Below are 72089 nucleotides of genomic sequence, written 5' to 3'. Positions count from 1 at the left end.
AGAAAGGAGAGCAAGAGAGAGAGAGAGAGAGAAAGAGAGAGAGAGGAGAGCAAGAGAGAGAGGAGAGCAAGAGAGAGAGAGAGAAAGGAGAGCAAGAGAGAGAGGAGAGCAAGAGAGAGAGAGAGAGAAAGGAGAGAGAGAGAGAGAGAGAGAAAGGAGAGCAAGAGAGAGAGAGAGAGAAAGGAGAGAGAGAGAGAGAGAGAGAGAAAGGAGAGCAAGAGAGAGAGAGAAAGGAAAGCAAGAGAGAGAGAGAGAAAGGAGAGAGAGAGAGAGAGAGAGAGAGAGAGAGAAAGGAGAGCAAGAGAGAGAGAGAAAGGAGAGCAAGAGAGAGAGGAGAGCAAGAGAGAGAGAGAGAGAAAGGAGAGAGAGAGAGAGAGCAAGAGAGAGAGAGAAAGGAGAGCAAGAGAGAGAGAGAGAAAGGAGAGAGAGAGAGAGAGAGAGAGAGAAAGGACAGCAAGAGAGAGAGAGAAAGGAGAGCAAGAGAGAGAGAAAGGAGAGCAAGAGAGAGAGAAAGGAGAGCAAGAGAGAGAGGAGAGCAAGAGAGAGAGAGAGAGAAAGGAGAGCAAGAGAGAGAGAGAGAAAGGACAGCAAGAGAGAGAGAGAGAGGAGAGCAAGAGAGAGAGAGAAAGGACAGCAAGAGAGAGAGAGAGAGAGGAGTGCAAGAGAGAGAGAGAAAGGAGAGCAAGAGAGAGAGGAGAGCAAGAGAGAGAGAGGAGAGCAAGAGAGAGAGAGAGAAAGGACAGCAAGAGAGAGAGAAAGGACAGCAAGAGAGAGAGAAAGGACAGCAAGAGAGAGAGAGAGAGGAGTGCAAGAGAGAGAGAAAGGAGAGCAAGAGAGAGAGAGAGGAGTGCAAGAGAGAGAGAGAAAGGAGAGCAAGAGAGAGAGAGAGAGGAGAGCAAGAGAGAGAGAGAAAGGAGAGCAAGAGAGAGAGAGAGAGGAGAGCAAGAGAGAGAGAGAAAGGAGAGCAAGAGAGAGAGGAGAGCAAGAGAGAGAGAGGAGAGCAAGAGAGAGAGGAGAGCAAGAGAGAGAGAAAGGAGAGCAAGAGAGAGAGAAAGGAGAGCAAGAGAGAGAGGAGAGCAAGAGAGAGAGAGAGAGAGAAAGGAGAGCAAGAGAGAGAGGAGAGCAAGAGAGAGAGAGAGAGAGAGAGGAGAGCAAGAGAGAGAGGAGAGCAAGAGAGAGAGACAGGAGAGGAGAGCAAGAGAGAGAGACAGGAGAGCAAGAGAGAGAGGAGAGCAAGAGAGAGAGGAGAGCAAGAGAGAGAGACAGGAGAGCAAGAGAGAGAGACAGGAGAGCAAGAGAGAGAGAGAGGAGAGCAAGTAAGAGAGAGAAAGAGAGAGAAAGGAGAGCAAGAGAGTTACTTCCTTATTTCCTTTCAATACAAAAAAAACAAAAAAATACATTCCCTTTATCTCTTTCCTTTGTGTCCACCTCTCGCGCTTGTTTTCTTCAAGTGGGCTCTCTCTCTCTCTCTCTCTCTCTCTCTCTCTCTCTCTCTCTTCTTTCGTTCGTTCGTTCGTTCGCTGTACTCTTCGATTTCCATTCATGATTCAGAGAAAGAAAGACGCACAGAATGAATCTAGCTGTCTCTGTTTCTCTACACCTTCCCAGTTTGATTTGTTACCATGTCTTCGAACACATTAGCATCTGTGTGTTCATTTCTTTGTTTACAGTCCTGCCCCCTCCCCCCTCCCCCCTCCCCCACCCTTCCATTAACGCTTGTCTCTTCTCTCAGCCCCCTATCCCTTCCCCCACCCCCACCGCAATCTTACTCTGGTGATATTTGATTTTTAAATGAACTATGATCTTTGTAGTTGCATTTTTTGTGAAGAGAGAGACAGAGAGAGAGGGGGGATGAGAGAGAGTGTATGGGTGCGTGTGTGTGCGCGCGTGGTGTGTGTGTGTGTGTGTGTGTGTGTGTGTGTGTGTGTGTGTGTGTGTGTGTGTGTGTGTGTGTGTGTGTGAAGATGTGCAATGCGGTTTGGCTGACAAAAGGAGAGGCACTTAATTTCAGTAACCTGAATCTACGTATATAGCTATTTCCATTTCCATTTGGTGCCATTTATACTTTTTATTTTCTATCCATTTTATTTGTTTGTTGTTTTCTTCTTATGTTGGACATGTGCTGCTGCCAAAAAGGAAATCTGTGCCAAAGTATAGACAATAAAGCTTGTGTATTGTGTATTGTATTGTGAATCCCCGGCCCCTTTTCTATCTCCCCCATCTTCTTCCCTTTCCGTCCTCCCCCTTCTCCCTCTTTCTTCCGTCCTCTGTGTCCGAGATCAGCAATGTGCAAGTATTTTCAATGGTGGACTCGACAGTAAACTAAATCTTTCAAAGTTTCTTTTTCTGGCTTTTAAGCGCAGAGACATCATGAATCATGAATCACTACCAACAACTAGTTAAGGTACGAAAATGATTAATTATGTTTTGTTTTGCCATTGCCTTATTCAAGTGTCTTCTCACAAGGATGATCTCTAACTGATACAGTGAGAACGAAAGATTTATTTATTCATTTATTTGTTTATTTGTTTATCTGTCTGCTATTTATCTACTTATTTGCGTGCCTTGTGTAGGTTTCTTTATGTATATTATGTTTGCAACGGGTCACAGGCCTATACGCAATTAACCCTTTCACCGCCAAGCTCACATTTATGCACAGGCATGGTAGAGGACCCATGTCACTGAAAGGTGGCCATTCATCGGTCTGTTATCCATGAACCTACTGATTTTAATGTTCAATAGTAGGATAGGCCGTATTTTCTATACATCGCAGGGGGAATTCCCAACAATCCTTAGCCACTATCTTTTCTATGTTTATACCACAAGGGAATTTTGTACTCTAAATTGACTGGCGGTGAAAGGGTTAAAACACTTGTTCCGTCCTCTGTGTCCATCCTTCCCATCGTCTTTCCATTTTCCTTCCTTTCTTCACTGCCTCTAACTCTTGTTAGCAGAGAGGGGACCTACAAATCCAGAAGAGAACAAACAGGAAAGGTATCTCTGTTTTACCAATCCCGAGTCATTTTACAGCACTTGCATTTAAAAAAAAAAAAAAAAAAAAAAATCCGGTATTTCAATGACACGGACTGTGATTTTTCTGTATATATAATACTGCCCTTGGGCCCAGAAAATGTTTTCTTGTCAGTGCCACTGACTGTAATAATATCAAGAAAAAAAAAGGTAATTGAACATTGCCAGCGACCTCCGCTACATCCCCCCACGTTTCATACTGACCCTGGGCATTTTTTTTTTGGGGGGCGGGGGGGGGTAGAGGGGGTTCAGGGGGGGGGTGCGGGGAGGGGGGGGGGGGAGGCAGGGGGTGTTGCGGGGAGGGGGGGTCCCTTGTGAGCCAAGGTATAGATCTATTCTCTGCTTTAATACGTGGTGTGTGTGAGTGTGTGTGTTTGTGTGTGTGGAATAAAATAGAATAGAACATTTTATTGTCATAAAACCTTAAGGTTTATAAGACACAATTAAACATAGACATAAGCATATTAAGAAAAGAAACATTCATAAACAAATTTCGCCAGCCTTGGCTGTAATTCTTTTAGTTTCTATAAATATTGTATTTTACACAATTGTCTAAAAGGTGTATCTCGTCTTCTAAACTGTTACAGGTATCACACAGTCTTTGGTCTTTCCCTGTTCGATTTGTAAATCACGGTCGCTGATTTGTAACATAGTCAGTGCTTTACGTGTTGTATATTTGCTGTATTTTTAAAAATATGATTCAATTTCATAATTTGTCACAGCGTTCTTGTAAAATTCTAATTTAAATGAACTGTTTTGTTTCTGTTTCCAAAATCTTACATATCCATTTTCAGAGCGAGAAAGACAAAGCAAGACAGAGAGAAAGAGGGAGAGGGAGAAAGAGAGAGAGATACCTTAAACTTTTCTCTCTCTCTTTATATATATATATCTCTCTCCCTCCCTCACCCCCCCCCCCCCCACACACACACACACAAGCACACATTGTACATTGCACTGTCATTGCGTGTGTTTATGCAAGTGAGTTGGATGAGGGATGTAAGGTTGTCTCTGTCTGTAGTGAAATGAACATGTGAATTGATTTTGTTATATCCTCATTTCCATATTCATTTGCTTAGTGAGATTCGTCATACATGAAACACGCTTACGTTGAGTGTTATACGATTTTTTTTAAAAAAAGCCCTGAATAAATGTATATTATTATTTTTAGTTCTTATCATTCTTACTAAGAGTTCCTCCCATCCAGCCCCCCCCCCACCCCCCACACACCCCGTACCCCTCCTCCTGCTCATCTCCACCACCGTCCATCCTGCTTTCAGCGATCTCTGACTGTGGAACCTAGTGCTTCCTGTGTCCATTGGATTTACACAATTCGGTCTGGAAGGTGGCAGTTCATGTTTCTTCTCGTGACGTCAGCATCAGACCATCTCTCTCACACACACACACACACACACACACACACACACACACACACACACACACATATATATATATATATATATATATATATATATATATGGGGTGAGAGAGAGAGAGAGAGAGAGGGGGGGGGTGTTGGAGTCTGTCTTTGAGTTGTCTGTTGGTCTGTGTTGCAATACTTTTTGTTACTAAAGCTAGCACACAGACAAAATAATGAAGTCGGTGACAAAGGATGAGTGGGGGAGAGAGGGGTGGGGTGGGGGTGGGGGGGGGGTGTAAAGAGGGAACAAGAACAAGTAAAGAGGGAGAAACACAGAGAAGGTGGAGACACAGAGAGAGAGAGAGAGAGAGACTGAGAGAAAGAGAGAGACAGGAGAGAGGGGGTGTGAGAAAGAGAGAGGTAGGAGAGAGGGGGTGTGAGAAAGAGAGAGAGGTAGGAGAGAGGGAGTGTGAGAAAGAGAGAGAGGTAGGAGAGAGGGAGTGTGAGAAAGAGAGAGAGGTAGGAGAGACAGGGTGTGAGAAAGAGAGAGGTAGGAGAGAGGGGGTGTGAGAAAGAGAGAGAGGCAGGAGAGAGGGGGTGTGAGAAAGAGAGAGAAGAAGGAGAGAGGGGGTGTGAGAAAGAGAGAGAGGTAGGAGAGAGGGGGTGTGAGAAAGAGAGAGAAGAAGGAGAGAGGGGGTGTGAGAAAGAGAGAGACAGGAGAGAGGGGGTGTGAGAAAGAGAGAGAGACAGGAGAGAGGGGGTGTGAGAAAGAGAGAGGAGAAGGAGAGAGAGACTGAGAGAAAGAGAGAGACAGAAGAGAGGGGGTGTGAGAAAGAGAGAGAGGAAGGAGGGGTGTGTGAGAAAGAGAGAGGTAGGAGAGAGGGGGTGTGAGAAAGAGAGAGAAGGAGAGAGGGGGTGTGAGAAAGAGAGAGACAGGAGAGAGGGGGTGTGAGAAAGAGAGAGAAGAAGGAGAGAGGGGGTGTGAGAAAGAGAGAGGAGAAGGAGAGAGGGGGTGTGAGAAAGAGAGAGAAGGAGAGAGGGTGTGTGAGAAAGAGAGAGACAGAAGAGAGGGGGTGTGAGAAAGAGAGAGAAGGAGAGAGGGGGTGTGAGAAAGAGAGAGAGACAGGAAAGAGGGGGTGTGAGAAAGAGAGAGAGGAAGGACAGAGGGGGGTGTGAGAAAGAGAGAGAGGTAGGAGAGACAGGCAGACCTTTCCCTCATGTCCTCCCTCCTCTCTCTCTTTCTCTTTCCGCCACGGCTGTGCGTGTTTGCTCCATGCTTTATTTCCATCTGTTTAAATGTTTGTTCATCTGACCTTGTCAGATCTGTCTGTCGGTTTGTCTCACTGTTTGAATGCGCCTATATATATATATATATATATATATATATATATAGAGAGAGAGAGAGAGAGAGAGAGAGAGAGAGAGAGATAGATAGATAGATAGATAGATAGATAGATAGATAGATAGATTTTTTTTTTTTTAATATACACTTACGGTTGACTTCATCAAGTTTTTCCGCCTTATACATATTATTATTATTAGTAGTAGTTCTTTTTTTTTATGTATTTATCTATTAGTCATTTACTCTCTCTCTCTCTCTCTCTCTCTCTCTCTCTCTCTCTCTCTCAAGGCCTGACTAAGCGGGTTGGGTTACGCTGCTGGTCAGGCATCTCCTTGGCAGATGCGGTGTAGCGCATATGGATTTGTCCGAACGCAGTGACGCCTCCTTGAGCTACTGAAACTGAAACTAAATGAGGACGTATGCTAATGCTCTGTGGCGCGGTTATATTGAAACTGCGTTTTGCTTTCTTACAAAGATCAGACCGTCGGGATACTCCAACATATTTGTGAAGGTTAAAGCAAACCATGTTCCCTTCCCAATCTCTCGCTGTCTGTAGCTCACACACACACACACACACACACACACACACACACACACACACACACACACATATCACACACACACACACACATATATATATATATATATGTATAGGCGCATTCAAACAGTGACAGACAAACCGACAGACAGATCTGACAAGGACATATGAACAAACAGATAAGAGAGGGAGACATGAATATTAACAGATTACAATTTAATGCTCATTAAACAAGTACCCCGCAAAATATTTCAATCTTTGCGAACGAAAGGTGGAATTATGGGTACACACGAAAAACAGTTCCTTGACAATAAAAGACTGTGAATTGGCTTGTTTTTTTTTCTTCTTCCCTCAAATCTCAACCCAGGCCGTGAAGCTATCACTTGGTTGAAAAGAAGGCAATAGTGCAGTGTGAAACAGTTTTTGTTTTTAAATATTCATAACCCTGCAGTTTCTTCGGTCTTGATTGCTATCGATTCTCTGAAGTGTTGTGTTTCCTTTAGAACACAGAGGCCACTCTATGAAGAACGAGCACCAGAAAGCTCCAAACAATCATTCAGAAACCAACTGCATGCGACGTGTGGCTATGGGCCAGTGTGTGCGCGCGTGTGTAGTGTGCGCGCACAAGCAAATAATTATTGTGTCAGATGTATAAGAGCAACGAACGATAAACATTTCCGAGACATGGAGAAAACATGGAACTCGATTTTTTCTAATGAAAAAGAATAAAATAAAGTAAGCAACAATGTAACCGAATAAATGCTACTCAGCGAGACAAATGCGCAGATAGCGTGCAGGAGGGTGGTGACAGTGACAGACACAGACAGACAGACAGACAGAGAAAATAGACACACAGAAGCCACCTCCCCACAGACACACACCAGTCAAAGCCAAAGCACCCAACCAAAACATAATTAACACACACAAAAAAAAATATATAGTAAAATAATGATAATCATAATCATAAAATCGCCACCACAAACCTGTTGAGTGCTAACAACAGCTACTGCTGCTGCTGCTGCTTCTTCCTCCATCACCACCCACAGCTAGCCACCACTAGTTCACAGCTGCAGAAAGCCGCCGACGCAAGCGTTCCGCCAAGTGAACTGTCTGAAGAAGTCAACAACACAAAACCACCACCCCCCCAGACACAAAACGGCGGGCGGACAAATATCTCCGATTGTCCGCCCCTCACTCAGTCCTCCTCCCCCCACCCCCACCTCCAACTTCAGCCACCAAATGGCCCCAGCCACCATCACACGACGCCATTCCGTCCTTTGCCTGGTTGGCGAAGTCAAGTGCCACAGGCCCGGGGGAGCGGGTCTTGCTGTAATAATGATGATCTGCTTTGTGGGGGCCAGTCGGTACGGACAGGTTCCGGCATCTCCACACCCCCGTGTGCCGTTGTCTTTACACACCCACGGCCCCGCCTCTTTTTGTTTTGTGCTGGTGCTGGTGTGTGTGTGTGCGTGTGTGTGTGTGTGTGTGTGTGCGCGCGCGCGCGCTCGCACGCGCAAGAGTAGGTGTGTATGTGCGTGCGCGCGAGCGCATTTTTTTCGGCCCTATTATTATTCTGGTCCTACAACCACCTGGCATCCTGTTGCCCTGGCAACGCTTAACTTGGCAGAAAACTCTTCATTGTGTCTCTGAACGCGGGCTCGATTGACGTACTGCATTCGCGACTCGCCCCCAGAAGCCAGCAGCTTGAAATAGGTATGGCGTGCTGCAGTGATCACAGCCCCTTGAGAGAAAAGGGCGCTGTCTGAATTCAACACAAAGCTGACGAAAGTCATCACAACAAAGGCGTGAAGGAAGCCACAAGGAAGATTTGATGCCAAGATAGTAAACACGAACTTTCCAATATGACAGATGATTCAACATTACAATAATGCTTGCCACAGAAAAGCTAGTACTGACAAACCTTGTTTTTTTCTATGACGTCCCATCCCCCCCTTTTTTTTTTTCGTGATGCTTATGTGTGTGATCAACAAAGTGAAAAGAAAGAAAAATGTTTATCATTATTGATACACATGGCTTTAAAACAATGATATAAAACGCAATCTGAAATAAAAATCGCTGTCCAAAATGTAAACATTAAAAATCTTGCAAAGTATATTATGATGAAAAAGAAAGAAAAAAAAGCGTGTTGCCAGGATTAATTATATATATTGTGTGATTTCCCCACCATTCACCAAATGAACTACAAATGCGTGCGTGCGTGTGTGTGCACTCACGGTAGCAAGAGTAATTTGTTGATTACTTGTGTTTCTTCTTCCTCAACACTCAGCTGCTATAATCCGTCATTCCCCCCTTGGGATTGCCATTATTGTTATTGCTGCTGGCAACAGTATCCCGGAAAGAGTGGATAGTATCAACGATATATGTAACCCGACTGTTGATGCATTATGCAACAGAACTGTTCGGCGCCTTTGCTCCTCCGTCTGGTGAAAAGTGTTTGAAACGGAAAACATGCGGCGAATTTTTAACAGCTTGTTTGTCCCTGAACAACGAAGTTGGCCTCAAATGTTTCCAGTATGAAAATTTTCAGTTCGCGTTTGTAGAATCGTTTCTTTTACTCTGTGGAGAAAGAAACTAGAGCTTTTAGCAGTACTGGTTAAATCATTCAGCACGTGATTTTCTTCCTTTGAACTGCATTAAGAACTAAAGGACTCACAGCAAGGCGTGTGGTTGTTTTGGCGGGGGCAAAAAGCGGGAACAGATGGTGGGCACGCAGGGAACATTCTTGGTCTGAGCTCTGTGTCAGTAACAAGGACACATTGCGCACAACAAAAAGGACACTCGGCATCTATAACAAACAACAACAACAAACAAACAAAAAAACAAAGCAAAAACCACTATTTGTGTTCAGAACTCACCCCTCCAACACCACTGTCTTCTCCGAACCAAGTCCCAAGACCTGAACAACATGCCCTTAAAACCTCTTGAGTGCCACACTACGTATCATGTACGTACATAGTGATGTCACTAATGACATCAAAAGAAGGGAAATGATTCTGTGGTATATCTCCAGACCATTTTCTTTGGTTTATTGGTGATTGCTCTGGATATTGATTTAAGCATAAAACACCACTTTCTTCTGGGGGTTTTTCCTTGGCACTATTCCTTGGGTACTGAATGGCTTCGATAAGGGTTTTCTTACTTATCGGTAACTGTAGGATCAGAGCTAAACCTGTGAAAATTGTTGTTTACTGGGTGTTTTGTGAAGGCAACTCCAAAGCAATAGACATCAATGATTTTTATAGAAATATTCATTTCCGCTTTCCTGGAGAAATTGAAACCTCCACATTTTGCAGTGATTTTTCTTCGGCTAAAACAACAGGTCAACAGCTTGAACCGGGAATTGTAAAAGGCCAGTACCACATCGTCACTGGATATCGTGATCCCCGAAAACGATGTATGGCTGCATGATAAACAGCGAGGTGAAAACCGTCATACACGTTAAAACCCAGTTGTACATACAAGGTGAGGACGTGTGTGTTGCCGGCCACGAGCGCACTGAGAAAAGAAGAATTATTACGGCCTCCTCAAGATGATTTGTGTGCACACGACCAATCACTTCTTGTCAAACCGTACGCAACAAACGGATTTCTTTCCTGTGTCTGTGTCCTTGTTTCTATCTCTATGCCCGCGTGGTCTCTCTCTCTCTCTCTCTCTCTCTCTCTCTCTCTCTCTCATGGATCATGTGAAAATGTTGATGACATGACAAATAGTAAAGTTCTTTCTCCAATCACTGACACTCACCCTCTCCATTTTAGATTTTGTACTTTATCTTTTCCACATTCTGTTCTCTCTCTCTCTCTCTCTCTCTTCCTTTCTTAGTCCCCTCCCCCTCCCCCCCCTCCCCTCCAACCTCAACCGCCCCCATTTTCATTCGAATATACAGAAATGTCGATTTCTAATTAATAATAAGAATCATCATTATGATAGAAATTATAATAATCCAAATAATAATAATAATATCATTTATTTTCGGTCTAATATCATCATCTTAGATTAACAGACTATAAATAAATAAACGAACGAACGTAAAGAAAACGATAGTTGTAGTCCGAACGAGGAGAGAATGAGTAATTCTGTACATAGTGTGTCCTTTCTTCACTGGAATGTGTGTGAATTGTTTCATAAAATGGATGACGCAGATTTCATTCGGTTTTTTTTGTCTTCTCATGACTTTGTTTGGTGGAAACTTTTATAGAGAGATTTGACTCATGCTTTAAAAAATATTATAAATTATTTGTTAAACCAGTTACAAAACTGACAAGGTAGGGGAGGTGTTCAGGGGGCGTAATTTGCGTGGTGCGTAAATGTTATCTTCTGTACATTCAACAAATGAATTGTGAGAATCCTTATTCAATGTTATTTTTGCTCAATAAAGAATTTTTTGGTTTTAGTAAAAATGTCCTACTTGTATGTGCATATGTTCCTCCTGAAAATGCTCCTATTATTCCATAACTGGTTTTGATAATGGAGTGGATTTACTCGAAGATTGTATTGTAAACCAGTTGTTGTGTTTGGATGATATTGAAATATTGTTGTGTGGTGATATGCATGCCAGAACATCTAATGCATGTCCAGACATAGTGTTAGACCGCGAATTATATTTAAGTCATAATAAAAGTATAACAAGTGGAAGAATGTCAGAAGACAAAATATTAAACTCATATGGAAAAAAGTTACTGAGCATGTGTACTGAATTGGGATCGCGTATTCTCAACGGTAAACGTAATGGTGGCCTTGAAAATTGGTTCGCATATACTTCTGATAGTGGGAACAGTGTAAATGATTATATTTTTGGCTTAGGTACATTTTTTTCGAATTTTTGTGTAAAAGATTGGCCCTAACTGTCATAGAAAGATTTGAATTTGATCATCAGCCCCTTGTATTATGTTTTTATAAAGAAAAAGAAGAGAGATTTACCAGCGTTGGTCTAAATATAGAAAATGATAAGTTTGTTGTGAAATATTGCTGGAACAGTGATCATGCTAGGCAGTTCATGCTTTCCATGAATTCACAGTATATCCATGAAAAAATTGCAACTGCAGAAAACTTAATATATGTGGATGAAAATGATGCAATGTTTAGGTTTAACAAGATTGTTAAGGAACAAGCTGAAATAACGAAGAGTACCAGTAAACAAGCTGACGAATGCCCAGAATAATTGGTTTGATCAAGAATGTAAAAATGCAAAACGTAATGTTCGTATATTACTGAGAAAATCATTGGACAAAGGTGACAGAGTCCTATTTTGTATTGCAAGACGTGAATATAAGAATTTGAATAAACGAAAGAAAAAAGAATATAATGGATCATTGTTATGAATTCTGTCAAAAGCCATTTTGGGAAACAATGCAAAAAAATTCAAAAAAGAAAGCAGTCTTCAAATTGTATTCCTATGCATGAATGGTACCAGCATTTTAAAGATTTGTTAGAAAAGGATGATGTAGTGACCATAGAAGATAATGTATTTGATGATAACGAAGATGCAGAGCCTATGTTGGATCGACCTATATCCAGAGAAGAAGTTTTTGCCTTACGAAAATTAAAAAAATGGCAAATCCACTGGTCCAGATGGTTTGATTGGCGAGTTTTTAAAAAATTCTGGAGAATCTGTCTTAATTTTTTTTTTTTAGTGAAATTTGTTTAATTTTTTGTTTGACTATGTAGTTTGTCCTGACAGCTGGAAAGAGTCAATGATTTTGCCTTTGTTTAAGAAGGGTGATTTACATGATGCAAATAACTATAGGGGTATTTCTTTGTGCAATGTTTGTAGTAAATTGTATAGTACTATTATTGATAACAGATTGCATGAGTGGATAAGCCAGAATGATATAACGGGAGAACATCAAGCCGGTTTCAAGAAAGGCTATTCTACAATTGATCATATCTTTACTTTATTGACTGCCGTTCAGAAACAGTTTGTGTATAATCAGAAGTTGTATGTTGCTTTTGTGGACTTCGAAAAAGCGTTTGATTCAATTTCTCGGAAACTGTTATGGCCTATTTTGCTGAAAAATAGAATTAAAGGCAAGTTGTATCGGTGTATACAAAGTATGTATTGTGAAGTGAAAGCCAGAATAAGATCAGGGGCCACATTGTCGGATTTTGTTATGTGTACTAGGGGAGTTAAGCAAGGTGACGTGTGCAGCCCGGTTTTGTTTTCTTTATTTATCAACGAGTTATCTTTAGAGATAATTGAAAATGGTCGTCATGGAGTGACTTTTGATCTTGTGGAACTGTTTTTGTTGCTTTTTGCAGATGATATTATTTTATTATCTACAACGGTAGTTGGTCTTCAGAGACAATTGAACAGTTTGTATTCAGCAGAAACTAGATTAGAGCTTTGAGTAAATATGAATAAGACAAAAATTATTGTGTTTCGTAAAGGAGGTTATCTGGCACGTAGTGAGAGATGGATGTATGGGAGTGAAAAAATGGTTGTGGTTAATGCGTACAAATATCTTAGTATTTACTTTACAACAAAACTTAGTTCTGGTTTCGCATGTTGTGATATTGCAAACAGAGCAAAAAAGGCTGTTGTGGTTATCCTTCATATTTTGTATAAATTGGATTGTAATTCATTTGTTGTTTTTTCTAAGTTGTTTGATGCTCAGGTGCAGCCAATCCTGCAATATGGAACAGAAATATGGGCGTTGGAGAATAATGTACTAATAGAAAAGGTGCATTTGTATGCCATGAAGCGTTTTTTAAATGTAGACCACCGAACACCTAATGATCTTGTTTACGGAGAACTGGGTAGGTATCCAATTTATTTGAACTGGTATGTGAAATGTATAAAATACTGGCTTAAACTTACAAGCATGGATGAATTTAGATTGCCTTTTAAGGCTTACAAGTTATTGCGAATCTTAGATAGTAACAGTAAGAAGACATGGGCTTCTAACATACGAAAATGTCTAAATTCATACGGATTTCTTTTTGTTTGGGATAATCAGGGTGTTCAACGTATCTGAGGATTCTTGAAATGTTTTAAACAAAGATTAATTGATTGTAGATGGCAGGACTGGCAGGATCATATGTATAACAGGGATAGATTTGCACAGTATAGATTTTTCAAGACAACGCACATGATAGAACCTTACATTGGAATAAAGATGAATAGACATGTAAAGAGTGATATAAGCAAATTTAGATTCTGTTTCTGATATTGCTTGCCATTGTTTTCGATACAGAAACGTAAGAGAACAGGAACTTTTGTGCCGCTTATGCAGTCAGGCTAAAGAAGATGAAATCCATTTTTTGTTTTGTTGCCCTGCTTTTCATGGTCTCAGAGTGAAATTAATTAATTCGAAGTATTATGCAGAACCATGTCATTTTAGGCTAGATATGTTGTTGTCAACAAGAAATGAGACAGTTCTTTTTAATTTAGCTATGCATATTTATGAAGCAAGCAAGAGGCTACGCACTGCAGTCTCTTAATATTCGTTTGCAGACCTTGTGTTTGTTAACTGTTACCTTTGTTAATGAAAATTATGTATTATGTTCCTTTGTATTAGCCCCTTCAGTATGGGGCCAAGGCCTTTATCTGAATAAACATCTGAATCTGAATCTCTCTCTCTCTCTGTATACGCACACACACACACACACACACACACACACACACACACACACACACACACACACACATACACGCACACAAACACACACACACACACACACATATATATACATATATATATATATATATATATATATATATATATATAATCATGTGTGTGTGTGTGTGTGTGTGTGTGTGTGTGTGTGTGTGTACGCCGGATGAGTATTAATTGGCGTGATCGTCTTGTACAGATCAGATCAGTCAACTGCGTGTATGATGCAGCCATCATCATCGGTCGTAAACCTTTCACCCCAGTGTGTGTGTGTGTGTGTGTGTGTGTGTGTGTGTGTGTGTGTGTGTGTGTGTACTCGTATTATGCGTGCACCAAACACCTAACATTCTCTTCACATAAACTGGAAATACCTTGTTGGTGAAAATGGCTAGATGGACTAGATGGTTTACACAACGTTTCCTGTCATGGAGGATTCTTCAAGTGTGGTGAGAGGGAAAGTTTAGTTCGACAGAGTGGGGGATTAAATCTTGTCTCTGAATAGACTCGGGAGGGATGGAAAAACTGAACATAAGGAAATGGGTAGTGTATTCTGTGTATTGAGAAAAACAGAAAGGAAAGAGGCAAGATGGGGTAAAGGGGGTGTGGAAAGAGGGAAAGGCGGTGTGGAAAGAGGGTGTGGAAAGGGGGTGTGGAAAGAGGGAAAGGCGGTGTGGAAAGAGGGAAGGGCGGTGTGGAAAGAGGGTGTGGAAAGAGGGAAAGGCGGTGCGGAAAGAGGGAAAGGAGGGTGTGGAAAGAGGGAAAGGGGGTGTGGAAAGAGGGAAAGGCGGTGTGGAAAGAGGGAAAGGCGGTGTGGAAAGAGGGAAAGGGGGTGTGGAAAGAGGGAAAGGCGGTGTGGAAAGAGGGAAAGGAGGGTGTGGAAAGAGGGAAAGGGTGTGTGGAAAGAGGGTGTGGAAAGAGGGAAAGGGGGTGTGGAAAGAGGGAAAGGCGGTGTGGAAAGAGGGAAAGGAGGGTGTGGCAAGAGGGAAAGGGGGTGTGGAAAGAGGGAAAGGGGGTGTGGAAAGAGGGTGTGGAAAGAGGGAAAGGGGGTGTGGAAAGAGGGAAAGGCGGTGTGGAAAGAGGGAAAGGCGGTGTGGAAAGAGGGAAAGGAGGGTGTGGAAAGAGGGAAAGGGGGTGTGGAAAGAGGGAAAGGAGGGTGTGGAAAGAGGGAAAGGGTGTGTGGAAAGAGGGAAAGGAGGGTGTGGAAAGAGGGAAAGGCGGTGTGGAAAGAGGGAAAGGAGGGTGTGGAAAGAGGGAAAGAGGGTGTGGAAAGAGGGAAAGGCGGTGTGGAAAGAGGGAAAGGAGGGTGTGGAAAGAGGGAAAAGGGGTGTGGAAAGAGGGTGTGGAAAGAGGGTTTGGAAGAGGGAAAGGGGGTGTGGAAAGAGGGAAAGGCGGTGTGGAAAGAGAGTGTGGAAAGAGGGAAAGGGGTGTGGAAAGAGGGAAAGGCGGTGTGGAAAGAGGGAAAGGAGGGTGTGGAAAGAGGGAAAGGAGGGTGTGGAAAGAGGGAAAGGAGGGTGTGGAAAGAGGGAAAGGCGGTGTGGAAAGAGGGAAAGGGGGTGTGGAAAGAGGGAAAGGCGGTGTGGAAAGAGGGAAAGGCGGTGTGGAAAGAGGGAAAGGAGGGTGTGGCAAGAGGGAAAGGCGGTGTGGAAAGAGGGAAAGGAGGGTGTGGAAAGAGGGAAAGGGGGTGTGGAAAGAGGGTGTGGAAAGAGGGTGTGGAAAGAGGGAAAGGAGGGTGTGGAAAGAGGGAAAGGGGGTGTGGAAAGAGGGTGTGGAAAGAGGGAAAGGCGGTGTGGAAAGAGGGTGTGGAAAGAGGGAAAGGGGGTGTGGAAAGAGGGAAAGGGGGGAGGCCAATGAAGGAAGGGGAGAAGGGAAGCAAGGCGATGGTTAGTATGGAGTTAACTCACTCAGTACGGCCAGTCCTCTCTTCTCCTCTACACAGACCCCTCGGATGTCCAGTGGGTGTCTCAATGACCCAACCTTTAGCTTCCGTCGTCAGAATTGTGGTATTCTTTGTCAACATTCACCTCTTCAGCGTAAGAGCCTTCCGCTTGCAATATTTTGATGATGGTAATTGGGGTGAAACGCTGTTAACGTCGTCCTCTTTCGCCGCTCGTATGGAGAGAGTTAGAGATAGTTAGAAAGTAAAGGAGAAAGAGGTTCAGGTTTGGGGAGGGGGCGTTCCGGGTGTGGGTGTGGGTGTGGGGAGAGAAGTTTCTGTGCCGCCCTGTCATATACCTGGAGTTGAGGCCCGTTGGTGTCGAGGCCTCCAGGTGTGTGAGGATGGAGCTCTCCATGTGCTTTCTGTGAGCACACGAGGCGGCGTTCTGCCACACTGCAGCAATCTTTGCATGTATGGCCATGGCTGTTGAAGTGTTACCCAACTGGGCTGAGCTAGTGGAGTCTCCTCCCTCTGTGTGTGTGTGTGTGTGTGCACTGCCAGACAAACCTCCGGATCGGCCTGCCCAGTCATCTACACACCCACACAGCCCGGCACCAAGCCCAGGATGACAACACAGTCTTTCCTCGTCGCTTCGACGAAAGAACAAGTGTGTGTGTGTGTGTGTGTGTGTGTGTGTGTGTGTGTGTGTGTGTGTGTGTGTGTGTGTGTGTGTGCGTGCGTGTATGTGTGTGCGCGCGTTTCTGACAAGGACCGTGTCTCCCAATGTACTAGCGAGCCCCTTGTGCTATGTTACCCGGTCAGTGGATCAGTAGGCAAGGAGCGCTAATCACACTGGAGAGGGTCGTCAATGGTCTAACGCCAAGGGCCACAATCCTCAGGCAGGCACTGCTCCCCATCAGCCACGGGGCTGGTCAGAGGGACACACCACTCTCCTCAGTGGTCACTCTCCTCAGTGGTCACTCTCCTCAGTGGTCACTCTACTCTCCTCAGTGGTCACTCTCCTCAGTGGTCACTCTACTCTCCTCAGTGGTCACTCTCCTCAGTGGTCACTCTCCTCAGTGGTCACTCTACTCTCCTCAGTGGTCACTCTCCTCAGTGGTCACTCTACTCTCCTCAGTGGTCACTCTACTCTCCTCAGTGGTCACTCTCCTCAGTGGTCACTCTCCTCTCCTCAGTGGTCACTGGTCACTCTACTCTCCTCCGTGGTCACTTTCCTCAGTGGTCACTCTCCTCAGTGGTCACTCTCCTCAGTGGTCACTCTCCTCTCCTCAGTGGTCACTCTCCTCAGTGGTCACTCTACTCTCCTCAGTGGTCACTCTCCTCAGTGGTCACTCTCCTCAGTGGTCACTCTACTCTCCTCAGTGGTCACTCTCCTCAGTGGTCACTCGGGGATCAGACGGCCGTCTGTTTCGGTCTTGTCTTCCATTCCTGTTTTGTTCTTGGTCCATCTGAACAAAGTGAACAGCACTGCTGTCACCTCCGGTTAGAAAAAAAAAAAGACTCGCAGACAGACAGGTTGGAAAAAGAGGAAGCAAGAAAAGGCCAGTATGACAAAAAGAGTGGGAGATAAACGATTTAAAAGTACACACACACACACACACACACACACACACACACACACACACACACACACACACACATACATACACGCACACAACACACACACACACACCACGATACGACACGACTTGACACGCGACACAACACACGACACGACACACCACACCACACCACACACACACACACACACACACACACACACAGACACACACACACATACATACACGCACACAACACACACACACACCACGATACGACACGACTTGACACGCGACACAACACACGACACGACACACCACACCACACCACACACACACACACACACACACACAGATATTAGTAATTCCGGACACTTCGTATGCTATTACGCTGTCGCCTTGCGGACTATCTTCTAGCGGTTATTCAATAATTATATTCAGGTTTAACGTCGAAACCCACTTCAGGTAATATGCCCGCACGGCATAAATATCTCAGAGAACTGGACGGGAAAAGACCTGTCTAACTGGTCATCACCAGCTTGCCATCAGGACATCAAGTTAAAATTGGCAGCGAAAGTTGCCCGTGATATTACCATAAACAAGAGAGGCAAGGCCTTCAAGACTCACTTGTGATAAATTAAGTCCCCTAGCATTAATTACAGAGTAATTTCCCTTTTTTACTAACTGCACCAAAACGTTTGCAAAATAAATAAAACTTCCATGCTTAGCAAAAGAAGTTCCTGTTTGAACAAAAAATGATAATAATGACTCCTCTTGTTGTTGGGTCAGAATAAGAGGTCAAAGTGCCAAGTTTAGAGAATACAAAAATATAAATATAACAGTAAATGCAGTTTGCATATAATTAGGCTTCTTTGTTTTTATTTTTTTTGTGCCCATCCCATAGGTGCAATATTGTTTTAAGTATGATGACTGGAAAGAACTGAATTTTTCCTATTTTTATGCCAAATTTGGTGTCAACTGACAAAGTATTTGCAGAGAAAATGTCAATGTTAAAGTTTACCACGGACACACAGACACACACACACACACACACACACACACACACACACACACACAGAGAACCGAACACCGGGTTAAAACAGACTCACTTTATTTACACAAGTGAGTCAAAAATAATCCAAACTTTTGTGTCAACAGTGGGACCAGTTCAAAACAGCAGTGAAGGAGACAGTTCAGATGACTCTTGGGCCAGAGAAGAGAGTGCACCGGGGCTGTTTGAGTGAGAACGGTGAAGCCATCACCCAGCTTCTGGAAGCAAAACGAAAGGCCTTCATAGCATGTCAAAATGAATCCTCCACCTCCAAAACTGACCGCTTCAAGCATCTTCAGAAAAATGCAGAAAGAATGGTGTAAAAAAGAAGGCAGATGAGTCAAGCCCTACGCCGACACTAAGAACTCCAAGATGCCACAGTTCCGTCAAGGCAGTGTAGGGACCGCCCAAACCTAGCACCACCTCACTCCTGTCAGCCAACGGCAGACTGCTAAAAGAGAAGAGCGCCATCAATGAGAGGTGGAAGGAACACTTCAGCACCCCCTCAACAGACCATCCACTGGACCAGACCCCTCAGATACCCACAACAGACAGCCGCTGCCACCCTGCGAGAAGTCAGGAAAGCCATCAGCCAGACCAGCTGAGGAAAAGCTCCCGTGATGGATGGCATCCCTGTGGATATTTTAAAGCAGCAAAACCAGTGGCCATTGAAAACTTCCACAGTATCCTCAGCAGCATCTGGGAGGAAAACGATATGTCTCAGGTGTTCGAGGACGCCACGACTGTCTCCCTTTAAAAAAACAAACAAACAAAAAGAAACAAAAACAACAAAAAAACAAGGGCAGCAAATCACACTGTGGCAACTACCGTAGCATTTTTCTTTGTCGTATAGAATATTTTGGCGCGCATCATTCTCAACAGCCTGATCTCTGCCATCTCAGAGGAAATTCTGCCAGATGCTCAGTGTGGCTTCCGTCTTGATCACAGCGCTGTTAACATGATTTCTGTAGTTCGTCAGGTGCAAGTAAAATGCAACAAACAGAGCTTGGACATGTATGAAGTCTTCGTTGACCTGACCAAGGCATTTGATACTGTCAGCAGAGAAACTCTGATGCCTAAGAAAATTTGTTAACCTGATCCGCCTGTTCCATTACAACATGAAAGGGTTGGTACTCTCTGGTAGAGAGGCGTCTGATCAATTCCAAATCATCCATCGCGTGAAACAGGGGTTCCAGTCCTCTTCACCCTCCTCTTTGCCTGTGTCCTCCGCTGTAAGGGACATCAAAGATGGCATGTACTTGAAGTACAGATCAGATGGTCCCTTTACGGCCTCTGCCGCCAGAGCACCAAAACAAAGAATAGTAATCATCCCATAGGTTCTCTTTGCCGACGCCTGTGCCCTGATGGTACACAACCTACAGATCATTGTCGACAAATTCGCTCAAGCAGCCCGACTCGTTGGTTCACCATCAGTCTATACAAAACCGATGTTCTGCTCCAGTCCGCTCCGCTATCTGCAGTCCGTTGCTCCTCCATTTCCACTGAGGGAACAGAACTGACGACTGTAGAGGAGTTCACGTACCTCGGCAGTATCATATCCAGTGACGGGTCCCTTGACAAGATCAACGCCAGGATCTGCAAAGCACGCCAGGCACCAAAGACTGAGATCCCGAGTACTGAACCAGCACAGCATCCAGCTATCAACCAAGCTGAAAGTGTACAAGACAGTTATCTCCAGCCTACTACGGTTGTGAGTTCTGGACCTTGTACATTTGACCCTCCCGGCTTCAAGAGCGCTTCCACATATGCAACCTGTGCACAATTCTCGGTACCCGGTGGTAGGACAAGGTCACAAACCTTGAGATCCTGGACAATTCTCGGTACCCGGTGGTAGGACAAGGTCACAAACCTTGAGATCCTGGACAATTCTCGGTACCCAGTGGTAGGACAAGGTCACAAACCTTGAGATCCTGGACAATTCTCGGTACCCAGTGGTAGGACAAGGTCACAAACCTTGAGATCCTGGACAATTCTCGGTACCCGGTGGTAGGACAAGGTCACAAACCTAGAGATCCTGCACAGAACAGAGGCCACAATCATTGAAGCCATCGTCCTCAAAGACAGGCCACGTCATCCAAATGGATGATTCCAGAATCCCCAAGCAGTGTCTCTATGGTGAACTGTGTCCTGACAAAAGACAAAAGCAGGGAAGGTCCCCAAAACGCTTCAAGTTAAAGCCTACACTGCGCACGCGGGAACACCACATGTCAGATCGTTAAAGCCTACACTGCGCACGTGGGAACACCACGTCAGATCGTTAAAGCCTACACTGCGCACGTGGGAACACCACGTCAGATCGTTAAAGCCTACATTGCGCACGTGGGAACACCACATGTCAGATCGTTAAAGCCTACACTGCGCACGCGGGAACACCACATGTCAGATCGTTAAAGCCTACACTGCGCACGCGGGAACACCACATGTCAGATCGTTAAAGCCTACACTGCGCACGTGGGAACACCACATGTCAGATCGTTAAAGCCTACACTGCGCACGTGGGAACACCACATGTCAGATCGAGGAGCGTGCACAGGACAGGACCGGCTGGTGAAATCTGACAAAGCAAGCACACGAAAGCTTTGAGAAGAAGCGCTACACACACGCGCGCGCGCGCGCACGCACGCATGGGACTTACCGTCTGTGTGTCGTGCAATCGCTTGCTGTTTGTCTCTCACCTCTGTGAAGAAAGAGTCGTGTGACTGCGTGTGAATGACTGGTACGAATGCGATTTGCTTTGTCTCTGCACTTGACACGGCGCTACATTGATAATGATAATAACCATGATGAAGATGATAACAGTAATGATGATAAGAAGAAGAATAAGAATAATGATGATGATGACATTAATAATAATAATAACAGTTGCTATTATTGTTGTTATTATTGTTAATGTTATTGTTGTTATTATTATTAATTGTTTGTCTTTACAAGTGTCTGTCGGCGTAATTTTCTCGACAAACGATCGGATAAGAGAGAGAGAGAGAGAGAGAGAGAGAGAGAGAGAGAGAGAGAGAGAGAGAGAGATTCGGACACCCCGTCCACACACCCCTAACACACACATCAACAATCCACTCCCACCCACTCACCCCTGCCCCGCCCCCACCCCTTCACACACACGATCGAGACTCCAGGAAACCCAATAAAAGACGTTCCGTAAATTAAACCAAGACTCGAACCCTAAGCCAGCAACAGATGGTGGAGTGCTGTGCCAACACCACGTGGCGCAATGACCGCCAATCCAGCCTCTGTCCGGGGGGGCCAATAACACCCCGAGGCTACAGGCTATGGCTATGGACATTTAATGACGGCTTTATTGGCAATCAACTGTATCCACAAAGAAGTCCGCTCAGAGCTCCGTCCCTCCCTCTCTCCCCTCTCTCTCTTTCTCCCTACCAGCCTCCACACTATTGCAGACGGCTCCATGTCAACGACCCCTCACGTGAGCCCTGCACACTGTCATGTGCTCTCTCCCTCTCTCTCTCTTTCTCTCTCTCTAGAGGAGGGGGGGAGTGTGAAAGGCGTCGGTGGAACCTTGCACGCAAAGTGCTATTTTGTCTTCAAGATTCGGTATGGCTTGACTTGGCGAATGAGTTTTTCATATTTTTAGAGTATCATTACATATGATTCAAAACACACACACACACACACACACACACACACACACACACACACACACACACACACACACATTGCACAGATACGATTTTCTGCAAACTCGCTGGCATTGGATATCGAATCAACAAACAGAATAAAAACACCTTGCCAGTAAGACGATCGCAGTCGTTCGAACGGTTTCCACATCACGAGCATTCTATCGATTCCAGCTTTTCCATTCAGGTCTTCAAGATTTGTTTCTGCTTCAAACGACATTGCGTACGTCAAGAACCAGCGCACAGTGTTTGCACTCTGTGCAAAAGACAACCAGTCAAATAGCCTGTGCATGAGTAATCAGGATCAATCAGATTCCGTGCCAAAGTGATTCCCTACTACTGTAAGGACCAATCAGACTGCCTGAAATGGAGTAATTCGTTACTGGTGAAAGGACAGAGACTCTCCTTTGCTGCTGGTGACTGTGTAACCAACTGTCGCGTGTGGGGAGTAAACCAGCAAGAAAATCCCATCTGAAGAGGGATGGGCTTCCCAGATTCAACGTGCCCATGACACGCCACATGAACGCCCTATGCAATGACTCTTCACAGGGTAAACGCAGAGAAAAACAGAGGATGTTTAGGAATCAACCCCATTTGCTGCTATAGTGTAAGGACCAGTCAACTTGCAAATGTGACGGTAAATCGTTACTGTTATCACGAAAGTTGCATCCCTTACATACAGCAGACGACATAGTCGTTTTGCCACGAAATGTAAGCAAATTGATCCACACAAGTGTATCAATAAAACACACACACACACACACACACACACACACATCAGTACGCACAATGTACCATTTATCATTTTCAAGCACATGGCTCCCAAATGCATACTGCAGGGCAAAAAATGACTACTTTAACTTCATTTGCATATGGACGACAGCCGTGTTCATGTTTTCACGCACCCATCAACCCTCACAGAGTCTCTCGTCAACCACTGAGCCTCAAACCTGTGCCCAACAATACTCTTTTTTGTCCGTCAACATTGGTGTGATTTTTTTGTGTGCTGATGGTAATTATGCAGTATTTGTAGCATGTGGTTACAAACTGTGCTTTGTTAATGGGTCGTGTGATATTGATGTGGGTGACCAGAAGTGAGGAATGGAGGTGTCAGACGACTGGGGGGCGCGGGGGAGGGGGGGTGCAGCAGGAGGGTGGAGGGTGTGGGGGGCGTGGGGGGTGAAGTGCGGGGCGTGGTTGTTGGAACAGTATTGGGCAGAGGGTGAAGAATAGTGTGTGTGTGTGTGTGTTGTGTGTACGCGCGTGTGCGCATATGTGTGTGTGGTGGGGAAAGATACAGAGCATTGGAAAAAAATAAAACATTAAAAGGGGAGACATAGGCATATAGAAGGAAACGCTAACATCAAACAACTGTAACAACTATAACAAATGTCCAATTGGACTATGCAGCAAAACCTTCTGCAACAGCAGATAACATCTTAAAATTGTCAAAAATACATTCACAAGAATTTTCCGAGAAGTTTGGTAAAAACGATTTCAGACCCGGACATTCAAAGAGTATGTGTTTGCTAGAAACAGATTTTCCACATATGCATTTAACATCTCTGCTGAACTTTGTTATAAAAGCGTTCAGCTTTATCCTGTTTCATAATGCCTGAATTTTCCTTAATCTGATTAAATTACTGAATGTATTTGATTGATTGATAGATTCCGGTTGTTGAATATCATTTATACTTTTATTTAAAACTTTGCCATTTTGCTGGTATACTTCCCTGACTTTGCTCCATGATGCTTTTTCTAGTAAGCGGTACCCCTCTTGTACAAAGGCACATAAAGTTCCGTGGTTCCCTGTTGGTGTTTCGCACCTTTTCTTGCAGCCCTGTCAGCCCATTCATTATATAGGAGACCAAGGTGAGAAGGAACCCAACAAACAGTTATATGTGTTCCTCTCAAATTCAAAAGATGTACAATGTGACTTATTTCTATTATTATTTTGGACTTGTTCTTACAATTTGATGAGTTTAAAGCATATAATACAGATTTTGAATCAACACAAAATAAGACTTGTAGAAGGCAAACTGGAAGATCAAGAATATAATTTAAAGCCATAAGAATAGCGATAAGTTCAGCTGTGAATATTGATCGATCTTTACCAATATGGTATGATAGTTCAGTTTTCAGTTTTGGTATAACGAAAGCTGAACCTGCTTAGCCATTGTCTAGGAGTGAGCCGTCTGTGTAAATATGTAAGTGGTCACGGTATCTATTCTGAAGGTGTAATCGGACTTCTGTTGCCATGATATTTGGATTTTTTTTTTTTTTCAATGTCAGTATGATTGATATCAAACTGTACTTAGCTCATCTCCCAAATGGGGCCTGGACCTACTGTTTTCTGCGTATCTACATTATCTGGATTAATTTCGTTAGATAAGATATCGTTTTAGCTCTTTTGGGGAAGTTGTTTTCAGATGTAATTCTTACTTCCTCTGATGCAAAATTTTCAGTTTTTGAGCTTCTCAATACGTATTTAGCACATGCCAGGCTTCGGTATTCATCCAAAGGTAATTCTTCTATTTCTTTGTATGTTCCGAGGGTTGATGCGTGGAAAGGTACGCCAAGAGCAAGTCTATATGCTTTACATTCAATGTTTTGAAGTTTCTTTAACAAATACTTTGGAGCATTGAAAAAGACTTTTTGTCCATACAATAGTTTGGATCGAATAAGTGATAATGATAAATGTTTCAATATCGTTGTGTCTTGTCCTCAGTACTGTTTACTTATAACTTTGAGCAAGTTTAAACATTTTCTTGCTTTTCTTATTATATATTCAATATGGGCATTCCAAGCTAGTTTTGAAGTAAGCATTAAGCCTAAAAAAATATAATATCACTGTACTGAATGGGCTCATTTTCAATTTTAAATGTTGGTAACTCTTCTGGATTATTACCATTGTTAAAAAGGATGAGAGTTTTTTCTGCTGATAATGTAAGACCATTGTCGATAATATACTTATTCAGTTTATCTATTTCTCTTTGGTATGTTTTCTTGATATAGTTTAATGCCCTTTTTGATGTATTTCTTTTCATAGTTACATTCATCCACATACATATATCATCTGCGTATTGCACTAGGATCACGTCTTTTGATAAATGTTGGGTTATGTCGTTCAGCAAGATGTTAAATAGAACAGGGGCAATAACAGAACCCTGGAGTAATCCCATGTGAAGAGTCTTAGGATTTGAGTACGTATTTCCGACTCGTACTTGTATATGTCTTTTAGTCAGAAAATCTTTGATATAATTATAGGGACGCCCTGAAAAGCCAACAGATTTCAGTTTAAAGAGTAACTTTGCATGCCAAACTTGATCACAGGCTTTCTTTATATCAAAGAAAGTTGCAAGAACTCTTTTTCTTCTAGCAAATTGCTGTTTTACATGTGTTGTAAGTTTAACCAAATTATCAATTGCAGATCTACCTCTCTGAAAGCCCGCTTGATTAATTGGGATAATTCTATTTTTATGGCAATAGTACATCAGTCTTCTCAAAAGTATTCTTTCCATCAGCTTACCAGTATGTGACGTTAGCGCAACTGGCCTGTGGCTGTTCTTATCTGTTTTACATTTTCCTTGTTTATGAACTGGTATTACAATAGACTGTTTCCATTGTGCTGGCATTACAAAATGGCGGAGACTACCAGCAGCTGAACGTTACTGTGGCAAAGTTGACGCAACTACATGGAAAGAAGATGAGATCAAGAAGCGGCAGTGCTCGCGTGACTTCAGCAACAACCCACGCAACCGGCAGACAAACGAAAGCAGGTGGCAGCGCTGTGAAAATTGGAGAAACGAAACCTAAGCTGTCCGAAACGAGGTTGCCGAGTAAGACGACGGAACTCCAAACCACGACAAAAAAGAAAAAATAAAGGCGAGGCGATTTCTTCGTGGTAGGCCTGAATACAACCGATGCTTTATTAGAGCTAAATCAGACTATAACCACCCTGTGCACCCGTATCTCGTCACTAGAAAAGACTGTGGAGGCCCAAAATGAAACGTAACAACAAATGACAAAAAGAACTCTTTCTATGGAAACCAAAGAAACTCAGACTGAATCCAGCCCCACAACAAAACTCACATACGCTGAAGCAACAAAACTGAATCCATCGAGCCCAGAAAAAGCAAAGAAAACAGAGAAAACAAATCGAAAGAGAAGACCATCATCTCCAATGAAGAAAAGGAAACACCAAAACACTAAAAGCTACAGAACAGTGTCATCAAGTCAGCCCCTGACGAAAAATCCACGAATGACGTCAATGTTAAGCAATCTGACGCAAAACGTTCCAAAAAGGACACTGGTGTTCACAAGGATTTACCGAAAGTGCTTATCCTGCACGATTCCGTCATGAAAGGTGTGGAAGGAAAAAGACTTGGAAGGTCGTACAGCTTCCAAGCTACAAAACAACGGAGCCACACCTTGAACGAGATACGGTCCCTGTACGAGTACTCTTCATCTTCAGAAAAAAAAAAACAACGATGTTGTGGTCATCCACAAGTTAGTATTGATAATTTAGTACACTGGACTGTAGATGGCAAATTAAATTTAATAGCAATAAATGTAAAGTTTTACACGTAGGCAGAAATAATCCACATTATAAGTATTATATGGATGGTACGGACTTGCAGAAGACTTCATCGGAGATAGATCTTGGAGTCATTGTTGACTCTGGTCTCTATTTTGATGTTCATGTTAATGAAACCATTAAAAAAGCCAATAGATTGACTGGAATGTTAGTTGGGAATATACAGTGTAAAAGTAAAGACATAATGGTGCCATTATTTAAGTCATTAGTCAGGCCAGTCTTAGAATATGTGAATGTTGTTTGGAATACGGGCTTAGTGAAACATATATTGAAATAGACAGTATTAAAAATGTTCAACGGAGATTTACTCAAAGAACCATTGGCTTTGCTGATATGGACTATGAAAATAGGTTGCAAGCACTTCAGTTACCTAGTTTAGAATATAGAAGACTGCGTGGTGATTTAATAGAGATGTATAAAATGACTCATGGATTATATGACAGCAGAACTATAAACTCTTTGTTTACATTGAATGAGAACAGTGCTACAAGAGGTCATTCCTACAAACTAGTAAAAGTTTCAGTAAAAACTTCCAGATTTGCACATTTCTTTACTAACAGAGTAACAGATGTTTGGAATAATTTGTCACAAGACGTTGTTTCCGCAGGAACAGTGAATACATTTTAAAATTATCTTGATATTCATTTACAAAATTTTAAATACAAAACTCATTTACATATTTATTGATTTTTTTCAAGCATTGCGCACTCAATGTTGAAAAATGCACCAGACATATGTGGGGGCTCTCTTTTTCTTCCCCACTTCAAGCGGGCAAAAGGCCTTGTCAGGCCTGCACGCCTTGATATTGATATGATATAATATGATACGATACGATATGATATGGTATGATATGATATGAAGTGATATGATATGAATAAAATACCAACCTGACAACATACAATCTCCGGGACGGTGTCCACCTGAACAGGAGGGGGACCAGTCTACTCGCCGGCAACGTTGGTCGTCATGTCCGAGATCTACTGTGGGAGGCGCCAAGACGTCCAGCACGGCCCAACAGATCTCATCCACATCAGCACTACTCCGTCCATCCTCGCCACGAGTGGTACAGCAGATACGACATGCTAACAGACTGGTCTATGTTCTGACACTTGCGTCAACTGTCATCGCCACAACCAGAGTTGACTGTTTCAATCACCACAGAGGCAGCTATGCTGAGTACTTTTTATACACTTCGCCGTTAACGTTTTTCATTATATAGTTTGATGTTAAACATTTTATCTATTAGTTTCTTAGTTCCTAGTTAGTTCCTGGTCTTTCTTTATTCTTGTTTGAAAATCGGTTTATAACTGTGAACATTCGTATGAGTAGTTGACTCTATTACTTTTATTGCAGTTGTTGTTGTTTTGTGTGTGCCATAAGACATTATAAATTTTCTTTCATCTATTTTTTTTTCCAGTACATATCCCTCCTTCACAATGCCCCCCATTTGCAAACATGCAATCCAGATCATGCAGTGGAACGCTAGATCTATTTCCACAAATTTGCCATATCTCATCCAACATTTGGCAAACTATAATTACCAAACGCTTATATTACAATCCCTAAATGTGAAGAAGAATAAATCACCCAAGCTTCTACGTTATTATTATCCACCTCTGCACCAGCAGGTTGATACTGTCACAAAAATTAGTGCAGCCATATATATCCAAGAATGGACAGAGTACAGTCTATGCTCTCCACCAGCACCTAATTCTACTCCTGATTTCCATTCATGCGCGGCACGTGTTAAATTCAGTGATCACCTTACTCTTCGTGTCGTCTCTGTGTACTTACCTAGAGGACCAAACGAACTTAATACGGAATGGTTACATAATGTTCAAGATAATGAAAAATGGTTCATAGGGGGAGATTTTAACGCCCATTCACCTTTTTGGGACAAAGATTGTGTATCAGTTACTTGCAACCGCTTTGTAGAACATGTTGTTGATTCTTCCTTAAGCCTTTTAAATGATGGCAGCGTTATCAGAATCCCTGATATTGTATCTCACAGGGCATCTGCTATTGATCTCTCTTTCATATCTGCTACGTTGTATCCAGAATGTAAATGGACAACGCACAAAGATACACTGGGAAATGATCATCTACCGATCATCATGACTTTTAATGAAACTGAAAGATATACATGAATTTCAAAAAGACAAAGTCCCGAAGTATAACTATAAAGATGCTGACTGGGAGAAATTCGAAAGTATGCTTGCTTGCAAAAACACGGAGTCCGTAAACACTGGGGATATATATCATTTATATTCCTTCTTTACTGACACCATATTACAAGCTGCCGATATATCAATCCCAAAATGTAATCCAAACAAGCATTTAGGAAGTATTTGGTGGACGCCAGCCTGTGAAGCAGCAGTAAATGATAAAAAAAAAATGTTTATAATTTATATGAAAAACAAGTCACAAGAAAATCTTATTGAAAAGAAAAGGGCAAACCATTATAGTAACATGGTCATTGCACAGGCTAAAAGACAATATTGGTCCTCATTCTGAAATAATGAGATATTCAATCATAAAGATACTAAAAAGGTTTGGAAAAAATTCAATGAAATGAAAGAAGGAATAAGTTTACCATCTTGCCCAATTAAGATAGAAGAGAGAGAATTTCCGTCCAGTGCAGAGAAACAGAAACATTTGTAGAAATGTTCTCAGAGTCTGTGCAATTGGAAGGTCTATCGCCTAAAAGGAGTAAATGCAGAACCGAAGGAGAGAGCAAAAGTGATTATACAGATCCAAGTCCCGATAACAGTCAATACATCAATGCTCCACGCACACTCAGTGAGGTTAAAAACGCATTACTATCCCTCCCTAAAAAGAAAACATCTGTAGGACTTGACGCGGTCTCAAATGAGATGCTTATACACTTACCAGAAAATTTTGTTTTGTTATTTAAGCTTTTTCAAAAGTGCTGGATTGATGGTGTGTGTGTGTGTGTGTGTGTGTGTGTGACAATATCCATGATTTGTCATTCGCTCCTTTCAAAATACGATTTAAGATAATACACCTTAACATCTGTCGAGGTATTACTGATGCACAGCCGTATGCTAAGTTCGTATTAACCACCACACTGGAAGCAAAATTAAAGCTGTGTGTGTGTGTGTGTGTGTGTGTGTGTGTGTGTGTGTGTGTGTGTGAATTTCCCATGATTTGTCATTCTCTTATTTCTCCTTGAAGAATCACCACCCTCCTCCCATCTCCCCCCCCCCTCCCCTAACCTCTCTGAATTCACTCCAGGAGAGAGGGGGAAAAGAAAGCCCCGCAGTTATTAATTACAGCTTGCCGACCATATAATAACATACGGCATTGACCCTTGCTGAGGTGGAGGGGTGGAACGGAAGGAGGGAGGGAGCGGGGGGTGGGGGTGGGGGGAGCGTTGCCCAAAGGAAGGAAAGCCAAAATGCCATGCAACAAGAAAAGAAACAACGGGCTTGTTAACTGACGCCAGGGGATCTACCCGGGTGGGGTTCGGCATCAAGGAGGAAGTCCTAACGGGGATGATGGTCTGCTCGTTTGAAGGTCACCTTCCACCCTGCCTTTCCTAACCACCCACTCACCCTTCACTCACTCACTCATCTCCGACGGATGAGTCTTCTTGCGACTCAGAAGAAAAAAAAAAGAGAGCCCCGAAAAGGTCAGCCGTACATCTGCTTGTATTCCCCTGTCTCGCGGTGTTCTCTTTCCTCAGTGTTAAAGGTTGATCGGGGGGAAAAAAAACTGCTTTTCTTTTCCCCCGACGTCCTCTTCCTCGTCAGTGTGATCTTCCCTGTAGCCATCACTGCTTCGGTCTTTCTGGCCCCATCGTCTCAAACAAAACGGGAAGCTCCATTTTGTCTTGAATCGTCTTCGTAAAATTGAGAAGCGCATCTCTGTTTAGTGCTATTGTTGTTTTTCAATCGCCTGCTTTATCTTTATTTCTGTTCAAGATCTACTGTACACGGCCACGTTACCAAATCAGCCAGGCTCACATTCGCGCGTATTTAAAACGGCGTCCATGTCATTCCGTCGACAGCTCATTGCGTGGACAGGATGTGTAGAGGATGTAGTCTGGGTATAGATACAGGATACTGTGTAGAGGATGTGGTCTGGATATACAGGATGTAGTTTAGAGGATATAGTCAGGGTATAGATACAGGATGTAGTTTAGAGGATGCGGTCTGGCTATAGATACAGGATGTAGTTTAGAGGATGTGGTCAATAATGAAGGACGTTTGTCGCCATTCAGCATTCCAAAAGTGAACATAGCACAAATAAGAATTTACAATTGGAGGACAAAATCCACCTTTTCAAAAATGAAAATAGAACAATGAGCTGTCGACGCAATGAGCTGTTAACTTTACGGGTACCTCCCTTTAAAACGTGATGTCTTCTCAGTTTTACGAATCGCCCCCTTGAACAACACAACCTTCGTCGAACCAAGACACAAGCCCTTTTGCCACAAGATGATCAACTACGTCTCAGCTTTGAGTAAATTTACAGTGAATCCGCTGCTTGGTTTAGAATTGTCGATAGCGAGATGAACGTTGGAAGCAATGAATTGTAGCCAGGCCTCGAGAAAGCGGCTGTCGGTTGTTTGGGAAACGAGGTCTGCTGAGTGAAAAGGTCAACAATAAGGAGCTGGTGGGATCGAATCTGAACCAGGACATTTGTTTTTGTTTGTTTCCTTCAGGATCTATTTCCCAGAGAGAGAGACAGACAGACAGACAGAATTGCATGAATGCATACGTTGTGTTGTGTTTGTGTTGTGTTGGTGTGTGTGTGTGCGCGCGCGCGCATGTGTGTGTGTGTGTCTGCGTGTAAGTATACGTGTCTTTGGTGTAATGTGGGTGTGTACGTATGTCTGTGCCGTACGCATATGAAAGACGAGAAGCAACAACCTTCAAACGGACATTCACTAAATTGCAGAAGGGTGCATATCAACAGGAAAAAATAACTTCTACCAGCCACCTTAGATCATACCGACTGCAAAAACCAATGAAAGACTTACCTGAGCACGTTTAATTAATAAAAACAAACGAAACGAAATTGCAAAACATGCGGGGAAAAAAAGCCCGCGAAGTTTGAATTTCATTTTAGTTCAACATCCAATTTGTTCTCGAAATCGGATCTGTTTGGAAGGAGGTCGTCTTGTCTGTTCGCAAGTGCGTGAACACTCGCCGAAGCTATTTCCACAGGCACGTTCAGAACAAACCACGGATGCGTCTTTGGGTGTGTTGCTCTAATTACCTGACCAACACTGCAAATGTCTATATCTCTCGGGGCTGGTTAACACCAGGATATCACTATGATAGGAAGCGTAAAGTACAGCCTTGTTACGCAGTCCCAAACCAACATCGTCATTGTCTAATTACGTTAAATTAGAACAGGCACCACTAGCACTGAATACCACCGAAGTGACTCAGCAGCAATGCAGGGTCTCCTCTGGTGTATGGCCTCCTGGCGACCTAACATCGATGGTTCCCTGCGGACTGCCGACCCTGGAACTGTGACGGACGAACGCGGGTGTGGCCGTGTATGGGGAAATCTAGATGAGCGGCGTGGGAGTAATGCTGCTGAAACGGTGCAGACGATGAGGCAGCAAAAAAAGAAAAAGAAAAAAAGAGAGAGTTCACATTGAACTGTATAGTAATAACACACACGCTTATGGAGTAAAGTGTTTGCGGGCAGCGTATGGCAAGAACACACTGAACTGCAGCAAGAACACACTGAACTGCAGCAAGAACACACTGAACTGCAGCAACAGCACACTGAACTACATACACTGAACTGCAGCAAGAACAATAAACTGCAACAAGAACACTGAACGGCAAGAAGAACACACTGAACTGCAGCAAGAACAAACTGGACTGAACTGCAGCAAGAACACTGAACTGCAAGAAGAACACTGAACTGCAGCAAGAGCACACTGAACTGTAGCAAGAGCACACTAAACTGCAGCAAGAACACTGAACTGCAAGAAGAACACTGAACTGCAGCAAGAACACTGAACTGCAAGAAGAACACTGAACTGCAGCAAGAGCACACTGCAACAAGAACAAACTGAACTGCAATAAGATCACTGAACTGCAGCAAGAGCACACTGAACTGCAGCAAGAACACACTGCAACAAGAACAAACTGAACTGCAATAAGATCACTGAACTGCAGCAAGAACACAATGAACCGCAGCAGGAACACTGAACTGTAGCAAGAGCACACTGAACTGCAACAAGAATACGTTGAAGTGCAGCAAGAACACTGAACTGTAGCAAGAACACATTGAACTGCAACAAGAACACTGAACTGCAGCAAGCACACATTAAACTGCGGCAAGAACATATCAAACTGCAGCAAGAACACTGAACTGCAACAAGAACACACTGAACTACAGCAAGAACACACTGAACTGCAACAAGAACACACTGAACTGCAGACACTGAACTGCAACAAGAACACGCTGAACTGCACACACTGAACTGCAACAAGAGCACACTGAACTACAGTAAGACCACACTGAACTGCACACACTGAACTACAACAAGAACACGCTGAACTGCAGCAAGCGCACACTAAACTGCAACAAAAACACACTGAACTGCAGCAAGAACACTGAACTGCAAGAAGAACACTGAACTGCAGCAAGAGCACACTGCAACAAGAACAAACTGAACTGCAATAAGATCACTGAACTGCAGCAAGAGCACACTGAACTGCAGCAAGAACACACTGCAACAAGAACAAACTGAACTGCAATAAGATCACTGAACTGCAGCAAGAACACAATGAACCGCAGCAGGAACACTGAACTGTTGCAAGAGCACACTGAACTGCAACAAGAATACGATGAAGTGCAGCAAGAACACTGAACTGTAGCAAGAACACACTGAACTGCAACAAGAACACTTAACTGCAGCAAGCACACATTAAACTGCGGCAAGAACATATCAAACTGCAGCAAGAACACTGAACTGCAACAAGAACAGACTGAACTACAGCAAGAACACACTGAACTGCAACAAGAACACACTGAACTGCAGACACTGAACTGCAACAAGAACACGCTGAACTGCACACACTGAACTGCAACAAGAACACACTGAACTACAGTAAGACCACACTGAACTGCACACACTGAACTACAACAAGAACACGCTGAACTGCAGCAAGCGCACACTAAACTGCAACAAAAACACACTGAACTGCAGCAAGAACACTGAACTGCAACAAGAACACACTGAACTGCAACAAGAACACTCTGAACTGCAAGAAGAACACACTGAGCTGCAGCGAGAACACACTGAACTGCAACAAGAACACACTGAGCTGCAGAGAGAACACACTGAACTGCAAGAAGAACACACTGAACTGCAACAAGAACACACTGAGCTGCAACGAGAACACACTGAACTACAAGAAGAACACATTGAACTGCAGCAAGAACACACTGAACTGCACATTCTGAACTGCAACAAGAACACACTGAGCTGCAGCGAGAACACCCTGAACTGCAACAAGAACACACTGAACTGCAGCGAGAACACACTGAACTGCAACAAGAACACACTGAACTGCAGCGAGAACACACTGAACTGCAACAAGAACACACTGAACTGCAGCAAAAACACACACAAGGAAACAACACGATTGTAGTTGTCCGACACCAAATGAATCGAAAGAATGAATGAACTCAGCTGAACAATGAAAAACATGCATTTTCGGGGGGTGGGGGGGGGGGGGGTATGTGTCACCCTTTCCATGGGAGTGGTAGCGTTTTCCTGAAATAATTCTCAGCCGTGTTTCGTGGTGATCTTCACGCAGTTTTCGTTCCATATGTATATGTATTTCCTAACCTTTTTATTGTTTTTATATAATTATTATTGTTGTTGCTCTGAAAGGGAGGGTGAGGGAAGGAAGGGAGAAGGGGAAATACTGTGATCTATCTGTTATTGATTGTCTGTCACGAATATTTCTTTTTCTCTCCTCTTATTGAGAGACTGATTTTTGCGTTACTGATATTGAACCTTTTCACCTATGTAATTTGTGTGTAAAACTACGATAAACGCTTTACGGTGAAATACTGTCTATTGCATTCTAAGTCATTGTAATAACATATACAGTCTGTAATGGTTGTATTTGAATGTTGTGAATCTTCAAATAACTCATTTGCTCTTATATTTATATTTGCTCTTACTCTTGTGTCACATACTTGGGTTGATTATGTATGTCCTCGTTCTCGCTGCACACACACACACACACACACCACCACACCACAGCCTCTGTTCGGTGATTGCGGGCATCGTGTAGGAGGAATGTTGTGTAGCACGTGCTGCAGGTACCTTGGATGTTTCGGGTTTTTGGTGGGCGGGCTGGTGTGAGCTTTTTTTTTAAATTCTATTTTATTTTCTCCAAAAGTCGCATGGCTGGCTGTGGTGATTGGTGCAAGCGGGAGGCGGGGAGAGGGAGGGCCGAGTGAGTTTTAAAAAGAACTCAGGATACATGCTGGCACGAATGTCACGTGAATTTCGGTGTAGTTGTTTTGAGTTTTGCTCACTTGTTCAACTATACTGGAGTAAAAAAAGGAGAAAACTTTTACGCTCTCCGGCTCTCTCTCTCTCTCTCTCTCACACACACACACACACACACACACGAGACTGGAAGGGGGATTAGTTCGACCCGTTGTGCCGACCCGTTTACGGATTGTCTTTTGTCACAAAAAAGACAAAACAAGATGGGCAAGCCATACTTCTCCCTTTTTATTTGACATTTGGATCACAGTAACGTCACAAATGGCGCAACTGGGTCCAAACGTATGCATTCGCGAATCCTCATAGGCTACGACCTTTGTTTCAAATTTCGTAAAGATCGGTTCATAAACAAATGAGAAAAGCTTGTTTGCGTAGAGAACTGCGCATTCTAAAAATAGAACATGATTAACGTCATCGTGAGCTTATTACTTATACCGTTTATAGTCCCTAGTATAATGAACACGTAACTGAAATTTGGAGGAAATCCGTTGATAAACAGCGGAGATATTAGTGATCAAAATTTTGGCAATTTGCGCCACTGTGACGTCACAAATGGCGCAAATGGGTCTCAACTCATACATTCGGTAGACATCATAGCCCCCGAGCTTTGATCCAAATTTTACTAAGATTAACAGCCGAGAAAAGCTTGTTCAAAAATCATCGAATAGCGGGACGGCGGCATAGCGGGACGGCGGCATAACGGGTACCCCCCGTTTTTCTCACCTTTTTTCCCTTGAAATATTAATAACGGGATTAATCTTCTAACAAACTGGTTGCGTCGGCTTCATGAAATCGTGCCAAGAAAGCTGTGTGATGGATGGTCAGAGGGAAAGGTGTTTTTTGTTTGTTGTTTTTTTCAGCTGATGTTAATGTTTTACAGAAAACTGAGACAGGCTGTCAAGGCCTTGACAAGTGCGTCGGGTTTGTGCGTTATTCTGACATCAGCGTTTTTGTTTGTTTTGTTTTAATGGAGATGTAGCGTAGCGTATATGGATCAGTTTGCACTCCTTGACACCTCTTTGTAAATGAGCTGAACTGCTGTCCTAGTTGTGGGGATGCTATCATGCAGCGTGTTCGATGGCAGAGGAATCACACAGATCTGTTCGCTTCTTGGATGTGTCTTTGAAGTAGGTGTCACCGGGAGTGCAGTCGGTGTGTGTGTCTGATCTGAAGTCATCGCGCGGACGTGACGCCCATTGTCGGCTGTTAATTGTCTTTGATAGTCTTTTTTCGTGTTCGTGCCAACACTTTTCTGTTCAAATGGCGTCTCCAATCTAAAAAGAACACGGTTGCTTGTCGCAGTTGTTCCAACTCCTTTGATCCCCCCCCTCCCCCCCCCCTCTCTCTCTCTCTCAAAGACATAGAGCCGATGCTCACATATGCAGGAGACATTTGGGGTACATATGACAATAAGCAGATGGAAGTCATTCACACATTTGTAATATAACGTGTTTTTTTTTTAAACATGCATCTCCACTCATCTAACAAAGTAGCATACGGCGAAACTGGTAGATATCTGCTAAGAATTCGTACAATTATTAAGTGCATCAGATCTTGTTTACAGCGTACAAAATTACCGCCAACAACACTGTGTAAACAAGCTTACGATATGTTGTTACAGCAACATGAAGAAGGAAAAAAACACTGGATAGACAGTGTAAAAAATGTCCTAGTGGAAAACGGTTTTGGAATTGTTTGGATCAGCCAAAAAGTCGGGAGTGGCATTGCATTTATTTCAGAATTTAAGGACCACCTTCTTAATACATATATACAAAACTGGCATTCAGACATAGCAGAAAATACAAAATATAGTTGGTACTTCTCTTTCAAAAACATTTTCCAACCTGAAAGATAGATACATCTCAGTAATTGCAAACAAATGGCCCGATCTGGAGCCAAGAACTCTTGGGCTAATGTAAAAAACATGGTTCGTTGAAAACAGTGATAGTGATGATTTATGTCAAATGTGTCACTAGAATTCTGAAACTGAGGTTCATTTTGTCTTTGCTTGTAAGGAATATTATACTATTCGAAATAACTGTAAACTTTTTTTATACACCTGTTTGCATGTAGACAGGATATATTAGCTATTCTTTCATCAGATAATGAAGACCTTATATTTTCATTCGCAAAATATATCACAGAAGCATATGATATCAAAAGGAAAAGATTAGCCTCAATATAATGTTGATATGATTGTAATGTGATAAAGAAAAATGCAAGATAATATAGTAATAGATAGATACACAACCAAAACGAAGTTAGCTAACCAGTTGGATGGTCGGATGTCCATATTTTTATGTCAGTTAATTGTCATACATGAGTAGTATGGATTACTTATGAATGTTTATTAAGGTTTTGTGTGAGATTGTAAGAATGTTTCTGGGTTTTGAATGTGTACTAAAGTTGTTATTTCCCTTTATTATTTCTTGCTATCTTTTCATTTGTCGCAAACACAAGCTGAATTATCCCCCTTGGCAGTAGAACTGTTAAACGCTATTTGCCAATTAAAAAAAAAAAAGTGTCAGTGTCTCTGAAAGACTGAACACAACTCTCTCTCTCTCTCTCCAAGACTGAACACCTTATAATTTGTAAATGTATAGTAATTTCGAAGAGTATGTACACTTTGTTCTTTTGGAATGTTCTGGTGGCGATTGTGCATAAGAGAAAAACGGTCCCACAAACACGTGCTAGAATTTTCAAACCGGAGCTTCGTTTTTTCAAAGATAAATACTGACTGATTTTGTTCACTTAATCCTGTTGGTGCCCTGTGGCACAACAGACCTCCACTGCCAGTGACTGGCCTCTGGACTGGCTTTCTGTGACAGCAGGAGTGTGGTTGCTGTGTGACCTCTTAACCCCGAGGGGCTGTCTGACAACTCTCTGTCCACTAAGCTTTGACCTGTGTCGTTTGGGTCACCCCCTCCAGGAGCAAAAGGTTCCAGTCAGAAACAGACAGGCAGGCATGAAGTTAAGGACAGTCTTATCACAACCGAACCCCATTCCCTCCACTTCAAACACCCTGCCTTTCACACACACACACACACACACACACACACACACACACACCACTCCTACAGATTTAACTCCCCACTTCCTCCTCACACCACGTGCCGCGTGCCCACTTTCCCATCGGTCCAGCTACAGGCACTGTGCAATAGCCGAGTGGTAAAAGCGTTGGACTTTCAATCTGAGGATCCTGGGATCGAATCTCGGTAACAGCGCCTGGTGGATAAAGGGTGGAGATTTTTTCCGATCTCCCAAGTCAACATATGTGCGGACCTGTTAGTGCCTTAACCCCCTTCGTGTGTATACGTATGCAGAAGATCAAAATACGCACGTTAAAAATCATATAATCCATGTGCGGTGGGTTATGGAAACAACAACATACCAAGTATGCACATCCCCGAAAATGGAGTATGGCTACCTACATGGCGGGGTAAATAGAGATAACGGTCATACACGTAAAGTTTTACCTGCCTGTATGAGTGTACATGTGTGTGTGTGACTGAAACATGATTGAACGGCATCGGAAACGAATGATGAGCGCCCAAATGGGAGCTATCAGTCGGCTCAATAGGCAGCCTATTGTGCAAATGACTCCGTGTTTGTAAAGCGCTTACAGCTTGGTCTCCGGGTAAGGATAGGCGCTTTATAAGTACTCATATCATCACCATCATCATCATTTCACTGTGCGGCGCTGTGTCCACTCACGACCATGCACAGACGTGGAGCTGGGTTGAACGGTCAGCAAAAGCCCGTTTGGTCACGTTGTTCGGGGCTTGGTTCTTGGTTCCATGATGATTCAGTTGTTCGAGGGACATGACAGACTATCATAGAGTTGTAAGAAGTACTCGTGTGACGCATGTTCCTTTGAATGGAAAATTGGCATTCGTTTCAAAAGTCCCGATTTCAAATATTCATTTAGGCGGGCGCCATAGCCGATTGGTTAAAGCGTTGGACTTTCGATCTGAGGGTCCCGGGTTCGAATCACGGTGACGGCGCCTGGTGGGTAAAGGGTGGAGATTTTTACGATCTCCCAGGTCAACATATGTGCAGACCTGCTAGTGCCTGAACCCGCTTCGTGTGTATATGCAAGCAGAAGATCAAATACGCACGTTAAAGATCCTGTAATCCATGTCAGCGTTCGGTGGGTTATGGAAACAAGAACCTACCCAGCATACCCCCCCCCCCCCGAAAACGGAGTATGGCTGCCTACATGGCGGGGTAAAAACGATCATACACGTAAAAGCCCACTCGTGTGCATACGAGTGAACGCAGAAGAAGAAGAAGAAGAAATATCCATTTGCTTGGATGATGACTTTGTGTCAATAAGTCAACACCTGATTTTAAAAGGTCCACATCGTAATTCCTTATGTTGAAAGGGTAGTTTTATCCTTACAAAAAGAAGTGTATGCATCATTAAAGTTAAAATCGAGTTGTGACATTTGTAACGATCTTGTTTCATTGATATTAATAGCCTTGCTTTGAGCATACCAAAGTTCATCATTGTGGCGACACACTGACCGGTGCACTCGCTCAGGAGAGCGCTGACCGCCAACAGGCAGCAATGGCTGGGGCCCAGTGGTAATGTGCACCATTCAGAAGCGAGTGTCCACAGATTCCAGTCCCATGTACGGAACGGGATTTCTATCTAACCCCGCCCCCCCCTCCACTAGACCTTGAGTTGTGGTCTGGGTGCCAGTTTTTCGACGATACGATACCAGAAACCGAGGTCCCGTCACCAGCATGCACTTGGCGCTCATACAAGAACCCACAGCAACAAAAGGGTTTAGTCTCTGGCAAAATGATGCGGAAATATCTGGTTGTCAAACAAATACACTTGCAGACAGGGGAAAAAACAACAACACAACAACAAAAAATCATATGGGTGGCGCTGCGCTGTGGCGACGTGTTCTTCTCGGGGAGAGTGGTACGAAGTTGTAATCTTGTTCGGTGATAGCGTGCGGCGCTCACACACACACACACACACACACACACACACATATATATATATATATATATATATATATATATATATATATATATATATATATACATATGATATATAAACACACACACACACACACACACACACACACACACACACGTATATATATATATATACACATATATGATATACACACACACACACACACACACACACACACACATATATATATATATATATATATATATATATATATAAAATTTCACAAACAAGACTCGCGGCAGTGTAATTCATTAACAACGCACGAAACATCTTCATGAACAGCATATAAAAATGCCTCTCTGTCTGTCGATTTGCCTGACTGTCTGTCTGTCTGTCTGTCTCTCCCTCTCTCTCTCTTCGTACTGGTTCCGATCTCAGTCCAAGAACAACTTGATATTATGGCGAATACCGTTACGTCGTTATTTCATCAATATATCATCTCTCTCTCTCTCTCTCTGTGTCTCTCTCTCTTGCTAACCCCTCAAGTAAATAAATTTTTATGCACCAAACCTGGACAGGGCTGGTTTAGACCCTGGCTCTTCACCAGAACACTGTTGACACACTGTATCAAATGGCAATGGACCATTAGAACGCAGGTGTCCTTTAACGTTGAATTTACAACAGCTCAGACGAGCTTCTTTTTTTTTCTTTTTGTTTCCTTAACACGAATCCGTTAAGGTGTTTGTAAAATCAAGCATTCAGATTATAGCAGACCAGTTTTTATTCATTTATTTCTTCTTCTTTTTTAAACGACACTTCGTCTGCTGTAATATGCTGGGCTGAATAAGTGCAATGCAGTGTGGTGATTCCATTATATGATTTTTCAACGTACTGGTTTAAAGTACAATAGTTAAAGAATATGGATACAATAAACAAACAATATAAAGTACGGTAGATAAAGAATATGGATACAATAGATAAACAATCACCCTCTAATGACACTTTCCAAATGCACTTTTACGTCATACTTCTATGCGTGGTTGAAATAAATCTGTTTGAAAGAGAAACATCTTCAGTGAAGAAGCTCTGCTCTGCCAACAAACAGCTGCCATTTTACATTATCTGAATCCTGTTTCTACTTATTGTTTTTCCTTTTGTATACTACACATCCCATTATTTACTAAAAAGAAAAGAAATTCCTGACAAAAAGTAAACATCTAGAATACAAAGGTAGAAGAAGTATAAAAACAAACTACAATAAACTATACCATCAAGGGAATTAAGCTGTTGCTGACCGGGTAAATAAAAACATTCAGTTGAAAAACATGGAAATATTCAAGTACGACAATCCACCAACAATGTTTTCTCGTATCATACTAAAAGCAGGTATGGTGATATTTTCTGGATAAACATTTACTACAGTGAAAAATCATACGTTATATCATGAGAAAATGTAATATTTCTTTGAAAAAAGAAATTGATGTATAATAAATTCCGTTGACAATCAGCTAGGCGAGAAAAGTTTCTACGGTGAACAACCAAAGCACGATATGAGACACACAATATCTATTGATGGGGGGTGGGGGATTATGTATACACAAGAGAGGCAAGGCCTTCAAGACTCATTTGTGATACACTTAAAAAAAAAAAAATCTAAACTTTTTATGTATTGAGTATAATTTCAAAATGTAATGTTTAAGATGAGAAAGATCAGTTTAAAGCAAATTAACTCCCCTAGCATTAATTACAGAGTAAGTTCCCTTTTTTACTACCTGCACCAAAACGTTTGCAAAATAAATAAACCTTCCATGCTTAGCAAAAGTTCCTGTTTGAACAGAAAATGATAATAATGACTGCTCTTGTTGTTGGGTCAGAATATCAGATCAAAGTGCCAAGTTTCGAGAATACAAAAAATATAAATATAACAGTAAATGCAGTTTGCATATAATTAAGCTTTATTTTTTAATTTTTTGTGTCCATCCCAGAGGCGCAATATAGTTTTAAACAAGATGACTGGAAAGAACTGAATTTTTCCTATTTTTATGCCTAATTTGGTGTCAACTGACAAAGTATTTGCAGAGAAAATGTCAATGTTAAAGTTTACCACGGACACACACACACACACACAGACAACCGAACACCGGGTTAAAACATAGACTCACTTTGTTTACACAAGTGAGTCAAAAGTTTCCCTGTCAAACATGCAAGCCAGCTGTGAAATAGTGCACTACTGCCTTTCAAGTAAAAGTAACCGATTGGAAGTTCAGTATCAAGCGAACAAAGAGACAGAAAGAGAGACTGAGAGAGAGAGACAGAGAAGAAATTTTCTGCAATAACCAAGGACTGTTGCTCTCGGTGAAATAAAGGCACACAACTCCCAAGCTGTTGCTTCTCACCGGCATCCACGACGGGAAGTTGTCTCACCAACAGCAGTCTACATGTTCGTTGTTCAATCGTGACCGGTTTCACGGCACCCCCCTTTCGGAGGCAGTTCAGGCGACAGTTTGACAGTCACTGGGACGGACATAACAGCCAGACGAGCAACTGGGACCTCACCCGTCAGCAGACAACCAGGACTTTCCCCTGGGAATGCCAGAAGAACAGCCAGGACCACCCCACTTTTGACAGTCAGGGCTCCCCGTTGGAACTGACGCCGGACGGACAACCCGGGCCAGCCTCACAGACATCCAGGACTCACCCTCTCCAACAAGGCAACCTTCACCGAACCACGACCCGTACCCTGAACAACTGGACCCTGAGGACTGTTGCCAACAGGGCGTTGAACATCGTCACAAGGACTCTCACTGTTCACCCTTCTGGACGTGCACCCTACACTGTCCATTTTCTGGTGCATCCTTGAAACGAAACTGTTCATTTCTCCACTTAATACTTTTCTATTAAGCCCACACAGAAAAGAGGAAGTTTGTTTCCAAAGCTTCCGTTCTTTCTTCTGCAATAACATTTTTAACAGAACACAGAAATTCTTGTTTCCTGATCTCAGCAGTTTTATGCGCAAGAATACCTCCCATTTGCAGTTTTAATGAAAAAAAAGAAGATAATGTTGAGTAAATTAAACGTTTCACTTCCCCGTTGAAATTCACACCACAAGGTTGAAAGAGATTTGAACTAGGCATTGGTCACCTATAGGGTCTGAGCGTTTGCTGTGTGTCGGCTTCAGGTGTTACAGTTCCGACAAAATGTGGAATAAATCAAGAAACCCTTCAGTGTGGCCAGTACTGTCTCGTAGATGAATTACGACGGGTTTATGAAAAGGTCTAGGCATTCTTTTATCAATAAGTCTGAAAATATGTTACGAAATCATTTATCGTCATATCTTTTAACTGAGTAAAACAGTCACGCCCCTCCCCCAACCCACTCCGATAAAAAAAAAAAAAAAAAAAAAAAAGAGGACAAAGGTGAAATTTGAGCCGCAATATTGTGCATGTCTTGTTTTCATATACCGTATTCACGACCAACCTTCTTTCGTGTGCAAAGACCAAGTTCATTATTTCCTTTTTCGACATCCATCCAACCCATCTCTTCCTTCCCTGCTCTCTTCCCCGGTCAGAGGCTGCACGTGTCACGGTGAGTCTTGTCACAGAAATATCGCCAAAACGACTTTCAACCACAAATCACTGTTGCATGTTTTCACATTATTTCTGTCGACAGTCTCGGTACGATGAATCATCCACCAAACACGTGCACATTAATTTTGTTCAGATTCCTTTCAACAGACACTTGTGCCACGATCAGATCTTCCCCTTTCTGATGCACAGTTCAGTTTCCATGATTAATGTGAAGTGTGAGAAGACCTTACCGGCCCGTTGGATTTACGTGAATGTCATGTGGGACCTGTCATGTGAATGATGTTTTTCTTTGTTGTTGTTTTCCAGCAAACGGGGTGTCTATGGGTAAGTCGGCACGCTTTGGCAGCATTGCCTTGAACTGACAGTTGGGCCCCTGAAGTGACGTGAACTGAATCACGTCAGTGTGCATCACTTCCGATGGGTGGAGGTCTTGGTGTTCCTCCGGTGCAGGGGTTTCTTGGCGTGCTGAACGGAGCTGCTGCTCCCGGTCCTGCCGCTCTTGCCCCTGAGGGACCTGTTCAGCACGTCCTCGTTGTCCGCAACCAGGTCTCCCGGCGGATGCTGCTGACGTTTGTTGTTGTTGTTGATGCCCCGCGGAGAGCTGACGTTGTGGTCAGCCTCCAGGTCCAGCTCCATTTCCCGATTGAGAGTGTCTGTAAAATAAACAGTACATAAAGCAATGTCACACACACACACGCGCGCGCGCGCGCCATTTTCATCGCCCAACATCATCCGTGTACATTTATGCGCATGTTACTGAATGCTTTAATGAAGACCTGAGGGCTTACAATTCTTGCCTGGACAGGAGTAAATCGTGAAATATTGTTTTAAAAAAAAATGGTAGCAGCTAACATGGGAGAAGACACTGGACGTTTGTGATCATCCCAACAATCTCATAAAAATTACTGCGTTTTTTTTTTCTTCCTGTATTTTTGTGCGTTTGAACTCATGGTAACATTCCACTCCTCCCGGACATATCTGGCTCACGTAAGTAATAACAACAACAAAAAATAAATTAAAAAAAGAAAGTAATAACCCGTGTGTGTGTGTGTGTGTGTGTGTGTGTGTGTGTGTGTGTGAAACTAACATAATATAAAATTCATAGCAATTACAAGGTGTAAATATACAGGATTTAACAATATTTTCGATTCGTGTGTGTGTGTGTGTGTGTGTGTGTGTGTGTGTGTGTGTGTGTGTGTTATGCGTGCGCGCATTTCATTTTCCTTGCATCTTTTGTGTGTGTGTGTGTGTGTGTGTGTGTGCGTGTGTGTGTGTGTGTGTGTGTGTGTGTGTGTGTGTGTGTTATGCGTGCGCGCATTTCATTTTCCTTGCATCTTTTTTTCTTTCAGTCAGAACAGCTTTTCTGTGCGGTCGAAGGGAAAGAACTGCTGATAAACTCTTTCCCTCCAAGACAACTCGGCGACAGTATCGGCTCTTATCAGTTTCAGGTTCAAGAAAGTGTCAAAGCGTGCGGACTGATCCATATACGCCACACACCACCTGCTTAGCTATATATATATATATATATATATATATATATATATATATATTTTTTTTTTTTTTTTTTTTTTTTTTTTTTTTTAATCGAACAGATGCCTGACCTAGCATAAATCCAACTTGCTGGTTCAGCCATGGAATATTGAAACAAAATAAACAAGCAGGTACATGTATAATTAAGAATATTAGAAGAAAAAAAGAGATTTTTTTTAATTAAAAAGGGGTGTGTCGGCTGGGAATGGACTGCTTGGAAGGCAACGGTTACACCACGGACACAGTGTCAGGTATGACATCAACATCACTGCCCATACCATTGAAGTCCGGATCGTTGCGTAGGCTGGCCAGTAAAGGGGTGAACACTGGCTTGTCCGCCCCATCTGAAACCAGTCATTGTTCTCTTTTGTTACTTTGTCTTTGGTTTAAACAGTGTCTGTCTTGTTGTTGTTGTTGTTGTTTTTTCGAACACGTCACAATACAACAAAATATGAACAGGACAACAAGAAAATTTAAAAAAAAACAAAAGTCCTGCCCTGATATATGTATATCTTTAATGTGTGACGAATGTGTCCACAGAAACTGCAGAAACACGGGAAGAGATATTTTTGTATTTTTTCTTCTTTTTTTGTCACAGCAGATTTCTCTGTGTGAAATTCGGGCTGCTCTCCCCAGGGAGAGTGCATAGCTACACTGAGACAGCCACCCCCCTTTTTTTCTTCTTTTTTTCCTGCATGCAGTTTTATTTGTTGTTCCTATCGAAGTGGATTTTTCTACAGAATTTTGCCAGGAACAAGCCTTTTGTTGCCGTAGGTTCTTTTACGTGCGCTAATTGCACGCTGCACACGGGACCTCGGTTTATCGTCTCATCCGAATGACTAGCGTCCAGACCACCACTCAAGGTCTAGTGGAGGGGGGAGAAAATATCGGCGGCGGCTGAGCCGTGATTCGTGAACCAGCGCGCTGGGATTCTCTCGCTTCCTCGGCGGACGCGTTACCTGTAGGCCATCACTCCACACAGACATACAGACGGACGGACAGACACACAGGCAGACTGACAGACACGAATAAATAGAAGATACACAGAGAGAGGGGCACAGTTACAAGATGTAATATTATGAGCACACCCGCATGCTACAGCAGGCTAGTGGAAAGCATGGCAGGTTGACTCGTCTGTGACACATTGTCTGTTCTTTTCCCTACTTCTCCAGAAGATATCCACCGGTTTAAGCACTCCACGAGAGTGCACTCCATTTACCCCTAAAAAAAAACAACAACAAAAAAAACAAAAAAAAACTAAAGATTAAATGTATGTAACCCGAAAAACTTTAAAAACGAAGGAGGAATAGAGTCTGCAACTATTATGTTATAAGAAGAAGAAGAAGAAAAAAAAACCCACCACAAACAAAAAAAACAAAACAAAAACGGACACTGTAACTATCATGAAAAAGAGAGACTACAGCTATGATGTTCTCCAATCAAATGTAAACTGGAGCGATTGAATAGCACACCTGTTTCACTTTCTCCCTCTGTTCGCAGTCTTGGTGTAATCCTGGACCAGTCTCTTTCCTTCCAACAGCACATTTCGAATATCTGTAAAGTTGCCTATTTGGAACTGCGTAGAATCAGCTCTATCCGCCACTATCTCTCAACCGATGCAACCAAGACACTTGTATGCTCTCTGGTTCTCTCAAGATTGGATTACTGCAACTCTCTTTTGGCCGGCCTTCCCAAATACCTGTTAGACAGACTCCAACGAATTCAGAATAACGCTGCCAGACTCATTTGCAGAGCTTCTAAATTTGACCATGTTTCTCCTCTCCTTCAGTCTCTCCACTGGTTGCCTGTTTCTGATCGAATAGACTATAAGCTATCCACTCTGACCTTTTCTGCAGTCAACGGATCTGGCCCCAAGTATCTTTCTGAACTCATCCATATCTATACCCCGTCTCGCCAGCTCCGTTCTTCCTCTGATACTCGACTTCTCAGGATACCTCACGTCAGAAGTAAGACCTATGGACACAGATCGTTTTCTTTTCAATCGCCAAAGACGTGGAACAAGCTCCCTGATAACCTCCGTCACTCTGATTCCCTCGCATCTTTTAAATCTCGTCTCAAAACTCACCTTTTCCCTCAGCAATAAGTTCAATTGTGGCAGGTCCACAACTACATGCATGTATATGAATGTGTATTGTGTGTGCGTGTGTTTATGTAAGTTTGTGCCTGCCTATGTGTGCGTATTTGTTAGGGTAGCTGTTAGATACACATGTATGTTAAAATGTATGTATGCAGTGTGTGTGTGTGTGCGTGCGTGCGTGTGTGTGTGCGCGTACGTGCGTGCGTGCGTGTGTGTGTGTGTGTGTGGTCACATTTTGGTGTGTGTATGTAACATAGATATAATGTTTTATGTTATCAAAAGCGTTTTTGTAAAGCACCTAGAGCAGATTTCTGGATAGTGTGCTATATAAGTATCCATTATTATTATTATATTATTATTAGTTCAGTTCCCGGAACTCACTTTGGACAGTCAGCAGTACGAGGGTTTCTCTCCCTTTGAGGAAGTCGGAGCCATACTCCGTGGGGAAGTTCCTCAGGTTCTTCACCACCCCGTGCTCGTCAGACACCTCCACCGCCTCTGTACACCACACACACCATCACATCAACATCAATATCAAAATAACATCACATCAAATTATTATTATACTTTTTTTTTTTAAAGTAATAGTAACAATATTATTATCATTATTGATATTGATATTATTATTATTATCATCATTATTACTATTACTATTATTATTATGATTGTTGTTGTTGTCGTCATTATTATTATTATTATTGTTATCTCCATCATCATCATTTTATTGTTGTTGTTATTGTTATCTTTCTTTTATTGTTATTATCATTGTGATTTTTTTTTTTTTTTAGATAATAATAACAGCAATGATGATGATGGTGATAATAATAATAATAATAAGGTATCTATAATGCACTCTACCTTCTGAGCACAGAGGCCCAGAACGTTAACAACTGTCATGAATATTGCGGAGGGGGGGGGGGGAGAGAGGGCTGATGGGGGTGGGGGGGGGGGTTACAAAAATCAGCAGCACATGGCACTGTTATCAAAGCTCCACACCATACCGCCCCGGTCCCTATGGACTTCACTTTCCTTCTCTTTTTTAATCTTCAATTTTCTTTGCCCAGTGGGCCGGATGAAAAGAGAGACAGAGAGAGAGGGAGAGAGAGAGAGAGGGAGGGAGAGAGAGGGGGAGGGAGAGAGAGGGAGGGAGGGAGAGAAAGAGTGAGGGAGAGAGAGGGAGAGAGAGAGAGGGAGGGAGAGAGAGGGAGAGAGAGAGAGGGAGGGACAGAGGGAGGGAGAGAGAGAGGGAGGGAGAGAGGGGGAGAGAGAGAGGGGGGAGGGAGAGGGAGAGAGAGAGGGAGGGAGAGAGGGAGGGAGAGAGGGAGAGAGAGAGAGAGAGAGAGAGAGAGAGAGAAGCATATTGCGGTTATTCCTTCACCCTCTTAAATAAATTTCCGCTTCATTTTGTTTCCTGTCCCCCCCTAACCCCCCCCCCCCCCCCCAAACCCAGGCTAAGCTATGTTGTCCCGCCAGAGTTTCCATTGAAAAGAGTCAATGAGTTTTGGACTGTTCCGTGTACGCTATACCACAACTGCCGCAATTAATATATTATAAAATAAAATAAAAAGAAAATAAAATGAAAAAAAAATAAAATAAAACGAGCACATGCCTCACCTTCACATAATTCCAACGCTTTTGTGAGGCCTTGAGAGTCTACCTTAGGTTTGTGTAAAAAAAAAAAAATTAAAAAAAAGGAGATGCGTGAATCGAGAGACTGACCGTTGTGAGGGCAGTCACACTGCATCTTGATGTTCTCCAGCAAAATCTCGTTCTTGCAGTCCGCGTTGAAGATCTTAGTCTGGTTCTCTGTAACACAGGGAAGGGGGCAAGGGGGTGAAGCTACTGTCAGTTTGGCGGGGGTTTTTGTTTGTTTGTTTTATTTTATTATTATTATTTTTTTAAAGTCACCTTTAATCACGTAGGCCACCACTACTTCTATCCATGGCACAGTTGACTGTTTTCAATGATTTGAGATTTGTTCGAACGCAGCTTCTCTTCTTTTTTTTTCCCCCCTTGCAGAGAAGGTTATATTTGTCAAGAAACATGTAATCACATTTCACATTTGGGTAAACGATATAGCAAAATACATTGTTTGATTCCAACAAAAACAATGAAGCATTACACCGTAGAATCTGCTTCAAGGAAAAACACATAAACACTGACCCTCACTTCACTGAAGTTATCATTCAACCAACTGCAAGGTTTTTGGGTTGTTTTTTTTTTTGTTGTTGGGTTTTTTTGCATATCTCCTATCCCAACAAACACACACACTGTGCCACAGAGCTTCTCTGTTGCAAGTTCTTACTAAAAGGGATGCGTAAACTCGCGCGTGCACACACACACACACACACACACACACACACACACACACACAGATACAGAGACGCGCGCACGCATTCACGCACGCACACATACACACACATACACGTACGCCAACATAATATTCATGTTGTGCACGTGTGTGTGCTTGGAGGCGGGGTGACATGAAAATACACAAACATCGCGGGACGGACAGAGAGACAGGCAGGCACCAATGCATGCATACTTTCTGTGTCTCTGTCTGTCTGGCTGTCTGTCGGGTTATTTATTTTGTTTGTTTTTTTGTTTGTTGTTGTTTTTGTTTGTTTGTTTTGTTTTGTTTTTCTTCTATTTTGTTATCACCCAGATGACAACGCCATAGTCTCCCAAGATAAGGATGTCTAACATCAGTGGAAAGACGTCAAACGGAACGACGACAACCACCAGCACCACCACCACCACCAGCACCACCACTACTACTACTACCTTACAACGAGAGAGACATACAGAGACGTGCGGGTTGACGGACAGACGGACAGACAAACAGACAGCCATGCGTATGAACAAAGACAGACAGACAGACAAACACACACAGAGGCAGGCAGACAGAAAGAGGAGTGTATGGTTTGCGCACACTAACTTGAAGTAAACTCACACATACAAAATCCATTGACAAAGGAGTACGCACGCACGAACACACACGAGCCATCGTTTAAAATCACTTACAGTGAATTCGCGCAAGAAATTCCTCTTTGAATAGAACACGTTCAGACGCGCATGCAAGAAACGAATGTAAATGTGCACTGAATTAGTTTCCAGTCTCAATAAACGTATAAAAAAAAAAGTAATCCTTTATGATTACAAGCACGCTGTTGGTGTGCGTACGTGCACAGACCAGTCTGCCAATACGTATGTGTGATTATGTATATTTATATATACATTTGTGTGTGTGTGTGTGTGTGTGTGTGTGTGTGTGTGTGTGTGTGTGTGTGTGTGTGTGGTTTTGTAGATGCTGGGCGCCGGGGGGAGTGAGGAAGAGAGAGAGTGAGAGAGAGAAAGGAAGAAAGAAAAACAAAGTAAGAGGGAGCTAGAGAGACAGACCAAGTGTGTCTGTTGGTTGACAAGAGCTGCTTCTCATTCACGCGCGCACACACACACACACACACACACACACACACACACACACACACACACACACACACATACTCACAGAGAGAGAGAGAGAGAGAGAGAGATCAATGCAAACGATCAATACGTAAGCGCGGTGCAGACAAACAGGCACTAACACCAATTGCAACACACACACACACACACACACACACACACACACACACACACACACACACACACACACACACACCAAAGGTGAAAGTCAAACTGTTCTCTCTTTCTTTCTTTTTTTATCCCGGCTTTAAAACGCCACGTTAAGTGTCAGGCAACAACCAATACCTGACGGCACTGACACAGTTCAATGGTATTTACGGGTTGGAGGAGGTGTGCATAGAGGGTATGGTTAGTTTAACCCGTTGACTGCTGAACGTTGGAGAAACCAAGTCAATGTAGTGTGGATTCCAAGAGCAGTTAATGCGCTTTGTACGCTTTCAAGCGCTGTGATTTGTTTTGCTGAACAGAAGTAAAGCAGTCCTAAGAGGAAGATATGGTGAAGAACAGTGGCTGACCTTGACCTGTGGGCTTCATTCTGTCTGATCTCAGTGAGGTGACAGCCTGTTTGTAAGTAGACCTAGCAGTGGAGGGGTGAAGCACAAAGCTGGACAAGGGGGGGTCGGTGGAGTGTCTTCTTCAACTTTCACATTCTGAATCTGAGGAAAGACATAGACAGACAGACAGGCAAACAAACAGACAGACAGACAGGGCGAGAGGAACAGACTGACAGAGAGCGACTTACCTCCGTATCTCACCGTGACGAACATGGTGACTGGTGTGGTAGGTAGGCTAGAACACCACTGCGTGTAGTTTTGCCGTTTACTTCATGCACGAAGCACAACACTTTGCCGAAAGACTTTTTTTCACAACTGCCGCCGCCGCTGCTGCTGTTGCTGCTGCCACTGTTTCCTAAGCACTTCCCACAACTTGTGCTTTGCGCCTGTCAATGCCCGTGCTTTTGTTGTTGTTGCCAGCATACAATTCCTATGTGTTATCAAACACATTGTCAACGAGTGACATACACAGTACACGACTTGACCGTCCACATCATGTACAGTCCATTCGCCGTGTGGTAAGATTTATGTCCTGAATCATTCTCTCTTCTTTCTGATATGTCGAAGATGGTGCGCTGCGATAAGTCTGATTTAATAAAACTCCAGGTCTTCTTTCGAAGTGCTGTTACCTAAATCCAGACTGGAATCAAGCTAAGTAAAGCTGTACATGCGTGTATATGACCGGTGTGTGACCACTTTGATCTGTCTCTCCACAAGATTCAGCGCTATATGAATACTTTACTTATTGTTATTATTATCACTATTGTTCATTCATTCTTTCTTTCTTTCAGTGATTCAATATGGCTGTTAATTTTTTCGAACCATCGTCAAGGTACAGTTCAGAATGTCAATTCAGTACCATAAAACACGCACTCCAAGACGTCCTTCAGTGTGTTTGACAATACATATATAAAGCTACCACAGATGTTGTAATATATGCTCCGAAGATATCGAAGGAAACACTACAGGTTTACGACAAAGTATCTCCCAGATAGCATTATAGATCAGCTACAATATGTCTCCAAAGAAAACACTAGTTTTGCGACCAGATATTTCCAAAGACAATATCACAGTTTTGAAACCAGCTATCTCCAAATAGAAAAGTACAGTTTAGCAATCAGATGTCTCAAGAGAAAACATTACAGATTAGCAACAAGATGTTTCAAAAGTAAGCCCTGCAGTTTTAGCAGAAAACATCTCCCAGAAAGCACGACGGCTTTGCAGCCAGGTGTTTCCAAAGAAAGGAAACAGCCCAGATGTGCCGGCAGACAGACACGTCAAAAGAACCAGGAAGTGGGAAGGGGGAAGAAAGGGAACTGTGTCCTTGCCAGGCTGTCAGCATCCAATCAATGGGCGAGAAAGCCGTGCCGTGGGCCGACTGCCGTCATTGTTAATATGACGGGTGATCGATGACTAGCGGCTTTCCCTGATTGATTCCGTCCGTGCCGCTCATCGATCAGCAAGGCTGAAGGGGTGTTGAGGGGGGGTTGGGAGGGGGGGGTGGAGGAGGAAGAAGGCCGTCTGCCGCCAGACGTCTGAAGTGTGACCACACGGAGGTGGCAGGACAGGGCCAGCTGAGGACAAACCTTTGGTGGAAACAGACTGGATGGACCCGAGCTGGCAAGTTAGTGTTATGTCCCTATTTTGCTGCCATGACCTCACACCTGGAACAAGCCCCATCTTTCGCTTCGTGACATCTCTGCAATCAGCTCTTTCACGTCTGGCCTTAAAACCTACCTCTTTCCAACAGTAGTTCTACTCTACCGTCCCCCTTTCCAGTCAGTTTCTCTTTCTGTTCACATGTGTTTTTAAATTTTGTCTTTCATCCCTCTGAACCACAGTTAGGCACGCTTTTGAATGGCTGGTGTGAAAGCACTTTGATTTGCTTCTGGTCAAGATTAATCGCTACATAAATACCTTTATTATTATTATTATCAATACTTCACTGATGCGATCAATGGGCAATCAGGATTCAAATAGAGCAAATGGGCGCGCTGACTCATACCACGAAAACGAACAACAGGATTCATTTACATGACTCGAACTCAAAACCTTCACAATGCGAGCCTGGCCCTCATCCACCTGACTTGGAGTAGGCGTCTGCCAGTGAGACGATGGCTGATAGTGACTGATGCCCAAGACGTCATGTAGGCGTACCGATGGTTGACCCAAACATTACTAGTGACCTCGGTGCGTGTGTGTGTGTGTGTGTGTGTGTGTGTGTGTGTGTGTGAATGTGTTCGTGTAGAGTGAGTTTGTGTGTGAATGTGCGTGAGAGAGAGAGAGAGTGAGAGAAGGTGGACCGTCTGCTGTTGCGTCTTTTCCCTGTCACTCTTCTTCTTTCTTCGCTTCTTCCCAGTGTGTGCCAGAGACCGGAGTTCAGTTACCTGCAAAAGAAAAGACGTGGACATGATCAGTGAAAGAGCAGACGCGCGCATTACGACAAAGTGCTACCTTTCTATCGCTCTCCCGGCTTGTTTATAATTATTCATTTTCATACTGGCTAGCCATTTGCTACAGTATTATTAGCTTTTAAAACACGTTTGAAAAACTGTACCATGAAATCAGGCGACTCGTAAATCATTTTTCTTTCTTTTCTTTTTTTTTCTTTTTACCGGAATGCCGATACACGTAGTTACGATGGTGTAGGTTCTGAACGGACTGAAAATAGGTGCAAGAGAAAATACGGTCTTCTATATGGAGATCTACGTTCACCAGCACGAACACTAGCCAATAATAAAAAAATAATTTTTTTTTTAAGGTGAAAGAAAATCCTGAACACGGTAACAACATAAGAGAATAATGCCTCATTCACCACAAGGACATTGTTCAACGAGGGGTCATCGGGACCCGGATGGAGAACGAAAGAGGCCATTGAGCTTTGTTCATTGTGGTCCTTTGAATGCATCATGTCAACCAGGCCAGTTCACACACTGATCCTTGTTTAACGGCCACACACTTCTTCCCTCGTGGGCTGCAACTCCCACGTTCACTCGTATGTGCACGAGTGGACTTTTACGTGTATGACCGTTTTTACGCTGCCATGTAGGCAGCCACACTCCGTTTTCGGGGGTGTGCATACAGGGTATGTTCTGGTTTCCATAACCCATCAAAAGCTGACATGGGTTACAGGATCTTTAACGTGCGTACTTGATCTTCTGTTTGCGTATACACACGAAGGGGGTTCAGGCACAAGCAGTTCTGCACATATGTTGATCTGGGAGATTGGAAAAATCTCAACCTTTTACCCACCAGGCGCCGTTACCGAGATTCGAACCCAGGACCCTCAGATTGAAAGTTCAACGCTTTAATCACTCGGCTATTGCGGCCGTCAAACGGGTTCGTAACTCCGCCAGCTGACGCCAACCAGCAGTGACGGAATGTGCTGTAAACTTCCTGCCCTCTTTGTAGGCACAGAACGCAAGAGGGAGGTTTTTACAGTGTGGCCAGTCAATGTTTCACGTTGGAGGAACAACCTCATCGGATAATTCCCATGAGACATTTCTCCTGTGTGCCATCACTTCAGGGTGATCGAGAAAAAGAAGAAAGTAGAACATCTACGTCACACCATTCAGATGACCAGAAATAAATACATAAATAATTGATGATAAACAAAACAATAAATAAATAAATGAATGAATAATAAATACATGAATAAATAACTACATAAACAAAAGACGAATTTAAAAGCTACGAATAATCTCTCTCTCTCTCTCTCTCTCTCTCTCTCTCAAAACTATTCTCTCTCGCCCAGACGTACGATTCTCCGACAGAGAAATCCACACAGCACTAAAAGCACACAAGCCAGTAGTACTGATGGACTGTAATCTCCAGCTCCCCGCACCCTTAACAAAGTCAGGTACCCATTCACACAGGGGTGGAGTGACGTGTTTGTGCGACGTGTTAAAATGAAAGGACTGTTTACAGAGGCTGATGTAGAAAACAGTTCAAACGTTGCGCCGACCCCATGGAAAGTGTGGCTCATTGAAGAACAGCGTTTCAAGCGCCGCCTCTAAAGGGCTGCTGGCTAACAACCGATGACTTGAAAGCTCCGGCAACAAAAGGAATTATTGCCCAGCAACCAGCTCCTGACGCACAAGTCATTGAGAAAAGCTTGCCGGTCGACCATCAAACACTCACGCGTTCATGTCAGCTTTGTGCCTTGGTGTCGCGCACACTCGCACACACACACACACACACACACACACACACAAAGCAAGCACACAAAGCACACACATACAGCAAAGAACATAAAATAATTGTAACGCGCGCGCGCGCGAAATGCAAGGGTGAAAAGGACGTAGCAAATTAACATTGAAGTTCACGACAATCTCTTTACTGATTTCATGAAGCCATACTTCTATGTCCCAACGCGTCAGTATAAAAACCAAGTCAACGAGAGAGCACCAACAAAGCGATATCACACGATTCGGCGGGGAGGAAAAAGGAAAGAAAAAGAGAAAGATAGATTTACGAATGTAATATCCTGACTTCTCCCCCTCTCTCTCTCTCTCTCCCCCCCCCCCCCCCCCCCCCCCCCAAACTCCCACTCATGAACGATCCTCCAACAAAGAAATCCAACACTAAAACACACAAACCAGAAACCCCACCACCCCACCCCCCTTCTCCACGCACTGACGTATGTTAGTCTGTAGCACTGAAACTGAACACTGAAACTCCACTCACACCACACACTCAAGTTTACTTGTGGAGCCCACAAAAAAGCCAAAATCATAACAAGAGCGGTTTCTTTCCTTTCAAGGCGGTGCCCTGGTTAATTCGCTGATCTGAAATAAAAGAGACAATGTAGCCTACTTTTCTCCCATCGTGTTCAGATTTTAGGGAGAATCAACGTGTTTGATGAATATCATTCTGATGTACTTGATTTTTATGTGACACTTAAAAACAGTTTTAGGAAGGATTTTTTTTTGGTTTGTTTGTTTGTTTGTTTGCAGGTTTTACTCAGCTTCAAAGGTTGCGAGGGAATAACAGTTACAGCAGACTGTGTTTTATGAGCATTCAAAAGCTATCGACGAGTTCTATCGCCTGAATGTCCCGGGAGCTACGCGACCGACACGGACAGAGAATAGTTATGAAAGCTTTCCTGACGACTGCCAATGAATGCCTTCCTGACGACTGCCAATGAATGCCTTCCTGACGACTGCCAATGAATGCCTTCCTGACGACCGCCTAACGCTCAGTCATATCCACTCTAACTTCATAATAAGAATTTGAGCAAGAGAAATTATGTGTGGTGAAGTCTGTGAAATATACAGATTACAAGCAAGACAATAAATGTGGCATACAACACATATAGCCTTTTACAAAAAAAAAAAATACTCACAGCAAAGTCATAGCAAACCAAACCCGATAAAACACCTTTCCAAACACACACACACACACACACACACACACACACACACACACACACATATGCGTACACAGACATGCACGAAAATATTTTGCATATACACTTACACTAAACAAATATAATGATGAATATAAAAATAACAAGCTGTAATATAGCAAATAAGTATTAAAAAAACAATAATAAATATATATATATATCAAACTCCAATGGTACACTTAACAGTTTTTACAGTAAAGTAAAATATGTCAACTTGAATTCAGATTCCACGTAGATGGTTGTGTCGATGAATATCTACCAACTTTTCTGCTCCTTACGAAAAATCAAACGAAGCACACACCATGCAAACGAATCAGTTGCAAGCAAGTGCAGATCTTTTTCTGTTAATCCGACTGTGCTATTCCGCTATATAGATCCGTCACTGGCTTAAAAGGCCAACTCAAACGCTCAGTTACACTCTTTCCGGCTTGTCAGCAACTTGACAAAAGGACTGTCCAAACACAGGTGTTTGAAGGAAAGCCCTTCAGAACGGACCGCTTGCCAGCACGGAACAAGAAGTGCCCTTCACCACACGGTGACAGCTGACAATAACATCATGTTCACCACAGTGACGTGAAGCGATGGAATCGATTACGTTGCATGGTTTGGACCCAAGTTAACTAAGGTGGACAGATAGGTAGGTAGGCTTGCATGTAGGCAGGTAGATAGGTATATGGATGGGTAGTAGACAGGTAGATAAGTGGATGGGTAGCACGCAAGTAGGTTGGCAGGTGGGCAGTAGACAGGTAAGTGGGCAGGTGGTTGGGTAGGTTGGTGATTAGGTAGGTAGGTAGGTGAGTAATTAGAAGGATGGTAGGTAGGTAATTAGTGAGGAATGTAAGTAGGTAATTGATAGGCAGATAGGTAATAAGACTGTAAAGTAGGTAGGTACGTGGGTACGTAGGTTGCTAAAAAAAAAAAAGTAGGTAGGTAGTTAGGTAGATAGGAAGGTAATGAAGAAGGCAGTAGCTTGGTAGATGGGTAGTTAATTAGTTATGAGGGTAGGTTGGCAATTATTTAGGAAGGCAGGTAAGGAGGTAATTAAGTAGGTAGGTAGTTCGGTACGTAGGTAATTAGGTAGGAAAGTAGGTAGGTAGGTGGGTTATTTAACAGATAGGTAGGAAGGTGAGTAGGTAATTAAGACGGTAATTACTTAGGAATGTTGGTAGGTGGGTAATTAAGTGGCTGGCTGACAAAACATAATGATATCTTCTTCTTCTTCTGCGTTCACTCGTATGCACACGAGTGGGCTTTTACGTGTATGACCGTTTTTACCCCGCCATGTAGGCAGCCATACTCCGTTTTCGAGGGTGTGCATGCTGGGTATGTTCTTGTTTCCATAACCCACCGAACGCTGACATGGATTACAGGATCTTTATCGTGCGTATTTGATCTTCTGCTTGCATATACACACGAAGGGGGTTCAGGCACTAGCAGGTCTGCACATATGTTGACCTGGGAGATCGTAAAAATCTCCACCCTTTACCCACCAGGCGCCGTCACCGTGATTCGAACCCGGGACCCTCAGATTGACAGTCCAACGCTTTAACCACTCGGCAACTGCGCCCGTCTGATAATGATATCAAAACACTGGAGAGCTTCCTCCCAACTCCCTACAACAACAACAACAACAACAACGAAAAGCTTGGCACGTTGGGCGAAATTCACCTTTACCAACCACCACAGACAAAGCCTCTCCCTCTCTGTGACACGATTTTTTTAATTTTAATTATATTATGATTATTTATTTATTTATTTATTTATTTATTTATTTTATTTTATTTTCATTTTTATTTTTTGTACGACTATAGTTGACTTCATCAAGTTTTTGCGCCTTATACATATCATTATTATTAGTAGTAGTTCTTTTTTTAATGTTTTTTTTTTCTCTCAAGGCCTGACTAAGCGCGTTGGGTTACGCTGCTGGTCAGGCATCTGCTTGGCAGATGTGGTGTAGCGTGTATGGATTTGTCCGAACGCAGTGACGCCTCCTTGAGCCACTGAAACTGAAACTGAAACTATGACACGTGCTACACACACACACACACACACACACACACACACACACACACACACACACTTCCAGGCACACGACTATAGTCACCAAACCCACCTTCGTCCAAGTTAAACACAGGCCGAGTGCCAGCTAACCCACACACCTCACACAGTATCCACATAATTAGGCCTTTAATTAATGAACTCCTTCAGACATATCGACGCGCGCACGCTGTTTACTAAAGTGATTTTAGACTGACGGTGTGTGTGTGTGTGTGTGTGTGTGTGTGTGTGTGTGTGTGTGTGTGTGTGTGTTGGTCTGTGTTCTTTGTTTTCTCTGTGAGAGTGTGTGTGTGTGTGTGTGCGTGTGTTTTCTTTGCGTGTCTGTGTATGTCTGTGTGTGTTCTTTGAGTTCTCTCTCTCTCTCTCTCTCTCTCTCTCTCTCTCTCTGTGTGTGTGTGTGTGTGTGTGTGTGTGTGTGTGTGTGTGTGTGTGTGTGTGTTGGTCTGTGTTCTTTGTTTTCTCTGTGAGTGTGTGTGTGTGTGTGTGTGTGTGTGTGTGTGTGTGTGTGCGTGTGTTTTCTTTGCGTGTCTGTGTATGTCTGTGTGTGTTCTTTGAGTTCTCTGTGTGTGTGTGTGTGTGTGTGTGTGTGTGTGTGTTGGTCTGTGTTCTTTGAGTTCTCTCTCTCTCTCTCTCTCTCTCTCTCTCTGTGTTTTGACTGCGAATCAAACTCGACCTCGCCAGGGGCAAGAAGGGAGGTAGGAATGGTATCGCCCCCAACCTATTACTTGAGCGGGAAGATTATCGTCCCTATTATCGGGGAGGAGTGAGGGTGTGGGGGTAGTGAAGGGGGCAGGGGGTGGGGGGAGGGCGTCAATTTACAGGCATGGGAGCAAACACACGGCCGGCAGCAACAAAACACCGGCACCCTGCTGGGTTCGGTAACAGACTGGGTGGGTGGCCTGTGTGGGTCCGGATCACACCTTCACATCCCCCCCCCTCCCCTGAATTTCGCCTCTATGGTGAATACTCTCTACAACCTGTAAGCGAGAAAAGGAACCGTTTGGATTGAGATCTGGAGCTCTGGACCACTGAAGAGAAACTCGGGTGGCCTTCGTTCGCGTGTGTACGTGCTCCGTCCGAACTTTGGGAGAAAAAAACAACAACAAGAGAGGCAAGGCCTTCAAGACTTACTTGTGATAAATTAAGTCCCCTAGCATTAATTACAGAGTAATTTCCCTTTTTTACTATCTGCACCAAAACGTTTGCAAAATAAATAAAAATTCCATGCTTAGCAAAAGAAGTTCCTGTTTGAACAAAAAATGATAATAATGACTCCTCTTGTTGTTGTGTCAGAATAAGAGGTCAAAGTGCCAAGTTTAGAGAATACAAAAAATATAAATATAAGAGTAAATCCAGTTTGCATATATAATTAGGCTTCTTTTTTTGTGCCCATCCCAGAGGTGCAATATTGTTTTAAACAAGATGACTGGAAAGAACTGAATTTTTCCTATTTTCATGCCAAATTTGGTGTCAACTGACAAAGTATTTGCAGAGAAAATGTCAATGTTAAAGTTTGCCACGGACACACAGACACACGGACACACACACACACACACACACACACACACACACACACACACAGACAACCGAACACCGGGTTAAAAAACCGTTTCCAGCAAGTTTCAATTTCAAGGAGTTGTTTAAGGCGCGCGGACATATTCACATACATGCTACACAACATCTGTGAAAAAAAAATTGCATATTAAGGCGATGTCTGACTCACACATACACCTGATTCGCTGGTCAGGAATGATTCCAAAGAGGATACAGGCTGAGGTGGTCTCATCAGACTCACAAACAAAAATGCACACACACACGGGCGCTCGCCCACAGGCATGCTCGCACACACGCACGCACGCACACACACACACACACACACACATGGATGCATGCAAGCATGCATGCATGCACCCACACACACATACACTCACACAGAAAAGTACTTGTATCATTGGAAATTATAGATCTCGGTTCCTTTCCAGCTTTACGAAGTGTGTACATGACAATAAACAGACAAATAAATAAAAAAACAAAAACAACCCAATCCGATTTGAACACACATAGCATTCACCGTAAAGTCAGATAAATTGCCCAACCCACCAACTTTCACGTCTGGCCTTGCCATACAATGTTAGTGCCAAAGAACGCCTCTATCTCTGAAGCGATTTTCGCCTTGCAGTTACGACATAATCCTTAGAACAATGCTTCAGTTAGCTGACTAAACACCGTAGATATCGAGCTACACTTAAGTACACCTACTACTCTTACTATTTCTTCTCTTTTTTTTTTGTCGGCGAGAGTTATCAGTGTAGTATATCTGCGTACGCTGTTATGATGGGTGATATGCTTAAATAGTGATTGTGATGTTTGTAAACAGGTGCAATAATAATGTTTAGTATCTTGCGGTAACATCTCATTTCTATGGCACGAATCCTTTCCAAATCCGGCGTGAGGGTCCATATCTCGCATGCATACGGGAAGATGGAACCTACCAGTACACAGTGCGCGCAGGAGTCTGATCTTGTGTTTCATAAAAATGGTGCAGTTCTTTCGTCAGTATACATTTCAGTCTGGGTTGGATCCTTCATTGCGGATGATAGATTCCAGGTAGGTGAACTGTTGGACAGTTATATCAGCAGTGATGGTGGCGTTGTGGCTAGCTATCAACTTGGTCTTTTCGGCGCTGATTTCCATGCATTATCTTGTCCGTGTTTCATCAAGTCTTTTAACTAACTGGGCGAGTTTTTGCTCACTACCTGCCATGCCACTGAGGTCGTCTGTGAAGCGAAGGTTTGTGATGGTTCTTCCTTCAGTGCTGACTGTGCTGACATGATCTTCAAGACGTCAATGATGATGCGATCCAGAACTGTGTTGAACAGCGTGGTAGACAGAGGGCAGCCCTGACGGACTCCTATTGAAGTATGGAACCACTCTCCAAAAGATCACCGAGTATTGCACTGAGCATAGTCGCTGGATGGTGCTAATAAGTTTTGGCCTGATGTTTGTTTTTTTTTGTTTTTTTTTGTTTTGTTTTTTTGTAAACCGTAGTGGTTCCTGTCAAGTCAAATGCCTTGTTGAAGTCTATGAAGACGTGGTAGAATTCCCTCTGGTGCTGGAGGTGTGTTTCACGATGGGTACGCAGGTTGAAGCTCTGTTCGCCAGCCTTTGTGGAATCTTGCCTGTTTTTCAGCTTTTGGCTGTAAACTTTTCGGCTGGTTTAACCAATGGCACTTACATAAAATTCAGTCAAGAATCGCATGGTTCTGTGAAATATAAGTGACAGGTCTGCTCCACTCCATTTTGTTATGTATTTCACAAACTGCTACATGCATTAACAAACAATAACAAAAACATGTGCAAAGTGGATGTGCTCATGTCTACTCCTTTTATATCCTGGTAAGAGCGTTCTGTTCCTTATGCAGGAAATATGACCGGTCATGCTCACCCAGAAACGGGTTTCTGCTCCCTCCACACAAGGTTTCTCTCTCGCACACACACACACACACACACACGCAATCACACACACGCACGTACGCGCGCGCACGTACACACACACACACACACACACACACACACACACACACACACACACAGTGTTATTGATAAGATTCACTGGTCCTTTGTTTAAATGAAAGTGACAGCGGTACAGTGGTTTAGGTCCACACATGTAACATATTCTCACGGCGTGTGTGTGTGTGTGTGTGCATGTACTGATCACCGCAGCACAAGACTTCCCATACGTTCACACACACACACATCTAAAAAAAAAAAAAAAAAAAAAAAAAAACCGCACGTAATCGCGCAGACACACATTTCCTTTCTATTTATCCCTCGTAAAGTGACACAAACATTGCGGGTGGCGTATAACTAAGCTCTCTTTGTACTGGCTGGCTTTGCAAGACTTTGGGACTGCCTCTGGGGCGTCGCGAGGCTTAAAACATGCACGCCTAACAATCATACCGTATGTGCGTTCTGTAAATGTCTTGGCAGCACTCCTACAGAAACACTCATTGCACAGTCACAGGAACGGCGGGTGGGGGTGGGATAGGGTGGAAGGTGTGTGTGTGTGTGTGTGTGTGTGTGTGTGTGTGTGTGTGTGGTGTGTGTCTCGTCTTTGTGTCTGTCTGCCTGTGTCCATGTAGGCATGTGTGTACAGGGGTGTGTGTATAGACCTATGAGTGTATTTATCATAAAACTGTATCATCTGCCAGTGTCATGTCTGCATGTCTCTCAGTGAACACCAGCTGCAATGTTATTGTGGTATTCATTCATATTCCTTTCATAATCAAGAAATGCGGAAGTATACATTCCCCCTAATACTTCATATCTCCAAACTGCAAACTGTCTTTCATCAAAAATGTTTCTGGACACCACGTAGAGACTTGAATGATATTACAATTACACAAACCTGAAAAGTAATAGGATGGAAGGGGTCGTTCTTTGAAATGTATTTATACTAATCAACACAAGTTGGTTGGAGAGAGAGAGAGAGAGAGAGAGAGAGAGAGAGAGAGGTGGAGGGTTGAGGGGGGGAGTCGAGAAATTTGGGGAGAAGGGGTGTAGACATACAGATTGACTGATTGATTGATTGATTGAGAGAGACAGAGAGAGAGAGAGATAGAATCTTGATACTGATCTAATGTTATGCTGATGATAATAACAGAAGACTAATCAGAATTCATGGTGATCACTAATAAAAGAAAAGTTACAATAAACATTTGTAAACAACACATGTAACATCAAAAACATTTGCAAATATAGATGCTATAAGCAGTCTATGGTATCTTTATTGAAAATTCGAGCGTATCCATATAATATAGGCTAAATGGTTCACTTGCTTCTTCGCCACTTACTCCATTTCCAAACTAAGATTTTGTAAAGTTATTTAGCTTCGACCAATTGAAAAAAAAAAATCAACATTTATACTCACCAAAATTCCGAGATGTGTTTTAACGTGCTACTGAAAGCCAAACAGCTATGTGAACTCACACGTTCTACACAGCTAACAAATACACAGGCACGCACGGTCTCTCCGAACTGAGCACCAACCCCGGCGACAACCACGTATTACGTGTGCCGCAAGCCTGTCGATGGACTTGAGATCGATCACTGGTCGGCCTTCAGAGACTCGGGGAGAAAAAAAAAAGTTGAGGAAGGGATTCGTTTTGAGTTCCAAAGATACCGCGGTGTCGCGACTCTACACAAAAGAAGCAAGGAAATTTCAAAGGATGTTGTTGTTTTTGCTGTTGGCCAAAGTCATAATTGGAACTACTGTGCTACTGTCGCGCGCGCTTGCGCGCGTATGTGTGTGTCTGTCTGTGTGAGTGCGCACGCGCGCGTGTGTGTATGTGTGTGTGAAGAGAGCGGTTTTAGGGGATTCGCAATCTTACGTGATGTGCACGTGTTTGGGTGTGTAGTGGATAAGGTGTGTGCTGGGGGGCGTGGGGGGTGTGCGGGGGTGGTGATGGTTGGAAGATAGAGGGTGAGAGACAGACAGACAGACAGAGACAGAAAGGGAGAGACAGAGAGGCGGAGAGAGACAGAGACGGAGCTGCGGATGGGAGAAAGAGACAGAGATGAAAGACAGACGGGTATATGAATGGTGTGGGTGAATTTGGCACACTTCGGGTGAATAAGACAGACTAACATACTGTGTGTGAATTAGACAGACAAATGAGTATTGATGGATTTGACATGTGTGCACTGAGCGATGGATTAGACAGGACAGATGAGCGTATTCGACGCTTTCATAATAGGGAATATGTCACATAATTTCCAATAGGATTATGAAGGTGTAGGCTATATTGTACTGCGTTGTTTTGTTGTTGTTGTTTTTGTTGTTGTTTTTTGTTTTGTGTGTGTGTGTGTGTGTGTGTGTGTGTGTGTGTTTCGAGTTTCTGTGGGAAAAGAAAATACAAAATTTCTTTGATAAAAAAAAAGAAAGAAAAAGAAAACGAAAGAAAAGGTCTACCACTGAAAGACTATCATTACGATAAACGCTTTTTTTTAAAACTTGGGTGACGACATTACTGGAACCAGCCAAAGACCAACTGAAAGCTTCCATGGAAAGTTTTTACATTGTTGATTAATGCGACTATAAACCCGTGTGTATTCAAATAACATACATATTTCATGTTTTCTTCAGTTAGTAGAATGCTTGTCCAGCTACCTCATGAATCAGTTCTGTAAAAATTTGAGTACAGCATAATAACCAAACTCCGCATCTTCAACTCCAATGTGAAGTCAATTCTGCTCTACGGATGCGAAACATGGCGGACAACACAGACGATGCAGCAGAAGATTCAGACATTCTTCAACACCTGTCTGAGGCGCATCTACAAGATCCGATGGCAGGAGAAGATCCGAAACGAAGATCTGTTGGAGCGAGCGGGACAGGAACCAGTGGCCAAGCAGATACTGCGGAGGAAGTGAGGCTGGATCGGACACACCCTCAGGAAGCCAGCGTCCAGCATCACACGCCAAGCCCTGACCTGGAACCCGCAGGGAAAGAGGAAGAGAGGCCGGCCTCGCAACAGCTGGAGGCGAGATACCGAGGCAGAGCTGAAGCAGCAAGGGACCAACTGGACTGGAATGGCCAGAACAGCCCAGAACAGAGTGCGATGGCGAGGGGTCGTCGATGGCCTATGCTCCACCAGGAGCGATGGGCAAAATGAATGGTGAAGGAATAAGCTGTACTCGCTGCTGCTGTGTGGTTCATATGTGACATGTACTTTGTATTTCGTGAGTTCCAGTTAAATATTTTAGAGAGGACTGTTTCCAGTAAAAAAAAAAAAAAAAATTATCTAATAACATCGAAATCGTGTATGTCCAAGATGTAGTTGTGGCTGTAAGATGATAAGTGGTATCTTTTGAAAAAAAACAAAAAAAACGAGATAAACTTGTTTATTGTCAGGAGAGACTGCTTTGATTACTACATGATCTGGACAGGACAGGAAACACGAACCCACGTCAACAATGAACGTCTGGCCCTCAACAGGTACAGCAGCGTTTCAAAGAAAACACAAAGTTGAACAGCTCAAAGCACTTCTCGTCTTTTCTGCAGTACTAGATTGCTGCACGTGCAACTAGGAAAACACGAGTTTCGAGTGACACGCGCGAACTACACCTCGACAGGCCGCATGGCGTCACGAGTTCCCACCAATTCCTTACCCCGTTTTTTTCAAAAGCCACAGCGTTTGTCCAGTCATGCTAATCCATTTCTGATACTGAAAATGCAGTACTAGAATGCCATTATTGGAACTGTGACAGCCCCCGATAGCACGAGCCTCCCGTTCGTGTGGATGTGTGAACGGCGATGGATTCTGGACGGATTGGCGTGGGAAATGCTGCTTGTCACACACACACACATACACACACACACACACACACACACACACACACACACCACAACACACACACACACACACACACACACAAACACACACACATACACACACCACAACACACACACACACACACACACACACACATCACAAGGATGTACAAATGATGATCTAAGGACAAAGCAGACAAAGTAGAGACTTAGCAAAAGACAGGCAGTGTGACACAGGAAGAAAGAGAAAGTGAAGGGTGACAGGAAAATTCTGAAACAGAGGTATGATAGTCAGTCGTGTCCGACTATGACCATCAGAACAGCAGAGGAGGCAACTGCTGTTCCGACTATTTGGGCTAGAATTTGATTATTGTAGAGAGTGTCTTGCCCAAGTTACATCCCCACTCTCTCGGCCAAGAGGGTTGTAGGACAGTCAGCGTTGGGATGGTTCCCAAAGGCCAACTACCCCACAAGGCTGCAGCACTAAGAACCAGTGCAATTTTGCCTCCTAGTTTGAGAGTCATAGTCCTTCACAAAAGACTAAGCTGTAAATGGTTTCCCATGGACTGGAGAAACCATTGATAATACAGCTCTCACTTTGCTGTTGGCCCAAATGTAAACTTATGTCAATCTGTGATATAAGCCGAGTGTTGGGCCGAGAAACAGAGATACAGAGAGAGGGGAGAGGAATCTTCTTCTTCATTCATGGGCTGCGACTCCAACATTCACTCATACAAACAAATGGGCTTTTATGTGCATGTCCATTTTTATCTTGCCTTATGGGCAGACACACTCCATTTTCGGGGATGGAGGGTTTATAACAGAGACAGGCAAAGTGAGAGGGAGAAGAGTTTCAGTTTCAGTTTCAGTAGCTCAAGGAGGCGTCACTGCGTTCGGACAAATCCATATACGCTACACCACATCTGCCAAGCAGATGCCTGACCAGCAGCGTAACCCAACGCGCTTAGTCAGGCCTTGAGAAAAAAAAGAAAAAAAAAAAAAGAGTACAACAACACACACACATGCACAGTATACAGTAGGTCAGCTTGAAGCCTTATTAAACACACACACACACACACACACACACACACACACACACACACACACACACACACATACCCAGTACACAGTATGTCAGCTTGAAGCCTCAAACACACACACACACATGCACAGTATACAGTATGTCAGCTTGAAGCCTTTATCTGAGAGTTTCATAGTAAATGTTCAACAAATTCTTCCTTTATAAAAGAAAAAAACAACAACAAAAAACCAAAAAGAAAACCGACCCACATGCATCAAAGCGAGCCGAGGGAGAAGAGAATGATCCCAACAGTCAGATAGTCCAAGGGATGGAGGCATCAGTGTACAGACAGACCCCCTGCATGTTGCACCACATCAGTGTGTGTCTGTCTGTTTGTCAATGGCACGTTCCATTTGTCTTGTTTGTAAGTCCTGGTTATAGTGCCTTGTGTTGTTAACCCTTTCACCGCCAAGCTCGCATTTATGCACAGGCGTGGTAGAGAACCCATGTCACTGAAAGGTGTACGATTCATTGGTCTGTCATCCATGAACTTTAACTCACTCAGTACGGCCAGTCCTCTCTTCTCCTCTACACAGACCCCTCGGATGTCCAGTGGGTGTCTGAATGACCCAACCTTTAGCTTCCGTCGTCAGAATTGTGGTATTCTTTGTCGACATTCACCTCTTCAGTGTAAGAGCCTTCCGCTTGTAATATTTTGATGGTGGTAATTGGGGAGAAACGCTGTTAACGTCGTCTCTTTCGCCGTTCGTATGGAAAGAGTTAAATTAATGGATAGGCCATAGTTTATATACATCGAAGGGGGAATCCCCGGCTATTCTTAGCCACTGTCTTGTCTGTTTATACCACAAGGGAATTTTGTACTCTAAATTGACTGGCGGTGAAGGGGTTAATTGTAACCATTCCCGCCCCCCCCCCCACCCCCCCCTCAATATTGATGTTAATTGTTAGTGCTCTGGGCCCTGTGCTAAACAGGTAGAAGAAATAGTGAATACCCATTATCATTATTATTCAACACTTCCTCTTCTGAAACAGTTAACTATCACGCAGCCCAGCAGGTCGTTTACTATCATATTCATGTGTCTGGCCTTTCCCCTCTCTTTCCCCTCTCGTTCCCCTCTCCTCTGTCTCTCTCCCCACACCTCTCTTTGTTCCCCTCTCCCTTGTCTCTCCCCCCACACCTCTCTTTGTTCCCTCCCTCTCCCTTGTCTCTCCCCCCCACACCTCTCTTTGTTCCCCTCTCCTCTGTCTCTCCCCCCACACTTCTCTTTGTTCCTCTCTCCTCTGTCTCCCCCCCCCCACACCTCTCTTTGTTCCCCTCTCCTCTGTCTCTCCCCCCACACCTCTCTTTGTTCCCCTCTCCTCTGTCTCTCCACCGACACCTCTCTTTGTTCCCCTCTCCCTTGTCTCTCCCCCGACACCTCTCTTTGTTCCCCTCTCCTCTGTCTCTCCCCCCCACACACACCTCTCTTTGTTCCCCTCTCCCTTGTCTCTCCCCCCCACACCTCTCTTTGTTCCCCTCTCCTCTGTCTCTCTCTCCCGACACCTCTCTTTGTTCCCCTCTCCCTTGTCTCTCCCCCCACACCTCTCTTTGTTCCCCTCTCCCTTGTCTCTCCCCCGACACCTCTCTTTGTTCCCCTCTCCCTTGTCTCTCCCCCCACACCTCTCTTTGTTCCCCTCTCCTCTGTCTCTCTCCCGACACCTCTCTTTGTTCCCCTCTCCCTTGTCTCTCCCCACACCTCTCTTTGTTCCCCTCTCCCTTGTCTCTCCCCACACCTCTCTTTGTTCCCCTCTCCTCTGTCTCCCCCCACACACACACCTCTCTTTGTTCCCCTCTCCTCTGTCTCTCCCCCCACACCTCTCTTTGTTCCCCTCTCCCTTGTCTCTCCCCCCACACCTCTCTTTGTTCCCCTCTCCTCTGTCTCCCCCCCCCCACCTCTCTTTGTTCCCCTCTCCTCTGTCTCCCCCCCCCACCTCTCTTTGTTCCCCTCTCCTCTGTCTCTCCCCCGACACCTCTCTTTGTTCCCCTCTCCCTTGTCTCTCCCCCCACACCTCTCTTTGTTCCCCTCTCCTCTCTCTCTCCCCACACCTCTCTTTGTTCCCCTCTCCTCTGTCTCTCTCCCCACACCTCTCTTTGTTCCTCTCTCCTCTGTCTCCTCCACCCACACACACACACCTCTCTTTGTTCCCCTCTCCCTTGTCTCTCTCCCCACACCTCTCTTTGTTCCCCTCTCCTCTGTCTCTCCCCCCACACTCTCTTTGTTCCCCTCTCCCTTGTCTCTCCCCCCTCCCCACCTCTCTTTGTTCCCCTCTCCTCTGTCTCTCCCCCCACACCTCTCTTTGTTCCCCTCTCCTCTGTCTCCCCCGCCCCCCCACCTCTCTTTGTTCCCCTCTCCTCTGTCTCCCCCCCCACACCTCTCTTTGTTCCCCTCTCCTCTGTCTCCCCCTCCCCCCCACACCTCTCTTTGTTCCCCTCTCCTCTGTCTCTCCCCCGACACCTCTCTTTGTCCCCTCTCCTCTGTCTCTCCCCCCACACCTCTCTTTGTTCCCCTCTCCTCTGTCCCCCCCCCCACACCTCTCTTTGTTCCTCTCTCCTCTGTCCCCCCCCCCCCCACACACACACCTCTCTTTGTTCCTCTCTCCTCTGTCCCCCCCCCCACACCTCTCTTTGTTCCTCTCTCCTCTGTCCCACACCTCTCTTTGTTCCTCTCTCCTCTGTCCCCCCCCCACACCTCTCTTTGTTCCCCTCTCCTCTGTCCCCCCCCACACCTCTCTTTGTTTCCCCTCTCCTCTCTCTCTCCCCACACCTCTCTTTGTTCCCCTCTCCTCTGTCTCTCTCCCCCACACACCTCTCTTTGTTCCTCTCTCCTCTGTCTCCTCCACCCACACACACACACCTCTCTTTGTTCCCCTCTCCCTTGTCTCTCTCCCCACACCTCTCTTTGTTCCCCTCTCCTCTGTCTCTCCCCCCACACTCTCTTTGTTCCCCTCTCCCTTGTCTCTCCCCCCCCCCACCTCTCTTTGTTCCCCTCTCCTCTGTCTCTCCCCCCCCACCTCTCTTTGTTCCCCTCTCCCTTGTCTCCCCCCCACACACACACACCCTCTCTTTGTTCCCCTCTCCTTGTCTCTCCCCCCCACACCTCTCTTTGTTCCCCTCTCCTCGTCTCTCCCCCACACCTCTCTTTGTTCCCCTCTCCTCTGTCTCCCCCCCCACCTCTCTTTGTTCCCCTCTCCCTTGTCTCTCCCCCCCACACCTCTCTTTGTTCCCCTCTCCCTTGTCTCTCTCCCCCACCTCTCTTTGTTCCCCTCTCCCTTGTCTCTCCCCCCCCCACCTCTCTTTGTTCCCCTCTCCTCTGTCTCTCCCCCCCACACCTCTCTTTGTTCCCCTCTCCTCTGTCTCTCCCCCCCCCCACCTCTCTTTGTTCCCCTCTCCTCTGTCTCTCCCCCCCACACCTCTCTTTGTTCCCCTCTCCTCTGTCTCTCCCCCCCCACCTCTCTTTGTTCCCCTCTCCTCTGTCTCTCCCCCCCACACCTCTCTTTGTTCCCCTCTCCTCTGTCTCCCCCCCCCCACCTCTCTTTGTTCCCCTCTCCTCTGTCTCTCCCCCCCCACACCTCTCTTTGTTCCCCTCTCCTCTGTCTCTCCCCCCCCCACCTCTCTTTGTTCCCCTCTCCTCTGTCTCTCCCCCCCACACCTCTCTTTGTTCCCCTCTCCTCTGTCTCTCCCCCCCCACCTCTCTTTGTTCCCCTCTCCTCTGTCTCTCCCCCCCACACCTCTCTTTGTTCCCCTCTCCTCTGTCTCTCCCCCCCACACCTCTCTTTGTTCCCCTCTCCTCTGTCTCTCCCCCCCCACACCTCTCTTTGTTCCCCTCTCCTCTGTCTCTCCCCCCCACACCTCTCTTTGTTCCCCTCTCCTCTGTCTCTCCCCCCCCCACCTCTCTTTGTTCCCCTCTCCTCTGTCTCTCCCCCCACACCTCTCTTTGTTCCCCTCTCCTCTGTCTCTCCCCCCCACACCTCTCTTTGTTCCCCTCTCCTCTGTCTCTCCCCCACACCTCTCTTTGTTCCCCTCTCCTCTGTCTCTCCCCCCCACACACACCTCTCTTTGTTCCCCTCTCTCTGTCTCTCCCCCCCCACACCTCTCTTTGTTCCCCTCTCCTCTGTCTCTCCCCCCCCCACACCTCTCTTTGTTCCCCTCTCCTCTGTCTCTCCCCCCACACCTCTCTTTGTTCCCTCTCCTCTGTCTCTCCCCCCCACACCTCTCTTTGTTCCCCTCTCCTCTGTCTCTCCCCCCACACCTCTCTTTGTTCCCCTCTCCTCTGTCTCTCTCCCCCACACCTCTCTTTGTTCCCCTCTCCTCTGTCTCTCTCCCCCACACCTCTCTTTGTTCCCTCTCCTCTGTCTCTCCCCCCACACCTCTCTTTGTTCCTCTCTCCTCTGTCTCTCTCCCCCACACCTCTCTTTGTTCCCCTCTCCTCTGTCTCTCCCCCGACACCTCTCTTTGTTCCCCTCTTCTCTGTCTCTCCCCCCACACCTCTCTTTGTTCCCCTCTTCTCTGTCTCTGCCCCCACACCTCTCTTTGTTCCCCTCTCCTCTGTCTCTCCCCCCACACACCTCTCTTTGTTCCCCTCTCCTCTGTCTCTCCCCCCACACCTCTCTTTGTTCCCCTCTCCTCTGTCTCTCCCCCCCACACCTCTCTTTGTTCCCCTCTCCTCTGTCTCTCCCCCGACACCTCTCTGTGTTCCCCTCTCCTCTGTCTCCCCCGCCCCCCCCCTCCCACACACACACCTCTCTTTGTTCCCCTCTCCCTTGTCTCTCCCGACACCTCTCTTTGTTCCCTTTCCCTTGTCTCTCTCCCCACACCTCTCTTTGTTCCCCTCTCCTCTGTCTCCCCCCCACACACACACCTCTCTTTGTTCCC

At 44.1% G+C, this 72089-nt stretch overlaps 1 protein-coding gene across 2 annotated transcripts; it reads right to left on the bottom strand.

Moving 5' to 3' along the window:
- Positions 1 to 43514: 43514 nt before the first annotated feature.
- On the bottom strand, positions 43515 to 63885 carry LOC143281561 (uncharacterized protein CXorf65 homolog). Of its 2 annotated transcripts, XM_076586792.1 has the most exons (7): positions 63733 to 63885; positions 53641 to 53724; positions 51526 to 51977; positions 49041 to 49127; positions 47703 to 47819; positions 45502 to 45567; positions 43515 to 44346 (listed from the first exon to the last, which is right to left on the bottom strand). In XM_076586792.1, exons 3-7 carry the CDS (start codon positions 51548 to 51550, stop codon positions 44102 to 44104), a joined length of 540 nt encoding a protein of 179 aa, XP_076442907.1. In that variant the 5' UTR covers positions 51551 to 51977; positions 53641 to 53724; positions 63733 to 63885; the 3' UTR covers positions 43515 to 44101. The 2 variants fall into 2 exon arrangements, with proteins under 2 accessions (XP_076442907.1, XP_076442906.1); XM_076586791.1 differs by lacking the exon at positions 63733 to 63885 and adding an exon at positions 57004 to 57092 and having other exon boundaries at positions 51526 to 53724.
- Between the last annotated feature and the right edge of the window lie 8204 nt (positions 63886 to 72089).

The sequence above is a fragment of the Babylonia areolata genome, chromosome 4 (assembly GCF_041734735.1).
Source record: "Babylonia areolata isolate BAREFJ2019XMU chromosome 4, ASM4173473v1, whole genome shotgun sequence".
Lineage (NCBI taxonomy): Eukaryota > Metazoa > Mollusca > Gastropoda > Neogastropoda > Buccinidae > Babylonia > Babylonia areolata.
The sequence above is the reverse complement of the archived record's forward strand: the minus strand, read 5'-3'. Positions and strand labels throughout refer to the sequence as shown.

What these genes read in the sequence shown, in the direction of transcription:
- LOC143281561 (XM_076586792.1), bottom strand. Translation starts at nt 51,550, where the DNA reads ATGTTCGTCACGGTGAGATACGGAG. An exon ending in GTGTGACTGCCCTCACAACG is followed by an intron (nt 47,820 to 49,040) that starts GTCAGTCTCTCG and finishes TGTGGTGTACAG; the next exon opens with AGGCGGTGGAGGTGTCTGAC. An exon ending in CAACGATCCGGACTTCAATG is followed by an intron (nt 44,347 to 45,501) that starts GTATGGGCAGTG and finishes TTTATTTTACAG; the next exon opens with ACACTCTCAATCGGGAAATG.